At 47.3% G+C, this 72,089-nt stretch overlaps 1 long non-coding RNA gene across 1 annotated transcript; it reads left to right on the forward strand.

Moving 5' to 3' along the window:
- Positions 1-19,801: 19,801 nt before the first annotated feature.
- On the forward strand, positions 19,802-28,883 carry LOC143443626 (uncharacterized). The gene is made up of 3 exons (XR_013112761.1): positions 19,802-20,228; positions 26,659-26,742; positions 27,928-28,883. It is a non-coding gene; the product is annotated as an uncharacterized LOC143443626 (long non-coding RNA).
- The last annotated feature ends 43,206 nt before the right edge of the window (positions 28,884-72,089 follow it).

Genomic DNA, 72,089 nt, shown 5'->3' on the forward strand with positions numbered 1-72,089 from the left:
AACACCACCCTAGACAAAGCTTGCCGTTCACTAGTGTATCTGCCCACGTAACTTCCCCAGTATCCAGCCATTTTTTTCTAAGGAGCTCATGTCCCTTTTCCTATCTTTATGAAGATACCATAAACACTACCAAATCTTAGGGATAATGGCCTTTCTCCACTGGCGTAAGTATGCTTAAAATTAATCCACTTGTCTGCCTCCAGGCTATGTGAATCTTGCTGGGGCCAAGAATACAATAAACCCACTGTGGACCCCATCACAGGGGAAGGGTCTCTGCCCAAGCAAAATCTATCAACTGGATAGGTTGGGCTGGTAGACAGAGTTCATCTGATGGGGTAGCTTTCTTAAAAAGTGGGAACATTACCAATATTCCAGAGATATTTATTTCTCCCACAAAACTGGAAGGTCTGACCACAGTGGACCTGGGATCCTAGAAGGAGCAATTAGCAGGAATTAAGCTATGACCCCTTGGTGGAGACTGCCCTAGTTCCCAGCAGCCTCTTCTGAGCCTCTCTGATTCTGCTGCCTTTGTTTCCCTCCTCCCTCGTGCACAGAAAGTGTGAAATCTGAGTTCCTCCCCGGAAAGAACCCTAATGCCACCCTGACACCCATCAAGATCTGTTTGGTTGCCGTGATGGTTTGTATATGCTTGAACCAGAGAGTGGCACTGTTAGAAGGTATGGCCCTGTTGGAGTAGGTGTGTCACTGTGGGTGTGGGCTTTAAGACCCTCATCCTAACTGCCTGGAAGCCAGTCTTGTCCTGGCTGCCTTCTGATCAAAATGTAGCACTCTCAGTTCCTTCTGAACCATGCCTGCCTGGATGTCGACATATTCCCTCCTTGATGATGATGGACTGAACCTCTGAACCTGTTACCCAGACCCAATTAAATGTTGTTCTTATAAGAGTTGCCTTGGTCATGATGTTTGTTCACAGCAGTAAAACCATAACTAAGACAGTCACCCTGATATTGCAGTCAATGACACACCAGTGAGGCTGCTGTGGGCTGGATATCCCCCCCCCCATACCCATTCACACATCCAAGTCCTAATCCCCGGGGCCTTGGGTTGTCCTTGTATTCAGAGAGCAAGTCTTAAAGAGATAACTAGGTTAATGGGATCAATTAGAGTGGTTGATATGACTGAACTATCAGATGGAGAGATGGCCTATGATTTGGTGGCACCACTTGCATCTAGTACTTGGGAGGTGAGGAGAGGAGGTTTACAAGTTTGAAGCTAGCCTGGGCTACACAGTTAGACCCTGTTGAGAAAAGAATATTGGGAAAGGAGGGGGAAAAGAAGAGAAGAAAACAAAGGACAGGAAAGAAAAGATTGAAAATAGATAAAAAGAAGACAACACCAAGACATCAGGAGACCTGTGCCTCTCTGTATACACACAAAGAATCCACATGGGGACATAGGGAAAGGATTCTCTCTTTACCAAGCCATGAAGAGAGGCATCCGAGTAAATCACCCTTATCTCCACTTCTAGCTCCCAGCACTGTGAAATAGGACCTTTCTGTTGTTTCAGCTATGTAGTGCTTGGTGCGTGTTTGTTACAGTAGCTGCAGGAAGCTGCTTACAGTATTTGATCAGTGAAATGTCCTCTCCTAGCCCCTGTTGTCATGGGAATCAACTTGAAGTTTTCCCATTTCTTGCAACCAAACAGTCTCAACTTTATCAGCCTGTTTTCCTCCAACATGTCAGAGTGTTTCTCTCAAGCTGCTGTGGCCTCTGTCAGCTATAGTTATGGTAAGCACTACAGGCAGAGGTTTGTAAATACTGTGTCAAGGCCTTGGGGTGGAGCTGGAGTATCTCTGTGGTAGAATGTGCATTCATCATAGATGAGGCTTTGGATTCAAACTCAGCAGGGCATAAAAGCACACAGACCTCAGACTTTGAAAAGTCAGAGATGGAGCCAGGTTTCTGGGCCACTTTTCAGGGCTGGGTGATAGACCCAGGCATTGTGATTGGACAGACAGTAACACCCACATCACTGAGAGACCTGGTCACTTGTGTGAAAGAGCTCCAGATAAGGAGATCAGTATGCTGGTTGGCTAGTTTTATGTGACTTCACACACACACACACACACACACACACACACACACACACGTATCTAAAAGGAGGGAGCCTCAATACAATAGAGAAGATGTTGCAATAAGATCTGGTTATAAGGCATTTTTAAATTAGTGACTGATGGAGGAGGGCCCTGCCCATTGTGGGTGGTGTCATCCCTGGGCTGGTGGTCCTAGAAAGCAGGCTGAGCAAACCATGGGAATAAGCAGCACCCCTCCATGGCCTCTGCATCAGCTTCTGCCTTCAGGTTCCTGACCTGTTTGAGTTCCTATTCTGACTTCCTTCCATGATGATGAATAACAATATGGAAGTGTAAGCCAAATAAACCCCTTCCTCTCCAACTTGTTGTTTCATCGTGATGTTTTGTTACAGCAATAGTAACCCCAACTGAGAAAATCAGGCTGGGGGCAGAGAGCAGTCAGAGATACCTGCCCTGGAGGAGAGTAAAGTATAGTTTCCAGTCTCTAGACACACAGTTTGCCCAGATAATGCTTCTGTTGTTTTGAAGTTGTAGAATGCATCAAGAAGAACCTATTTTGAAGGCTTATTTTATCTTTATTCATATGCATCTGCATGTATCTATGTGTGGTTATGTGCACACGTGTGAGTGCCTGTGAAGACCAGAAGGGGGCATCAGATCCCATGGCACTAGAGATATAGGCTGTTTGGGAGTCACCTGATGTAGAGTCTGGGAACTGAATTCAGATCCTCTGGAAGAGTAGTATGTGCTTTTAATTGCTGGACCATCTCTCCATCCTCAAGAAGAATCAACCTTTAAAAGTTCTTTAGGGGCTAGCCACTTGCAAAATCTTAATTTTTGCCTGGGGGGGTATCAATGGCCCTTTGTAGAGAACACAGCTTTGTGGGGTCTGTCAGCTTTAGAACTTTTACATGGTGATGCTGATGGCATCTAGATTATAGACAAAACATTTCACCTTAAGCCCAGGTGACAAGAGAAGGTACTTTTAGGGGGTGGCAGACACTGGTATATGTCTGTCTGTCGTCTTCCCTCTGTCTCTTTTCTTGCCAGCAAAGTCATCCAGTAGGAAGTAGCTGGAAACACTAAATGCAGGTGTGTTTCCCAGGATCAGTCAGAACATCCACAGATGGCCCAGTCCCCAGGGTTGGAACGTCTGGTGAAAAGATTCTTAGATATCAACAGGAGTCTCAAGAGAAAAGTACTCTCCAGATGCCTCCTGTCACTTCCTGTGTGTTGCCAGAATTGCAGCGGCCATCTTGTGGCCATGGGGTCATGAGACCAAGGAAGCAAAGGGTGAAGGACTGAGAATTTGAAAGTTCAAAAGATAGGGTTATTAAAGAGACTGATCAGTAAGGGGGAAGACAAGGGGGTGGGGTGGGGGAGGGTAAGAATAAAATCAGCCATTTCTTTCAGAAAAAGCTTCAAATGTGAACAAGTGAACTGATTTTTAAAAGAACCATATGCAAGGAAGTCTCTGGATTGGTTCTGGTTCTGGTACTGGCCTACAACAATAGCTTTGGGCCAGTAAGTTCCTGCTCTTGGGTTTAACCATGTTCCTCTTATCCCTAAATCTAAACCACACACTCATAAGCCACCTTAAAGTTTTACTATCAAAACCTAATTCTTAAGAAAGCTGAGTAGGACAGAGAGACAGCCAGGTTGTTGGAGTGCTTGCTGTTACAAGCATGAGAACCCGAGTTCAGATTCTGGCACTCGTGCAAAAAGCCAAGTGTGTTGGTAAATGCTTGCACGCTCAACACTGGGTAGAGGAGCTTCAGGGAAAGACTCAGGTAGATCCTGAAATTGCTGGCTGGACAGCCTAGCCAGTAATCGAGCTTCAGATTCAGTGAGAAAGTCTACCTCAAAACGTACAATGGAGAACAATTATTGAGGAATACACCTGCTGCCAACCTCTGGCATTCATACATTAGCACACGCGTCTGACTATGTAACCTTATCCCACGTATGGGAACTTGTGCATGCTGACACACACACAGAAAAGAAAAGAAAAATAAATATTCCAGCTTTGTTTATCTCTTAAACTTTGCTTAACTTTTAAACCCTGGTGTGACCTAACCTCTTGAGTCTCAGAATGACACGTGCAGATAGCTCTAGTAAGCTTTCACTATCATCATTATTCTTGATGCTTTTGATGTAAAAGCTCCTAAAGACTCTGCCTGTATAGTCACCATACGAAGAGACCAGAACTAAATCTACCCAGATAAAGACCTTGGCCAGGATCCTACAGCTCAGTGGAGATCCTCTGGAACCGAGTCTCCCATTTCTAGTCCTAGTTCTTGTGTGCATGTGTGCATGTGTGCAGATGCATTCCCATGTGCAGAGGCAGGAGTGCATGCACACATATCCATGTACATGTAGATGGTTAAGGATAACCTCAACCATTGTTTCTCAGAGACAGATGCCTTCCCTTTTAGAACCAGGTTTCTCACTGGCCTGAAGCTTACCCAGCTCAGCTAGGCTGATGTCTTAGCTTGGATTTCTATTGCTGTGGAGACACCATAACCATGCTAACTCTTACAAAGGAAAACATTTCATTGGGGCTGGCTTACAGTTTTAGAGCTTCAGTCCATTAATCATCAGGGCATGAAACACGGCAGCATGCATGCATGGTACTGGAGAGGTAGCAGACGTTCTACATCTAGGTGTACACACTGGCCAGACTTGAGCTCAAAGCCTATCTCCACAGTAACACATTTCCTCCAACAAAGCCACACCTCCTAATAGTGCCACTCCCTATGGGCCAAGCATACTCACAGGAGTCTATGGGGGCCATTTTTATTCAAACTACTATAGTTTGCTTTCTGGGAAGCCCAGAGGTCTGTCTGTCTCTGCCTCCCCAGCACTGGGATTACAGGTGCATACTTTTTAACGTGGGCTCAGGGATTGAGCTCATATCCTCCTGTTTGCCTTGTAACCAGTTCCCCCCCCTCTCTCCTGTTTGGCATGTTGTTGAGGCTCTGCACTCTCCACACTTGGCAGCCCCACGCTTTGGGAGCCACTAATGTTGGAGACCACACTGCCCCGCACTTTGGGGCTAAGTGCTCTGGTCAAGAGAGAGAGTGGGGATAGAGGGGCAAGAGATTCGAAGAATGGAGACAAACCAGAGTGTATAGTCAAGTCTGGTTACTTCTTTATTTTCCCTATTCATTCTATTACAAGAAAATCCTGGGTATTTATAAGCGCAAGCAGGAGAACACAGGTGAAAACATTCTACCACGTGCACCATGCAGCTGGGGTCACTAAACAGTAAAACAAGCTATGTGGGATAAACAAGATGTTTGTCAGAGTGTGCTTCAGCTGTTGTAGGCTGTTGAAAAGTCTCTATCAGGGCATATGGTTCCAGAGGGATGCAAAGTTGATAGCTGCTTTCTAGTTGCTTTCCACCCAAAGTCGGCTCCCAACAGCATGTCTCTAACCATCCGTGGCCCACCTCATAGAGGAAGCATGGCTACTTTGGTTTCCAACTTTACACTTCCAAACTTCAGCTGTCCCAGGAAGAGTCATTTTCCCCCAGCTGATGGTAGCATGGTGTCCAAGGCAGGGGGACACTAGGTTCCAACAATCCTGTGCCACAGATTTGGGACTGGCAGGTGAGGTGGGGAGAGTTGTCTCCCCTGGGACCACAGGGAACATTAGCAAGACATGGGCTGGGGGGAGTGGCCAGGCAGAGTGCTGCAGGGAGGGCTTGCAGAGTGCTTGTTACCGGTTCCTGCTGATCCTTACAAGGTATCTAAATGAAGGCAGAAGAGACCACTGCAGAGTAGCAGGTGATGTATTTAAAAGTATCGGCCGTGTTATTAAATATTTATGACCACTTAGTTTGATGTAAAACACCCATCAACCATTTTCCTGGAGCCTGTCTGGTGTTCCTGAGTTCTGTGTGTGATAGGCTTCTGGCTGCTTTCTATCTCCAGCCCTTTGTCAGGACCCTGTGCCTGAGACACCATGTGCTGCTCCTGGGTGACATCCCACGGCAAGGAAAGGGGAAACAAGAAATCAGCTGAGCAGAAACCATCCTGCCCTTCTTGACAGTGAGAACTATGGGATTTGCCCTCTGGCCTGCCTCTTCTTTTAGGATGACTAATTTGACATTGTCAAAGTGTTCAATTTCCCTCCAGCCTTCTAAATTCCCGGGGTGGGGGAGGGGTGTCCTCCCCAAATGAAAGGCAGATTCTCAAGAGAAAAGCAAACAGGGCATATGGGTCTGTAGCCATGGGGAGTAGCTGAGTGACTCAGAAATGGTTTCCACTCTCACTTAAAATACTTCAACCCAAAGGAGGGTGTGGGAGAGGAAGCCACTGGGCATCGCCTGCTGCCTGAAAGCTGGGGAAAGGGTCAGGTGTGCTGTAGAGAACTGCAGCTGGCATCCTCTCCACTGGACAGAGCTTCTGGTTAGGGTTGGGGATGTAGCTCACTTTTGGCAGTTGGTAGAATGCTTGCCCAGCATGCACCAAGCCTCCGGTTCACTCGCACCGCACAACATAAAACAAGGTTAAAACAAGGTATTGTGACACACACCTATAATCCCGACACGGGGCGGGGGGGGGGGGGGGGGGGGGGGAGGTTGTGGGGGAGAAGGATGCAGAGGTGAGGATCAGTTATCCTTGGCTACAAGGCAAATCTCAGGCAGCCTGAGCTCATGATACTTTTTAATAAAAAGAAAAATCCTCCCATCAGGCTTTGATTGAAACAGAGACTGTGAGAGAAGGGATATCGCTTATGAGACCAGATCAAGACATGGGATGCTTTCTTCACTAATTTTCCTACTGTCCTGCCCAAGCCATTGCCCACCCCTAACCCTAACCATTATCTAACCTCTGTCCCCACAGATGAGATTGCCCTTTCCTTAGATTCTACATAAAAGAAACGCAAACAAAATGGAAGTCTCTCTCTATGTCTGACTTAGAATTGTTGGCTTGCATTGTATGTAGCCATAACATTCGTTCTCAGGGCTAAGTATTTTTCCATCGTATCACTTTTCTATGATGTTGTTCTTCATTTTTCTACAGCTGAACATATTTTAATATAGTTTCTGGGTATTATAAAGACAATGCTAGATACATTCTCACTTAATTCTTTTTGTGAAGTATTGTCATTGCTCTTGAGTAAGTATCCATCAGCAGAATTGCTGGATCGATCAGAACAGCTGCACAGCGCCCTAAAGCGGTCTCACCATTTCAAACTTAGCAGGAGTGTGGAAGGAACCTTGAACTTGTGGATCCCATGGGGGTAATTGTTCCCTGGGTGAAGGGGGACAGCCACCTGTGGGAATCTAGAGGTGGTGGCTCCTGGCTGACAGCAGTGGGCAGTCCTACTCTATTTTCTCATGGGTCTTATCTTATAAGGTCAATGTTCCCTTGCTGGGAAGAGACACAATAACCATGGTAACTTGTCAGGCTGGCTTACAGTTTTTGAGGTTTAATCCATTATCTGCACAGCAGCATGTAGGCAGCCATGGTGCTGGTGGAGATGAGAGTTCTTATACACCTGGATCTGAAGGTAGCATGAGGAGAGAGGGAGAGAGAGAGAGAGAGAGAGAGAGAGAGAGAGAGAGAGAGAGAGAGAGAGAAAGAGAGAGAACACCTCCTAATCCCTCCCAAATAGTGTCACTCTCCGATGGCTAAGCAAGGGGGCTATTCTTATTCAAACCACCACCGGTCTCAATCTCCATTGCCCTGATCCACAAAACAGGAGGTGGACACCTGCAGGCTGTCTCAGGAGTCTGGTTGGATGTGACTGATGGTTGCTACTGGGAAGATTAGGCTGGGTATAGGAAATTGGAGGTTCTGGGTGTTGGCCACTAAGAGGTGGGTTATACAGTAGATGTGGTCAATGAAAACTACTGGTTTGGATGTGGCCAGTGAAAGGTATCTCCTAGGAGGCAATTAGAGAGAAGGGAGGAATTAGGGAAGCTATTTCTCCTATCATTGCCTCTGGTCACCTCTCTTTGCAGCATTGAACTGCCCCCTGCTATGATTTCCATAGCACAGGCTCACTGTGACTTTAGTCCCACAGGCTGCCCCTAGCTCTTCACCACAGCACATCTCTGAGTCACCAGAGGCCATTCGGATGCCCACAGGCCCTTGTGTGTGACCTGGAGCTGGTGAGAAGGACTTGCAGTCACAATGGACACTGGCTCTTGCAGCAGTGGCTTCCAAAAACCTCTGCCGAGATGTACAGGGTGCCAGGAGTTCCTGGGAGAAGGGATTGTCAGCACTACTCACCCAGCAGTGGAGGATGGGAGAGGAATGGGGACCCTCCTACTGGCCACATTAAAAGATGTGAAGTTGAATTGTTTTCTCCTAAAGTCTCTCTCCGATTTTAAGTAGGCTTCACTTCAAATTGTTGAAGTAATCAGAGAGAGCTGGGAATACTCTGTTGGACTCTCCCAGTGGTGTCACTGTGTAACTCACAGTGGAGTGACATTGATATAAACAAACATGGGCCAACACTTTACTCCAGACACCCCAGCTGGCCTGACCCTTTGCAGGTGTCTGTGCGCATGTTTCTGTGTGAATTTTATCATACATGTAGGCCAACAAATCACCTTCAGTCAAAGCATAGTATACACACACATATACACATATACACGTGCTGACACAAACACATGCACACACATACACTGACACACAGACACAGAGAGAGAGAGAGAGAGAGAGAGAGAGAGAGAGCACAGACACATTAAAAAAAACAATACTCACATGCACACATGCTGACATACACACATACTATGGTGGTTTGAATATGCTTGACCTAAGGAGTGGCATTATTAGGAGGTGTGGCCTTGTTGGAGGAAGTGTGTCACTGTCGGAGGGTGGGGGAGGTGCCTTTGAAACCCTTCTCCTATCTGCCTGAAAACAGTCTTTGGTTTGCCTCGAAACAAGATGTAGAACTCCCAGCTCCTCCAGAGCCATGCCTGCCTGCACGCTACCATGCTTCCCTCCATGATGATAATGGACTGAACCCCAGAACCTGTAAGCTTAGCCCCACTTAAATGTTGTCCTTTATAAGAGTTGCCTTGGTCATGGTGTCTCTTCACAGCATTGGAAACCCTAACTAAGACACATACACTGACATAAACACACTAACATACATGCACATACAGGACAGAAATTCCCATCCACATGTGAATCCATGACCTTTCTGTGTCCATATCAACCTCCCCCCAGCTGACCTCCCCTCCATTCTCTGGTCCCCATCCATGTGTCCACTCTGCTTGGCAGGTCCTATTCTGCCCAATATTGAGAGAGCCTATGGAGCTTAAAATCATCAAGGCAGAGACCGGGGCAAATCAAGAGAAACTGAACAAGAGGGCTGCGAATGGTAGTGTGTGTTCTCATGGAAAGGATCAAGGAGAGAGGTGCCTTGTGCTGGTTTAGGTGGTCTGAAAGGCTCTCTGTAACTTCTCATCTGTTACCTCCCTAACCCGAGACTGGATACCCGGTCATCACCTTCCTTCCCACAGGCATCCTCCAGCCTCGGGATCCTTCTTAACTCCCGGCTTCCACAGCATAGAACAAAACTCTTTCATCTCCTTGGAGCTGCCCCTCAGTGAGCACTTAGGAGGAAGGGGAGGAATGAGGGTGTTGATGAGAATCAGCAGATTGATAAAGAGAAGTTGTAAGGGAAGCCTTGAGGTTGCCCATACCCTTCTCTCATACCCAGCTGAAATAGAACAAGGCTCTGACTGTAGCTCTGACAGCTACTGGCCTTCCTGTGCTGCTCCTAACCCTGCTTAGCAACAGTCCCAGGGCATCCTGGGTATAATGCAGATTCCCAGACCTCACCCCAGAGAGGCTATTTCAGACAGTCTTTGGTGGGACTTAAAAAATGACCTGAGTTTGCATCCTGGGTATCTTTAACAGAAGTGATCTGTAGCTATATGTAGTAGATTACAGCTTGGTCTTCATGGGGTCCTTCAACAACTGGACCAGGGGCTGACCCTGACTGTGTTGCCTGCCTGTCAATCCTGTTCCCCTAACTGGACTGCCTTGTCTGACCTCAATAGGATACGCCTAGTCCTACAGTGACCTGAGGTACCAGGGTGGGTTGGAACCCAGGGGGGCCTCCCCCTTCTCAGAGGTGAAGGGGAGAGATGGGGGGAGGAGCTGTGAGGAGGGGATGGGGGATGTTGTGATCGAGATGTAAAAACAAATAAATTAATTAATGGGGGAGATGATCTGTGGCAAAGAGGCTTCATCACTGAACTGAATATAGGCCACCATTTGCTTTGTCTCCACACCAAAGGGACCCTGGCCAGCTTGGGAATGGCAGGCCTGACTCTGGCAGGTCTTGCCCTACTCCATGATTCCCTCTGCCTAAAATTGCTAAAAAGAGCCCACTAATTACATCCCTAAAGCTAGCCACTGAGGTCCGTTCCCTTATTGGGCCAATTCCTTTCCCTGAGGCTGACCATCAATGTCCAACTATTGAAGTATTAAGTCCAGCAATCAAAAGCCCCCGTTGGCTCACCTAATTAACATGCCCAATTAAAATTAAACCCCTCATCCTAACATGGGGTTTCTCCTTGTACTTTTATAAGCTGCCATTTTCCTATGCGCTATGTCTGTCTCCTCTCTATCCAGAAGTAGTCCTTTGTGCTCCAGGACAAATACCCCTTCCCCCCTCCCTTGCCCCTGTTTCTCCTCACTCTCTTGTTCCCTTCCCCATCTCCCTCTTCCTCTATCTTTTGTCTTTGTCCCTTATTCCCTGCCTTTTGTCCCTCTGGGACAAACAAATCTCCTTTGTTCTGAGAACTTGGTCTTGGGGTCCTGAGCCATCTAGTTCCTTCTAGGCACTAGCCCTAGGTCCTCCCATAGCTGTTTCTGGTTCACCCACCTGTGGCTATCCTGTGTCCTTGGTGAGCAGCATCACTGGAGAGCAGCCCCTATGTATCCTCTCAACAGCCCTGGGTACCCTAATCCCATTCTCATTCTGGAAGCAGCCACACGGGCCCCTTAGCCACTAGGATGCCACTGTGGCAGCCAGCATCCGACACTCCCTACATCTAGGCCTTCTGCCTGGCTTCTCTTTCCATTCAAGCTTCTATCTAAACTACAAGTCCTGGGAGAGAGACTCTGGGGAAAGAATTTGCCCCTGGTCAGAGCCCCACCAGACCATGGGGTTAATTATGTGCAACTTACAGCATGGCATTCCTTCCCTAATTGGATTCCCAATTTGGATGCCACCTTCCAGAAAACTCATAATAACCATAGACGTCTACAGTGTCCGTAAGAAGACTGGCTTCCCCTGGTGCAGTACATATCTTGCCTAAACCCATGAAAGAGTCCTAGTGGTAATTCCCATCTCTCTGCTTCTGGCCACATTAAGAACTTCCCTGGGGACTGATCTAATTAATATTGTAAATATTAATTAATGTGTCTTTACCCCATCAAGGTATAAATATAGAGTCAGTCAATTTTGTCCCTGTTTGAATCCCCAAACCCTAGATAATGTTCACAGTAGTTGATTAGTTAACTTGGGAATGGCTTCTGCTCTTACAAGCCCTCAAAACCTTTCTAAAAGAATTCTTTCCCAAGTGTCTCCGTCTTAGTTACTTTCCTATTGCTCTGGGGGAGGTGGGGGAAGCATGACCAAGGCAGTTTATAGAAGAAAGAGTTTGTGTGGGGTTTACAGTCTCAGAGAAACAAGAGTCTATCACCATGGTAGGGAAGCATAGCCGAAGGCAGGCACAGTGCCTGGAGCTGGAAGCTGAGAGCTGAGGGTTCACAGCTTGAGTTGCACATAGTAAATAGAGACCAACCTGGGAAACACCAAAGCTCACCCCTAGTGATGCACTTTCTTCTGCAAGGTCATGCCCCCTAAGTCTCTACAAAGAAGGCTATCAACCAGGGACCAAGTATTCAAATGCGCAGGATACAGGGGACATCTCATTCAAACTACCTTACCAGGCCCCTAGCATTTTCTCCATCCTTGCTGTGATATCGTAACATCATGAAGTGCTGCTACTGCCTGACTTCTTTTCTCTATTTGAGTGGTTCTCAACCTGTGGGTTGCAACTCCTGGGGGCGGGGGGGTGTCAAACAACCCCTTTAAAGGATATCAGATCTCCTGCATGTCAGATAATTACATTACAATTTATAACTGTAGCAAAATTACAGTTATGAAGTAGCAACAAAAATAATTTTATGGTTGGGGATGACACAACATGAGGAACTGTATAAAAGGGTCACAGTGTTAGGAAGGTTGAGAACCACTGCTCTGTGTGTGTGTGTGTGTGTGTGTGTGTGTGTGTGTGTGTGTGTGTGTTCATTTGACTTCAGGTACAGGATGCCTTCCACCTTTTGTGGGGAGCTGACAGAAGGCAGCTATCATCTTTGCAGCCATCTTGAGCCATATACCCTGACAAGAGACTTGATTACAACAGCCTACAACAGCTGAGCACAGTCTAATGACATCTTGTTTTAGATACCCAGGATTTTCCCTTGGGTGTGTGAGACTTAAAGGTGTGTGACATAAGGGTGTGACTTAGAGATCAGATTTAGAGACAAGACCTAAAGGCATGACTTAAAGGCGTGACTTAAAGGCATGGCTTAGAAGTGAAACATATAAAAGGTGAGAGGCAGACAGAAGAAAAGATTATTAAGTATTAGGCACTTGGAGTAGGCACTTGAGACTCAAGACAGGCAACTAGGATTAGACACTAGCACTTGGAAGAAGGTTACTTGGTACTTGAGACTTGGAGCAGCTAACTTGTAACTTGGAAGGGTACTTAGAGAAAGGACTAGGAACTAGATACTTGGACTAGAGAACTTGAGACTTGAGACAGAGAATTAGAACTTGGGACTAGGAACTAGGGACTTAGAAAGAAGAAGAGAGACTGAAGAATAAACGGGATTGAATCACACTCTGTCTGGTCTTCATTCCTCCCGTCCGGCCTCACTCTCTCTCTCTTGCTGAACCCTGACCCATGGACCGAAGCAGCTTGGGGCAGTGCGGGCTCTAACAACTTAGCCCCCAAGGTTTTTGGTAGTGCGGGTTCCAACATTGACAGAGCGGTCCATGACATTTTGGCCCCCAAACGTGGGATAGAGCGGCTCTCAACATTTTTGGCGCCCAACCTGGGGCAGTTTGAGCCATGACAACCTTTCATGTGTGTACATGTTCATGTGTGCATATAGGGCTAGGATATATGCATATGTGCCAGGGGCTGGGGGTGGGGGAATGCAGAAAGTAACCTGATTTCTTCTTGAGATAGAGCCCTTGGCTAAACTGGAAGCTCACTGTTTTGGGTAGACTGGCTGGTTGGAAAGCACTGGAAATCTTGTGTCTGCATCTGTGTCTGCGTGTCTGTGTGTCTCCATAGCCCTTATTTTTTCATTCTTTCTCCATCCCTTTTCCTTCCTCCCCCTTTCCCTTCATTCCTTGTCTCTTTCCTTTCTTTCTAGGATCTCTTGTTTGTCCAGATCTCCATGGTGTGGCTGGATTGGCTAGCCAAGGCTCCCCAAGGATCTCCTTAATGCTGCCTCTCCAGTGCTGGAACCCCAAGCACACACCTCCAAGCCTGGCTTTCTTATATGGGTTCTGGGATCAGAATTCAGGCCCTTGTGGTTGTGTAGCAAGCATGTCACTGGTGGAGCCATCTCCTCATCTCCCAGCTCTCTTTTCTCTATTAAAAAGAAAAATCTATCTACCCTCTAGTATACCAATAGACTCTAAGCTCTCCAAGAACAGGGGCTGTCCTGTGACCAGTCTGGTGGTTGTAGAGGCAGGTATTAGATATCTGATTGGCACATAATCCACAAGCCTGCCTTTTCTATGCCTTGGCAGTAGAAAAACTATTTTAAGGTCATCCCTTAGCTCACTGGAAAGAGTGGACATCCTACTGTGGTGGCAATCACTATAAAGCCAGCCACTTGTCGCTCTGGCCCCATTAGTTGATAAGGAAATGCACTGATGGCATTGTCTTCTGAAGAATATCTTCATTCAGCTTCTGCCAGTTTCTGACAATGCTTCCCCTTAACAAGCCCGGGAGACTGGGAAGCTGGAGGCAATCAGGTGCCCGAGTGTGTGAGACTTTGGCATCCTGGGCAGCCCCTGGGCCCAGTCTTCCTGCCTTCCCAGTCAGATCCATGCTGAATAATAAGACCCGCAAATCTTTTGTCTGGAAAATTATCTTCGTGCAACACTGGAAGCTGTTGCCATGGAAATAAAATAGCCTATTAGCCTAAATCTACCCAAACATGGGAGAGACCCAGCTAGATTGCTGTGGCCCGTCATTAATAAGGAGAAAAGCAGATTAACCTTTAAGAGAATGGACAGGAATGGCAGGGACTGTCGGGATTATGAGTTTTCATGTGGAGTTTATCTGAACATCCAACTCTGCTCAGAGCAGCCATGCTGAAGAAGACGTGAAGACATGGCGTGGAAATTAGACTCGACTGCCAGGCCTGGGTCACGTGGTGTGTCCTAGTCTCTGGCTCTTGGCTTCTGTAGGTTCTCCCTCCCTCTCTATAGTTTCCTGGGGGAAGCCCCACCTCACCCACTCCTACCCTACTCACTGAAGAGTGTCCAGTCATTCTGTCTCCTGTTGATCAGGTACTGAAAGAGGCAGGGACCTGCATAGGCCCCCATCCCACCTCACAGCCAAAAGGCCAGACAGGAGCTGGAGACAGATGGAGCCAAATCCAGCCCAGTCTGGCCTGCCTCCTCTCCCACGGGCAGCCCAGATGCCAAGTTCCTGAAGCTCAGGCTGCCAGGAACACAGCAAGCATTCTGATTCTTCCTGTAGCTGGGTAAGGAGTTGTCTGGCACTCGTCAGGGACATCCTGTGGTCCTAGCAGCTTATAGAGAGCTAGTCCTACCCAGCTCACTGCTTATACACCTGGATGGCCAGAGCTGTTGGCAGGCATTCTTACTCCAGGAAGGAGGGTTGTGCCAGGGTCTTGACAACCATCTATAGAGTCTCAGCCAAGGGAAGCCCATACTTGCTTCTGACAGCAGGATATGAATCCCCAGGCTTTCCTTTGCTTAGTTCCACCAAGGAAGAAAAGTGAGAGTGTCCTTGTGCACAGCAGGCATCACGATAAAAAGCTGTCCTGCCACAGGGACATTATTACACACCTCCTGTCTTTGCTAACCCCTGTTGCCAACATCAGGAAATATAAGACACCTGCGACTGTCAGCGGTGGCCTTGTTTGCCTTGTGGCCTGAATCAGAAGTGGGAAAGAGACAAGTCTATGCTTCCTTCTGACTGTATCTCACAGGGCAACATGTGTGAGGGGGGTGGAGTTTGACTCTGCCTTCCATCTGCAGCAGTGGCTGGCTGCAGAATGAGGCACTGGGTTCAGTGACTTCCATGGAGAGGCCAGCTGACTTCCTATGCCTGTCGTGGTCCCATGAAAGGCTTTGATTCTTTTCACCTGACAACTCTCTGTTCCCTAATAATTCCACTGGGCATCTGGGTAGGACTTAATGAAAGCATGAGGACCAATTAGAGAGCATCCAGAAAGCAGGCCACCTGCAGGCGTCTGCCTTCAGGGGAAAGACACAGACCTTCTCCTGGGAGTAGATGGTGAGAAATGGGGAATATCCAAGGTCAAGAATGTCTCAACAGAAGGCTCAGACACACCTGTGTCCCCAACTGATGATACCCAGCAGATGCCTACAGCTAGGTGTTTCTGCAGGAACCTTCTCCCACACACTCACAGTAGAGATGCTGAGTGTACATGTCAGGTGGGGACCTGGACATTGTGTGTCATTGGGGACCTGGACATTGTGGCACCCAACATTGTCTAAAATACACATGAGGAATTCAAGATCCTCAGAAAACAATCTCCTTGAACACACATGTTTGGCATGCATTGAAGACTTATTCCTCCAGAATCTGTGGGAAATGGGAATATGGAATGGCTCTGACAAACCTTGTGTTCAAAAGCTTTTCCTTCATCTAAAACATTGCAGAGCTTGAAAGGCATCTGACTTGCAAACATGAGAAACAGAGTTTAGTCTTTGGAACCCACGTGAAAGAGCTGGACACTTGGCACAGTCTCCAAATCCCAGTGCTGGGGGGTGGGTAGGATGGCCAGTCTTGGTTGTCAACTTGACACACCTGGGAACAGAGAACCTCAACTGAGGAACTGTCCTGTGGGCAATGTCCGTGGGGCATTATCGAGACAACTGATGATGGACGTGGGAGGTCTCAGCCCACTGTGGGTGGCATCACCCCTAGGCAGGTGAACCAGGCTTGTCTAAGAAAGCAGGCTGAGCATGGGCAGAACAAGCAGCACCTTCCATGTTCCCTGCTTCAGCTTCTGCTGTAAGTTCCTGCCCTGACTTCTCTCAGTGACAGACTGTGACGCAGATGTGGGAGCCAAATAAACTGTTTTCTCCTCCAAAGTGCTTTTGCTCAGTGTTATATTACAGCAATCGAAAACAAAACAGGGCAGGCGGAGAGAGGGCAATCCCTGGGGCTTGCTGGTGCTTGGTAAGCTCTGGGCTGATGAGAGACCCTGTCACAAAAACAAAGGAACAAGCTAGCTTCTGAAGAAAAAACGTTCAAGGTTCTTCTCAGGTTTGTGCGCTCTCTCTCTCTCTCTCTCTCTCTCTCTCTCTCTCTCTCTCTCTCTCTCTCTCTCTCTCTCTCTCACACACACACACACACACATTCTTGACCATGGACTTTTCATCACTTTGTAGTGGCAAATGGGAATGATGCTTCTTGGAATTAGAACTGCAAGGGACATAGTTTGAGCAAACACACCCAATACCAATGTGCTGCTTAGTTTTTTTTGTCAACTTGATACAAACCAGGGAAATCTGGAAAGAGGAAAACACAGTTGAGAAAATGCTTTCATCAGATTGGCTTATAGGCGAATCTGTCAGGCTTTTTTTTTTTTTTTTTTTTTTTTTTTTTTTTTTTTTTTTTTGATTGATGGGGGAGGGTTCATCTCACTGTGGGTAGTGCCACCCTTGGGCAGGTGTTCTGGGTTGTATAAAAAAGCAAACTGAATAAGCCAGGCAGAGGAAACCAGTGAGCAGACTTCCCTCATGCTCTCTTCTGCCTCCTGGCTCTTGCCTTGAGTTTCTACCCTGACTTCCTGTCATGTTAGACTATAAACATCTAAGCTGAAATAAACCCTTTCCTCCCACCTTGCTTTTGGTCACTGTGTTTAGCAGCATAGCAATTAAAAGCAAGCTAGAACAGTTGTCTTGGTTTGTTGTTTTTGTGGACCGAGTTAAGGAAAGGCTCATCCTGTGTAGATGTTTCAGGGCCCAGCCAGAGCTCAGGTAAAATGTCTGTTCCCTCAACTTCTCAGCTCACAACCCTGGGGACTACAAGATCAGCTGGTAAGTGAGCCTCAGCATAAATACAACACATCTTGCTGAGAAACAGTGTGTGTGTGTGTGTGTGTGTGTGTGTGTGTGTGTGTGTCTGTGGTGTGCGTGTGCATGTGCCCGTGTCGTTTATTGGTTTATTGCTTCATTTCACAAATAATGGATAACCAGTGTCTCTATTTCCTCATTTGGAAAAATGAAGGCACAGTAGCCCCACTGGGCCAGGTGACAGGCCTGCAATCCCAGATACTCAAGAGGCTGAGGCCAAAGGATTAATATTTCTTGGAATCAGAGCTACAAGGGACATGTTAACAAACAGACCACAGAGCATGTAGGTTTATTTAATGCTCTCCTAGCATAGATGTGCACTGAGCTTCAGAATGAGGGCCTGACTTAGTCCAGGCCAAAAGCTTCTCTCCTGCAGGCCCAGCCAGAGCAAGTTTCAAGGCCAACCTGGGTAACTTTGTGAGACCCCGTCTTAGAGGAAAAAGGACCAGAGTTGGCTCAGTGGGTAAGGGGACTTGTCATCAAACCTGGCAGTCTGAGTTCAATCTCTGGGACCCATATTGTAGAAGAAAAAGAACGGACTCCCCTGAAAGTCATTCTCTGATCTCCACATTTGCCCCTTCCCCCAGACAATAAATAAATGTATTTTAAAACATCAAATAAAAAAAGGGGGGGCTGGTGATGTAGCTCAGTGGCAGAGAACTTGCCTGGCACAGACAAGGCCCTGGGTTTGACTCCAGTACCACAAAAGCAAAACAAAACAAGCAAATAAGTTACTTGATGATGTAGCCCAGAGCTCATTCTAGGACTACAAGGTGATGACGGGTCTAGCTGGTCTCCTTCCAATTAACTGGAATGTTCATGAAATGTGCAAGACAGAAATTGCTTAAGAGACTGAGTGACAAGTGGGTGGCTCTATCCCAGGAAGTATGCTGAAAAGGATATGACAGCTCATAGTGCAATGATTCGGATGTAGAGTAAAACAGAAGTCTCCTGTGACCGTGGGTCAGGACAGGAGCTCAGCAATGTTGGAGGGCTGCGGGGTGGGGGGAGACGGAATTGTAGATCAGGGCTTAACATAAGTTTTCTGAAGTTCTCTGCCAGGACAATTCGAAGGGACGTCCGTTGTTCACCTTCAAAACACCTAAGGTTTCCTCGGCCCTGATCTGTGTTTAGGGGGTTAATTCAGTGGGACCATTTCAAAGAGCTCAGCCTAGGTCACTCTGCCCTGACACTCCTGTCATTGGGTTGGACAATCTGTCCTATGCATTGAGGGATGTTTAGTGACATCCCTGGCCTCTACTCATTAGATGCCAACAGCATCCTCCTGAGTCCCTGGTTAGGACAACCAAAAATACTCCTTCCTGGGTGAAAAACAATAGGATAATCAAGCCATTTATTTTCAAGATAGCAAATGAAAAAATTTTAAAAAAAATTTTTTTAAAAAGTTTTAGCTTAAAAAAAATGAAAACAGGAAACACACACACACAAGAAAAGAACAAATCAAACAAGGAAGACAGAACCTCCCCACTCCTCAGGCTGGTGTCATTCAGGCTCCCTGGTGTATTTCCACAGGAATGGTCCAAGTCTACTCGTCATCCTGGGGCACAAGCCCAGGTGTCCAATCCTGGCAGTTCCCCTGAACATCCTTGGGCTCTTCTCGCCTCTTCTCAAGCCTCCACAAAGGCTAAGCCAGCTCTGGAGAGAAGAAAGGAATGTTTCCTGGTTGCACATTCCAACAGCATTATTGCAACCTGAGCCCTTTGTATTTTTGACATCCTGTTTCTGAGTTCCCCCACTGGGCTTCTAGTACTGAATAAAGCTTCTTTGAAAGGCCAGTTCATTCCAGAGAAAATCAGGGTGCTCTCTGGAAAAAAAAAAAAAAAAAAAAGAGCCCGGCAAGGATGAGCTAGCAGCCGGTGAGCACAAGATGCAGCTCTTGCTTTCTGGGCCATCTCTGGCTGCTCACTTCAACTGAGACTGTTTCCTGATGAGGCTAGACAACACTCGGCTTGTCATTTACATGCTATGCTGAGCACTGCTTCCTAACACAGACTGCCCGGTACGGCTCAGACTTAGAGGGAGGGTTCTGCTGTACATTGTATATTCAAGGTTTTGTAAACTGTCAAGTGCATTTTAAAACATCCAAAATCTGTTTCAAATTATTATCTCCCTCAGATACTGAGGCTTCCTCTCCAACATGCCTCCAGAAATGGAAAAAACACAGTGGTTCAGAGCCCAAGTTACAAGAACAGCCAGCCCAGGAATCAGATCCCAGATAGGCACAGGAGCTGGGCGACAGTCACCTCCCTGGCTTCTGTTTTCTCACATGTAAATGAGAATTTAATATACCCGAGATTTAAAGCACTTAGCACTGGGCAAGCCATTAGAGATACTCGTCCATATTAGAAGCCAGTGTTGGGCACACTGGGAGCTTTTGGCAGATGGAGTATTAACTAGGAAAGCAGAGAAGGGGCTGGGGGCCTTGATGAAAGCAGCCGAGTGCTGAACCTGAGCTATGTGGGGAAAGTGCGAGTTCAGAAGATAGTTGAGCAGACCTCGCATCTGTGCTGCCAAGCACAACAGAGCTCAAGAACATTCTAGAAATGTATGTCTGCCTCTGCCACCAGTACAGACTCAGTGCTCACGTTTCTGTTTCCCTGTCCCATGTGAGTAAGAACTCAGCCTGGCCTCTGGAGCTCTGGTCTCCAGCCCTTCCCCTGCCGGATTCTATCGTCAAAGACTCTCACTCCACTTCCTGAAGAGTTGCATACCCACAGGAAGAAGAACCCTGGAAGCAAATTGTGGTGCGTTCCTGAGAAGGGTCTCCCACCTTCTGGTAGGATGTAGGTAAGGACACCCCCAAGTTTCACATCATGAGTCCTTGTGTTTCTGGGTGGTGTTTTTTGTTTTGTTTTTCTTGCGGTGCTGGGGATGTAACCCAGGGTTTTTCCCAGCACACAGCTGACTGAACCACAGCAGATCTAGCCCTGCATCATCTTTTCTGAGCCTTCCCTCACCCCATGCCATTGACACAACTCTCTTAGCTGGGTTTCTGTGCTGGTATGTAATCTGGGTTTGCGCTTTGGGGCTCTCTGGCTTGAGACTCCTCTCCGAGATCTTAGCCTGGGGCTTCCCATAAGCAGCCGTGAGTGAAGATGGATACAAACTATGTTTGAACAGAAGCTCAAGGGAGCGAAACATGTGAAATAGAAATGAGGGAGGAGGTGTCCCGGGCTCTGTCGAGACAGGATAGGGGCGGCAAATTCTGGGAGAAAGCAGGCCATGACCTCAGTGGTGTCCCAACAGAGGACACATGTCTAGGCATAGTTATCCATATAGGTAGAGCGCCATCATGTAGAGTTTTAACTCTGTCCTGTCCACTCTGAGGCCAGGACATATATTCATAAACAGAGTCCTACAGTTGGCCCCTTCCCAACAGAATTCCTGTCATCTCTGCCCTGGTCTTGGTGACATGGAGCTGGTAGGAGGATGCTAGCAAACCTGGCTCTCCCTCAGCTTCCTAGAGGAGGAACCCTGTTGAAACCATTGGACTGTGGATAGAACTCAGAAACCTATGTGGAATCCACTAAGAAAACTGGAAAACACCAGTCATCGGTCTGTTTACTCTGGGCCTCTCTAACATTTTTCATCAGGAGAGAAAATTAAAACAAATAAAACCATGAGCACTTTCTCCCAGAAGAGGCCCAGAATTCATTTCTCAGTTCCCTGGCAGACTTCAAATGCTAATATTGAAATTTAAAAAGAGGAAGAAAGAAAGAAAGAAAGAAAGAAAGAAAGAAAGAAAGAAAGAAAGAAAGAAAGAGAGAGAGAGAGAGAGAGAGAGAGAAGGAAGGAAAGAAAGAAAGAAAGAAAGAAAGAAAGAAAGAAAGAAAGCAAGCAAGCAAGCAAGCAAGCGAGCTCTATTTTTTTACCCTTGATGATCTCCATTCCTAGACCACTGGGCTTACAGGCTGGAGTGGGAAGAGAGGTAGATGGGTCCCACAGAGTCCTGGAAAACATCTCCCAGCTGATAGAAAGCCAGGCCCTGTGTCTGGATTCTCTCTACCTTGCCACCTGTGTAACCTGGCAGGTACCAAAAACCCCAGAGACCTTGCTCCGCCCAGATGACAACTGTTGGTAATTGTTGCGCGCGCACACACATACACACACACACACAAACACACACACACACACACACACACACACACACGGAAAACAACAAATACTAGCTCTGAACCCCCTCCTTAGATGTAGAGGAGTGGCCTGAGCACCCACCCCTCCCCTTCAAATTAATCTTTTCTGCTCACACTCCTTTAAATGCTGACTCCCAGCTTTGGGATTCATTTGTTGATAAAGCTTGATGTTGTACAGTTCTATTGCCTTTTTATCCCTCTCTTGATTCCTAGGGAAAGATTCCATGTAAGGGAGGGCAGCCCCTTGGAGTCTATACAAGACACACCGGCACACCAAGTTCTCAGCACAAAGGAGACCTGTTACCCCAGAGGGGCAAGCAGGGTGGAGAGTAGAGGGTGAGGGGGCTATGGGGTAAGGACAGGGCAGAGTGGGGGTGCTGGATCTGGCCAAGGCTGACAACACGCAGCAGCAGGTGTTTTTTGTTGTTGGTGGTGCTGCTGCTGCTGCTGTTTCATTGTTGTTGCTGTGTTTTTGCAAAAGTTGGCTTTTAAGAAGAAAGTTAGAAGGGGTGTGTATGTGTCTGTCTGTCAGTCTGTGCTAGCGTGAGTTGGTAAATCCTGATTGACTGTGTTAACAGATAATGAATTTTGATTGTTGGACCTTGCTGTTCTGCCTCAGGAATGAGCCAGTGGCCAAATAAGTGAATGGACCTACAGTTGTTAGCGAGGCAAAGAGAGAGGTAAAGAGCAAAACCTGTTGGCACTATGTTTCCCACGCTCTCCGGCCTTAGCAGATACCTGGGAGACTGAGGAAGGAAGATTGAGAGGGGGAGGGGCATGGGGGGAAGAGGAAGAGAGACAGAAAGACAGACAGAGACAGAAAAGAGAGGAGAGAGAAAGAGAGAGTAGAGAAGGAGAGACAGAGGCAGACAGAAGAGGAGAGAGGGAGAAAGACAGAGACACAGAGAGGGGAGGGAGAGAGAGAGATTAGGGCAGGTTTGCCCACATGGAAGTCAAAAGTTTTATAGCTCTAGGCCTGTGACTCCCACCCAAAATTAGTCACTGACTCTCCCCAGTGTCTATTAAGTCTCTAAATAAAGCTCTGTTGGCTTGCTCCTACCCTGTGGCCTGTAGGAGTTGCCAAAGAGGAGCCTAGTGACACATTTTGTTTGTTCATTTGGATTTGGGGGAGATAGGGTCTTAAATGTGTGGCTCAGACTGGCTAAAACTCTCTATGCAGCCCAGGGTGGCCTCAGACTCAAGATCTTGCTTCCTCAGTCTCCCAAGTTCTAGGATCACTGGTGGCTGCTGTTGTACCAAGCCTGGAGTCCTTCCTCAGGAATCAAGAGAGGCCACTCAGTCAAATAACACCACACAATGTCTACCTTATTCAGCAAGTGAATCCCAGATTTGGGAGTCAGTCTTAAAGGGAGTGTGAGCAGAAGAGACTGATTCTAAGAGGTCTTCTTAGACCACACCTGTGCTCCTTAGATGCTGTACTCTGAGGGGCCCTGACAGATGAATACATTTTTAATACATAAGGATCCGGGCCAGGGAGATGGCTTAGAGGGTAAAGTGTTTGACAAGCAATCGTGAGGACCTGAGTTCAGATCCCTCAAAACCCAAATAGAACCAAGCCCGGACTGTTAGGATAAGTGAGTGTCTGTAATCCCAGCACCCTATGGTGAGATGGGAAAGAAGGGAAGCAGAGACAGGAGAATGCCCAGAAGCCTGTAGATCAGCCAGCTTGGCACACAGCAGCAGCAGACTGCAAAAAGACGCCCCAACAAGACGGAAGGATGAACACTAAGATTGTCTACACACACACACACACACACACACACCTCAGATTTATTTTTTTAAAGTATCTACTCTCTATGATTGCTTTACTGAAATGGAATGTGTGCCGACAAGAGTGGGCAGGTGAGGGTGAGGAAACCACTTAAACTCCTAAAGCACGCACTTCAAGGGGCTGAGGAACTACTAAGAAAATCACACTAATTAGAATATTAAACCACAGGCTGTGCATATTGGATCAGGCCATTTGCCTGTGCATAATCATATCTTAGCTGCAGGTAATGGGAAGCTCTTGGGAATTTTAAGCTCTAAGTGGAGGGGGTGAGGATGCTCTGCTTTCAGAAGACACTCCTGATACCTCAAACCATAGGAACGCTAGTTTCTCTCTGCCCTCACAGGGCCGGCCTACATGTGGAGTCATGCTGGTGACTGACCTGTCAAATTAACAGCTGTCATCCAGGATCAGGAATGGAGCAAGATTCTGTTCTTCCATAATTCTGTTTGTTTTGGCCAAGGCATTAGAAAACAGAAGTTAGACATCATCTCTGTTTAATTGTAGCCCGCATAGGAAACTGACTAAGAACTCAGCTATTTGTCACCATGAATATTCGTAGGGAGGATAAGAGGGACTGTGGGCATATAACTGAAGACAAACTCTCCTGGAGAGCCCCTGTCATCATCCCTCAGACACGCCCCTCTGTGGGAGCTGCAGCCCTGCCCTATCTGAGAGGAGAGTAGGAGCTTGCCGAGCTTGTGGCTGCTTGCTGGTGTGTTGGGGTTCTATTCCTACTGTCTGAGGAGTGTGTTTGATAAAGATTTGCTGAATGAAGACGAGAACCCAACAACCGCACACTTGCCGTACACTTAGTTCATCAGAACATCAGGCCTGATCAATTGACCTTTTTCATCATGTGCTGAGGTAGGCAGAACATGAAACCTGAACTCTCGGGATCCTTGGCTCACAATTGCTCAATAAGGTGTCTTCGAGTATGCTGGGATCACGTACGGGCAGCTGCTGGTTAGGAACCAAAACCCCAGTAGAATAGTCAGACACTAAGACTTACCAACTACCAAAACGGGCTGGAAGCCGAATGTTACTCAAAGCTACCTCCACGTTGGCCTTGCAAGTTGCAAAGAGTGCCCTGATGAACACACTTGAACTTCTGATCCGCAGAACAGTGAGCTATTAGCCAGATGCTGTTTGTGGTAGTTGGTCACACAGAGATTGAAAACAAAATTCAAGTGTGACCATAAAAAAAAAAAAAAATCTAGAAATTTTTCCTGGCATCTGTAGGACATGGACATCAAGCTGCTCTTCCTGGCCTTAAATCCCAACTCTGTCATTTCAGTGGCTAAGAGACTAGCAAGCTGAAGCTGCTCCTTGAGAACTGTGAATGGGTACACAGTGTGTGTGTGTGTGTGTGTGTGTGGAAGGTCCTGTATTTGTCGTTATTTTTTCTTGTTGCTATGATAAAATACCCAACAAATCAACTTTAAAAAGGAGGCATAGTTTTGGCTCACAGTTTGAAGGCTCAGTCTGACATGGTGGGGAAGTCAAGCAGCAGGAGCTTCAGGCAGCTGGTCACATGGCATCTCCAGTTGAGAAGCAGAGGGGACACTGCCCACCGGCTCTCTTTCTTTTCATTTTTGTCTTTGTTTTTCCAGACAGGGTTTCTCAGTGTATCCCTGGCTGTCCCGGAACTTGCCCTGTAGACCAGGCTAGCCTGGAACCCAGAGACTTACCTACCTCTGCTTCCCAAGCACTGGAATTAAAGGTGTGCCACCACTGCCCGACTTTACTTTCTCTTCTCATTGAGTCAAAGATCCCAGCTTAGGGCATGATGCCATCCACATACAGACTGAGTCTTCCCTTCTCAGTTAACCTGATCTAGAAACGCACTCAGGGATACTTTCAGAGACTGGGTCTATGATCCTAAATCCTGTTGACTTGACAGTGAAGATTACTTAATTGTCTCAGTCCCCCATATGCCCACGTTCCACATGTCTGTGAATTCAGCTACCTGTAATATTGAGAATATTAAATGGACAATTCCAGAAATTAATAATTCTTAAGTTTTGAATTGTGTTCTCTCCTGAAGTCGCATGCCATTCTTTGCTGAGGAATTTTAATCCAGCAACATGACTGCTCTGGAAAGGAATCACATCCAAAGATATGATCCAGCCAGAATGCAGACATGTTCTGGATTATAATATGATCTAGCGGAAATACAGACACAGCTTCAGTACACACTTCTAATCCTCAACAATGAAGGTAGAGTTAGTTTGTAGAAAGACAAAGCAGTGTTTGAAAGTGACATCTACTAAGGGTCAAACAAAGTGATAAATCAGAGAAAGATCTGACAAAATGACACCCAACTCTTATGAGAACAGCACAGGAAAGAGAAGCAACTTCAGAGCAGCGCAGGGAGAGAGCCAGTCAGTTCCGTTGAGTTTAGTTGAGTGCAATTCAGTTCAGTTCAGTTCTATGCAGTCAGTGCAGTATAGTATATCTGTGCCCCGTGTATAGTGTAGTATAATATAGTACATTATATTACATTGAAGTACAGTATAATACAGTACAGTACTGCAGTCAAATGTAAGTATCCCTTTTTGTACCACAAAACACAATAATATCTATGGAAACAATTTGAATCATCCAAAGAGAAGTAGGAAACACGACCTTAAATTATAAAATGTAAAAGTTCAATAATATAACTAGGGGGCACATTCACACAGCTTTCATTATGGACAACATTATCATCATTATGTTAATGCTGTTAATCTCTTCCCTGTGTCTTATTTATCTGTGGAATTTTATCATTGTTTGGTATGTATATGGAAAGAATGTAATATAAACTAGCTTCAGTAGTATCTGTGGTTTCACACATTCTTTGGGGGCCGTAGAACATATACTCCATGGATAGAGGGGACTCCTAAAGCATTTCCTCACAAGGTCATGGTAAGAGTCAAAGAAAGGAAAACACACAGAGAGTGCGCTGGCATGTGGTACCTCCTTAGGAAGCCCACCATTATTACTACTCAAAACAATAGTCTTAGAATGTCCCCCAAAGCCTGGGTCTGAAAAACACAGGTTCCCAGCCCTACATGTTCTCCTGCCCCTCGTGAGAAGCTGCCATTTTGCTGTGCTGTGATTGTCTATCCAGCCCTGCTGGCTCCTGTGCCTTCCCATGCCACTCAGAGGCACTTGGGCTTCCTGTTCTGACTCTAGGTAGACAGCTAGAAAGTGAAGCAACTCTACTTCTGACACAAACCTATGCAGCTAACGCCATCATGGGCAGACTATGCATGTCTCCCCATGATTCATTCCTCTTCTATTTCTTTTTCAGAGAATTCACAGGGCTGGCTGGCATTTGGCTCAAAAGTAAATACACAAAGACTCTTGTGGATCTGAAGATCCCGATAGGCGAAGGGTAAGTAGCAGAGAAGAGCTCTTGAGCTTCTGATCCACTTGGGGCTACTGCTGATTCCCCACTTCGGAACACAGTGGACAACATGAGGCCTATGAAGGACAATGTCTGCCTCTTGGTGACCCCAATGTCCAATGCCCTCTAGATTCTCAAGCATTGTAAGAGCAGGACACTCAAGGGTCCTCTCGCCTTCTTCTGCTGTGCTGCCAAATGAGCGCTGGGCCCTGGATCTCTGCCAAGGAAGAGGAAAATGCCACATCAAGGCCAAAGCCACCTCCCTGCCTCAGCTCCACTGGCTGGAATCCCTGGGGAAAGGGCTGTGTGGTAGAAGCAGGGTGGCTGAGTTGTTCTGTAGCCAGGGGCAGATGGCCAGGGAAGGGGGCCCTGTGTGCTACTTTCCACCACATCTCTAAGGGACAGTCTCAGGGGTTGATGGGTAGGGTGGAACAATAGGAGAAAAGCTTTCCATGGCCACACCTCCCTCCTTCATCCAGTTAGGGAAATGATAGCTAGCAACAAACAGTTCAATGTCTGGAGTTTGGCTTCACTTTGGAACAAAAGTTGAAGAGCTGACCGGTTAGCTACATCCCACCCCAAACTTGTTCCTAGAACAAGAAATTGATTTTAGTACAAGAATGTTAATTATTGACAATTGTTCTTCCTGTTCCCATCCCCCTCTCCTTTCTTTCCCTTCTTGCTTCTTCCCTCTCAGCCTTCTCTTCTTCCTCCCTGTCTCTCCCTTGTCCTTCCCTTTTTCCTTCATCCCTTCCATTCCCCTGGTTTCTCCATTCTTCCCTCCCTCCTTGTCTCTCCACTCTTCCCTCTTCCTCTCCCCTTCTTTTCTCTCCTTCCCTTTTTTCTGTCCCTCTCTTCCTTCCTCATCTTCTCTCTCATGCTCCCTCCACATCTAGATTTCTTTCTTCCTCTATTCCCTGTCTTTCCTTCCTTCCTTCCTTTTTTCCTTCCTTCCTTCCTTTTTTCCTTCCTTCCTTCCTTCCTTCCTTCCTTCCTTCCTTTTTTCCTTCCTTCCTTCCTTCCTTCCTTCCTTCCTTCCTTCCTTCCCTCCCTTTCCCCTGCCTCCCTCTCAGCTCCCTCCTCCTTCCCTCCCTTCTTTGAGGGAGCCTTGAGCTTCTAGCATTAACATTGCCTGAAAATTTTCAATAACTGTACTGTTTGACCTTGCTGCAGCCTGGTGGAGTCTGAAGCCGAGTGGTGACCTAGGAGGAAAGCTGGAAAAGCAGTCCCCAGCCCAAGCTTCTCTCTCACCAGCCAGACAGCCAGACAGAGACACCCACTGCGTCGGGGGAAGCAGTCACTACGGAACGAGAAAACACTGTGAAGGGGAGGGCAGAAAATCTACAGTTTGTCTTTAAGGCAGAGCTAGATGTGTGCACACATGAAGAATAAACACATTTTCCCTAGTCCCAGACTTTTTCTAGTCCCAGATACACAGAAAGACTCCACCCTTGGGAGGGGAGGGAACATAGGACTATAGGGACAGAGCCAAGTGAGACAAGGGCTCCAGGTCTCTGGGAAGCCTGCCATCCACCCGTGCCAGGGAGCCACATGGCAGCCAGGCTGTGCCCAGGCGTCTTTCTCATGGCCATCTGCTGGGAGGCACTCGTGGCCACATTGTCAGCCAATCACACAGAAGGATGTAGGTTTTCCATGCCAGTGTTTGCCTCAGCCTGTGTCTGACTCCCTGTGGCCCCCTGAGTCACAGTCTCCTGCAACTGAGTATAGAGTTGCCTACTAGAAGAAGTACCATGATCCCTAGGCCCACTGGGACTAAAGTGAGGCAAGCAGCAGCTCCAGCTGTCACCTCTGTCCTCAGCACAGATATCCATCAACCTGCCTTACACTTGTGCTTTGATTCCTGCTTTGCGAGGCCCACCGTGGGAAGCCAGGGCTTGGCTCCCAGCTTCAGTATTTATAGGAAGAAACAAACCTTGAATGACTTATAGGGTAATGGACTGTCAGAATTAGGAAGGTATTTTTCCCAGCCTTCCTTTACTTGTTTCTTCATTCATTTCTTCTTTCTTCCTCCCCTCCCTTCCCTCTCTTCTATTAGCCAGATACAATCTTTGCAGAGTCTCCTACAAGTACAGGATTATTATAGACACTAGAAGAGCCGGTGCTGATCACTGCAGACAGAGCTTGGCCTTGTGTATCATACTCTTGGTTAATATATTATGTAATGTACTGTATGTATGTAATATACTGTATGTACTGTATTATGTGATATACTATATGTACTGTATATACATACTGTACTGTATTATGTAATGTACTATATGTACTATATGTGTGTAATGTGCTGTATGTACTGTGTATATAGTGTACTATATGTAACATGCTGTATGCACTACATATATGTAATGCTCTGTATGTACTGTATATATGTAGCATGCTATATGTACTATATTATATAATACACTATATGTACTATATGTTTGTAATGTGCTGTCTATACTATATTATGTAATCTACTGTATGTACTGTATGTAATAAATTGTATGTACTATGTGCATGTAATGTACTGTATATACATTGTATATAATGTGCTGGTAACATGCTGTATGCACTACATATATGTAATGCTCTGTAGGTTCTGTATATATGTAGCATGCTATATGTACTATATTATATAATATACTATATGTACTGTATGTTTGTAATGTGCTGTCTATACTATATTATGTAATCTACTGTATGTACTGTATGTAATAAATTATATGTACTATGTGCATGTAATGTACTGTATATACATTGTATATAATGTGCTGTATGCATATAATGTACTATATATACTATATGTATACAATGTGCTGTATGTAATACAGCAGTGAGACAACCAGGGAGGCCCCTTATATGCAGTCACTGATCACTGAGGGAGGAGACGTTGTCTTCAGTGGTATAGCCCCTGAAGAGTTGCCCATGCTCTTCTAAGTAACTCTAACTGAACTCACTGGTGCAAGAGAAGGGAGTGAGGGACACAGAAGTAGAAGGGTGACCAGGCAGGAAGAGGATGGATGGGGAGGGGTGAAGAGACGGTAATGAAGAGTGAATATGGCTAAAACACATTATATACATGTACACAAATGTAATAATGAGGACCAGGGGAATGGCTCAGTCGGTAAAAGGGCTCAACCCAAAAGCCTCGTGATCCAAGTACAATCCCTGGAACCCACCTTTTAAAAATTGGCTAATATAGTAGCCGTGCTATGCATCGTAGGAGATGGCAGGTGGAGACAGGAGAGTTACCCAGAAAGTGTGGGCCAGCTAGGCTGGAGTACATAGCTCAGCAGTAGAAATAAGAGAGACCCGGCCTCAACAGGGTAGAATGGGGGAATCTATCTATCTATCTATCTATCTATCTATCTATCACTAGCTCTAGCTCTATTACATATACAAAAATCAAAATGCTTATTATTATTTATAGTTATTATATGCTGTTATGTCGCACTGGCTAGTTTTATGTCAACTTGACCCAAGCTAGAGTCATCAGAGAGAATGGAACCTTAGTTGAGAAAATGTCTCCATAAAATATGGCTTTAGGCAAGCCTGTGGAACATTTTCTTAATTAGCGATTGATGCGGGAGGGCCTGCTCATTATGACCAGTGTCACCCCTGGGCCAGTAATCCTGGGCAAGCCAGTAAGCAGCACCCATCCGCGGCCTCTGCATCAGCTCTGCCTCTGCCCTATTCGAGTTTCTGACCTCACTGCTTTTGATAACGAACTGTTGTTTGGAACAGTGAAATAAACCGTGTTAGTGAAATAAATTCCCTTCCTCCCCGTGGGGCTTTTGGTCATGGCGGTTCATCCCAGCAATGATGACGCTAATGAGGACACATGCTCATTCAAAAGTTAAAAAATAAAATAAAAACCAAGTGTGAGGAGTGTTTGGCTTGAATGACACTGGAGCCTTTCTCATCCCCTCCCCCACCACCAACAAGCAGCTTCTGTGCCCAGGGGCCCAGGTATTTACGGAGGAGAGTCTGCAGTGAGTAGCACACTGCAGACTTTCTTCTGCAACTCTATCCCTGCCAAGAGGCACCAAGAGAATGGAGGGGTCACAGCTGCCCGGCAGGACCACCTCACAGAGTAGCTGAATAGAGTTCTGTGTGAAAAGTTAGCCAGGGCCGGAGCCAATGCAGGCAGGCTCCCGGCTCTCTGGCGGCAGTGCCCAGCACTACCAGCTGCCAGCTGGCTCTGCTAATCACCTGTCACCAAAGATGGGGCAGGAAGCAGAGAAAGAACTGAAGAGGCCCAGACAGAAGGCACTGGAGCACAGCAGGCTGGCATCTCAGAGATGTAGGCTGCCCAGCTGGCCCCCTGGTAATAGCTCTGCTCTTGCAAGGAATCATTTGGCAGGTCCCTGCCTTCTTCCTCCCAAAGGCTCCCTGGGCCTGCTTGTTCCTGCTCAGAGCAATGTCTCCAGTTTTCCCCAGGGCTCCACAGGAATTGTTGAGGGCGAGTTTTGGGAAGATGCAAAGCGAGTAGAAGCCAGGGACTCTTTCTAGGCCAATGCTTGTCCAATAGCAACTTCATGTAAGCCACAATGTAACTAAATTTTTTTTTTTTTTTTGAATTTTCAAAAGGAAACAGTAAGTTCCAACTTTGGCGGTATGTTTCGCTGAACCTGCGTTGTTCTATATCTAAATAGAAAGTACTACTTGGTGTTATTCCTTTGCATCAAGTCTTCTCAAGCTCTAGAAGGCGTCACTTGTCTCTTATCACTGAGAAATTATATCATCACCATCTTTAATGTTCACGCTGGAGGGTTGTGTGACCCAGTCACACATACAAAAGTGAAGTCTCATAATGCCTGAAGTAAGTTTACCATTTTGTCTTGGGCCACATTCCTAGCTCTCCTTGGCCTTCCTTCAGCCCACAGGCCACAGTTTGTACACACCTGCTACTTTATGTTTTGTGCCATAGCCCACTGCTCTCCAGATTGGCTGTATCAGCCAAAAATACCTCTCGTGCTCAGGGAAGCTCCTACTAAGGCCCTCCATTTGTCTCTTCCCAGACTCAAAATCCCTGTGTGTCTTAAGTGTTAGCCCTTGACTCTCCCTGACGCCTTCCAGAACAACCTCTGGCTTCTGCACATAAGCAGACTAGGGGAGGAGGAACCCTGCTGAGACTGAGTTAGCATTGCTCAGCCTGCCTAACAGCTGGCGCAAATTCACTTACTGCAAGTTCACAGCTTGCCTTTCTGATTTGTACCTTGCCTCAGACTCCCAGGCACAAGGGTTGGGATGGGGTGTGTGCCTTGGTTAATGTAAGCCTCTCTCCAAGCTGGGTCAGCTCAGGATTCTCCCTTGGAGATGTTCTAGGTAGACAGAAAAGAGGGTCTGGGAGCTGCACCAAGCTATCCCACTATGAAGCTCCAACTGGCTGGACTCTTTTGCTATCTCTCTGTGTCTTTAAATGCACCCAGAAATTCTTGGACAGGATATCTAACACACATGATTTCTGCATAGCCAACCCCCTAGTATCCATGGGGAGTTGATTCTAGCCTCCCTTTATAGATGTTCCGGGTCCTCATATATGACAGCATGGAATCTGCACCAAGCCTATGCACCTTCGCTTACATGCTAGGAGTCATTACTACTGATGAAGCCTAGTGGGATGCAAAAACCATGTTAATAGTATACTCTACAGCTTAGTGAGTAGTGAGGAAAAGAGAAAGGATGCTCAGAAAAGACACAATCTTGCCAGCTAAGGGTGTGTGTGTGTGTGTGTGTGTGTGTGTGTGTGTGTGTAAGCCAGAGGTCAACCTCTGCTGTCAACCCTCAAGTCTCTTCCCATCTTGTATTTTCTGAGACAGACTCTCTTGGTGGCCTGGAGTTCACTGAATATGCTGGGCTAGCAAGCCAGCGAACCCTGGGGATCTTGCTGGTTTTGCATCATTAGCACTGGGGTTGCAAGCATGAGCCACCATAGCTCTTTTACATGGGTTCTGGGGCCTGGGTTCAGTCTTCACACTTGTGAGGTGGTAAGCACTATAATGGCTGAGCCGTTTTTCCCACTCTGACCTGAGGGAAGGAGCAGAGAGTCTTCCGAAACCAGCAAAAGGAAGCTCCCAAGCATGGAGACAGAGGAGCTGGCAGTGAGTAATCAGGTCAGTAGGCACTGAGGGATGGCCTTGTGTTGGCCCCAAGAGCTTCTGTGTCCACCTAGAACCTCTGCATCGTGAGCTGTACCACGCTTAGAGAGTGGCTTACATTATTTGAGATCCCCACCCCATCCCCACTCCCCCTCCTCCTAGTCACCCCCCCACCCCGCCTCCTGGGAGTCTGAGGCAAGACACACATCAGAAAGGCAAGCTGTGAACTTGCAGTAAGTGAATTTGCGCCAGCTGCTAGGCAGGCCCAGGGATGCTAACTCAGTCTCAGCAGGATTCCTCCTCCCCTAGCCTGCTCACATGCAGAAACCAGAGGTTGTTCAGAAAGGCACCAGGCGGCCTTAAAATCTCTGTGATCTAGAAGCCCCCATGGTGTGATTGGTTAACATATGGTACTTCTATAAAGGTCCATGTCACTTGTATGAACACAGGAGGATGGAAGGAATGTTGATGAATCGGAGGCCAACTGATGGAGGAATGACCTTTGTTTAGCCTTCCCAAAAGTGGTCTCTGAGATCAGGTCAGCAGTGCTGGTAGTCCTTTAAAAGGAAGAAGGCATCTGGAGACAGGCAAGGATAGAGAGAAGGGACCGAAGTAAGAAAAATGCTTTTAAGCCACCACCCCTGTGATTGATGGGCACTCAGTTCTACTTAAGAAACTCTTGGGGTCTGTGTAGCAATGCACCTTCTGACTGTCTTGACTGGGAAAAGGGAGTTTCTTGTACATCCACATCTATCAACAATCAGCTGAGGGGTGCTCAGAAGGAAAGCAGCAAAAGGCAACTCCCCAGCAAGGAAAGAGAGTTGCTGGCAGCGCACAGCCAGGTCAGCAGGCACTGAGGTAGTAGCAAGAAGGGCATAGGTGGGGCATGGCCGTGTCAGTGTAGGGAAGCATGACTTTGACCAGGCCGGGAGTAGACTGGCAGCTCTGCCCCAACTCTGGCATGCCTTCAGAGCCATTCTGCTCACTTCAGGCCAAGGGTCACTCATACAACCAAGTTGGAGTGAGCTGAGTTTCAGGCAATCATCCCATAGAGTGACTTGTTCCAGACAGTGACACACAGGTGCCTTTGGGTGGATTCCTGGAAATGTCTGACCCAAACTCACCTCTTCTGTTGGTGACTGTTGGCTGACTTGTAGGCACAGCAGGAAAGCCAGGCTCTTCCAGAATGTTGGAGTCCTGCGTTTCCCCTTCTTGTGGTTTTCAGCTTGACAGGCCAAGCCTGCCTGGGCAGACACCCTCTAGCTCTAGTGTTGAGCTGTTTTCTGGCATCTCTGTGTTGAGAGCAAAACCAACTATGGAGGTCACAGGAGGAGGGCCCAAAAGGCTTCTATTACCTATCTAGATATGTTTGTGTCCCCTTCTACCTATCTATACAACCACTTAATTATATGCATGTTATAGGTATTATGTACATATGTATCGGTCTGTCTGTCTGTCTATCTCTCCATCCTATTTTGAAAAGTACATTGGGGGCAAAATCAGGGAGAGGCCTTGTTGGTCCTCAGGGGACCTTGTTTTATTAAATCCATGCGTGTGAGTTGCTGTTCAGTCATATTTCTTTCTAGAATATGATGCACCTGTATCCATCTGTGGTTACCTTACACATCTACCTCATTTTAATCTTTTCAAGGCAGCATGCATTTGAGTAGTTGAGGAATAAAAGAAAGGGAAAAGACATAGGAGATGAAGGAAAGGAGGGAGGAGATGAGGAAAGAAAGAAACAGTAACTCCAAGTTGAAAAGTAAGTATGATACATCCCTTTAACACAGCAAGCTAGCAAGGGCCTCCATTTTCCAGTGTCACAGAGTCCCAGGTGCTCTGGCTTGTGGGGAAATAGATACCTCTCTTGGGACTGAGGGTTAACCAGTACAGTTCTCCATGGAAGCTGCAGTGCAGTGGGAAGAGGGAGAACAGAAGTCTATGTATGGGGTGTGTGCATGTCACTTTCCAGAATACTACAACAGGAGGAAGGTCCAGTCACAGGAGGCTTGATGGCCCTCACTGGTCTGACTTCTCTCTCTTGTCCCATATCTCCGTTTCTTCCCCAGGGCCTCCCCTGCCTCCCAGACAAATGGTCTGTGCCTAATTCCCGGCTTGGGTCCACCGAAGAAACCCTACCCAAGGGACAGAAGCCACCTGGTTTTCTTACCATCTGGAATATTTTTAGAATGGCAGTTTAATGTTCTAAGCCTCAACATTCAAGTCTCAATTCAAATGCCCGCACTTGAGAAGTTGTCCCTGTAGACACCTGTCCCCTCATAATCTCTCTGTTTTGTGTGTGAACTTGGCTAGCATCTGGTCCCTATTTATCTGGTAGAGCACTAGTCTAGACACTGCTAAGATGGCTTTGTAGATATGATTAAAGTCCACACACAGGTACTTTCAGCAACTTAGTCCATAAGTAGAGTTAGGAACCCAGCCAGAGAAAAGACCTTACAAACAAGGATGCCAGGAAGAAGACAAAACTCTGTTTTTAAGCTGTGGCTTTCATTATATCTTGAGGTTTCCAGGCCACCTTCCCAGTGGCCAGCCCTACAGATGCTGAACTAGCCAGTCCTTGTCATTATCTTAGCAGAGTTTTGCAATAAATTACACAGTATTTATGTCTTTCTGCTACTTTCCATCCTACTATCCGTGTAGTCTTCTGCAGATTGCTTTAGGGTTGCTGATTTGATAAACAAGACCCCAAAATCGAGGCTAAAGAGATGACTCAACAGTTAAGAGCACTGGCTACTCTTCCAGAAAAATCCAGGTTTAGTTCTCAGCAGCCACATGGTGATTCAAAACTTCTGTGTACCTAGTTCCAGGGGATTTGACATCCTCTTCTGATCTTCTCAAGCGTGATGTGCATGTGATACACAAACATACTCACGAGCAAAACCCTCAACCACATAAAATACAGTTTAAAAATAAGTTAAAAAAATTTAAAGAATCCAGGATGTAATATTATATTGGGGAGAGTATAGATATTCTAAAATACTTGTAGATTATCTGAAATTCAAATTTAATTGAGTATCCTATATCTGCTCTTCCTGCAATTTCAGCTTATCCCTTCTTCAGCTGCTTCTTTCTGGCTTGGCTCCCAATCTAGTCAGTGAGCACTCGGAACACAGGAGACGTCTTGCCAAGTTCATGGCTCTTTCCCCAGGTCCCGAAACAGTGCTTATAAAGAGGCAGTGCTTACTGGGGATTTGTGGAGTGGATGAAATCAATGAATGCAGTTACATTATCTACATGCCAGCTTGCAGCCTTGAGAGTCTCAAGTCATCCCTACGAACATACAAAACAGGGCCGATGTTGGCTGTGGTGGTGCACTCTAATCCCAGTGCCCCGGAAAAGGGGGCAAGAAGACCAAGAGTTTATACCATCCTTATTGACATGGTGATCCAAAGCCAAGCTAGGCCATATCAGACACTGACTTAAAAAAAAAAAAAAAAAAGGTGTGGGGTAGGGGTGGGCGTGGAGAGACAACTCAAAGGTTAAAAACACTGGCTGCTTATCAGAATACCATACCCAAGTCTGATTTCCAGAACACACAGGGGAGCTCACAACTGCCCATAATGCCAGTTCCACAGGCTCTGACTCCCTCTGGCTTCTGCAGGTGCCTGTCCATATGTGACATACACTCACACAGATACATACATAAAAATAACATTAAGCCAAACAAACAAGTGGCTAAACAAGGCATCAATGTGTGTGACCTTTGAACAAGACGTCCACTTTGTCTCTACTATGATTGTCACATTGTTTGATTCTTTCAAGAGATTTCAGCTTTTGTCATTTTATGCAAATGGATAGAAGCTGAGAAATGAGAGTGTTATAACAGCTAGGAGACTCGTCTCCTAAACTTGAAATCCCCCCATGGAGGAAAGTGTGGGATGTAAAACTATGCCAGGAAGTTTGGTAAGGTAGAGCAGGTTGAGACCTGGAGACTCGGTGGCCCCCTTCCCGAGGTTTAGTCGACTCCCAGTTCCCTGCCAGACTCCTGACTTGGAACAAGTGCCATGCTTCTCACATAAAAGAAATGTGTCCAGTGGTCACGAAGGCTCAAAACAGAGTTCTCCATGGTAATGAGATACCTAGAGACCCAGAGGGCTTAGCCAATAAGCTTCCCTTTCCAGACATTCCTTCCTGGAAAAGGTATTTAATCTCAAACCCACCCTGAGAAAGGGAGTGTGGTTTTTTACAAATCCATTTTCTGCCATGACAATAAACTGTTTAGAACCCTGGACTGTTTCTTTTCATCAAGATTCTCAGTGGGGACCCATGAGGAAGGCCTTTGTCTACAGAGCCACAGCTTCTACTCCTGTAGAAGGCCTCTCTGCGCCCCCAGCCACAACTGCCACCAAGCCTGCCTCAAGGACAATCATCCCCTCTGGGACAAGCTGGAGCTCTTCTTGTTCCCTCAGCCCCCAGCTAGACATTGTCCCCAGCCCTTGGGTCCCTGACTCCATTCTCTGCTCTTCTGTGACCTGGATGTCCAAGAGTACAAGAACACTCCCCGCCCCGCCCCCCAATGGCCCTGGCCTCTTTGCAGGCCCAGGAACCCCTGAGCCAGCTCCAGAATTCCCGCATCTCAGACTGCTTTCCCATCCTGGAGAGCTGTCTCTGTGCTTCCCTACAACCCAGCACAGGCCCAGGGCGGCAGAGGTGTGGGATAAGTGCAGTCAAACTCCCTGAATTCCACCTCCCCAAGTGGCCGTGCCCAGTGGGCCTACAAAAGGATATCAAGACTGCTCTTACCACACATTTCCCTCCCCAGTTAGAAGCTTGCCTGCTCCTTTGGGAGGAGGAGAAAGGTATAACACTTATGACACTACCTATCGACTACTGAAACTACTACCTGGAACTACTTGGTGTTGGATCTGGGTTTGTTTGTTTATTTATTTATTTATTTATTTTTGAGCCAGCAGTAGCTTACAGCAAGTCTTGAAAGCTATTGTTTGATTTGAGGCACTGACCTTTTGTTCTGCCTACAATAAGCCAAGCTCCAGTGACAACTCTTCCATAGCATTTCCCAGCTTTCCAGATGCTTTCCCCAAACCCCACCCCCAGAACCTTTTTGGCTCTCCATACCCACTCCTAGGACTATACCATATAGAGGGATTAATGCACTAGCTAGCCTTGCATAACACACCTGCACTGCCGGCAGCCTTTTCTCGTATGGCAAACACCTCCTATTTCCAAAAGGAACCTTTATTTACTGGGGGCTTAGTGCCAGTCAGGGTAGAAATGAACCTGAACTCGATGTTAAAAGACCTGGCTTTGAAACCCATCTCTGTCCTTGGCAAACTGTGCACCCCCTGATCAACCATCTTACTGCACTCTGAAGCTGTCTCTTTGTCATCAAATGGGATGCAGTGAGGATGCTGAGAGATTTGTGTGTGGTCCTCTGGGGAGATTGTAATGAGGCAGACCTTAGCAAAAATAGGGTTTGAATGAATGTCTGAATTAATTTACAATCTCTTCAAGAGCTGAAAAACAACAGGAGAAATTCTCTACTTGAGAATATGCAGCTTGTATGTTGGCAAGAGTGTCTGGGACATTGGATGGGACGGGACATCCACCTGACCCTCAACTCCCTTACCAAATGAGACTGACCATCTCTGCACGTGAGCAAACTAGATGCCAGCCTGCTCTGGCACCAAAATGTTCCATTATTATGTCCCCACCAATGGGCTGGCAATCCTGACTCTTTTCTCTGGGCTGAGACACAGGAGTCTCAAGACCTGCCTAGTAAGAAGGGTTGGGTGGGGAGAAGCATTGTTGGACTTCGTGCCCAACACCGTGCAGTTCAGCCCTGCTCACCCCTGTGTTCCACCCTGTGTGCCACTTCAGCTGCTTTTCCTGTTGCTGCAATAAAATACCCCCAACAAAAGCAACTTTCAGAAGAAGAACTATTTTGCTCAAGGTGTAAGGTGCCAGCTTATCATCATGGAAAATTTGTGGCAGCAGGAGCCTCAGTCAGCTGGTCTGTCACCCTGTATCCAAGTCAGGAGGCAGAGACAGGTATGGTCCTCAGCTGGTTCTCTCTTTTACTCAGCAGGGAGCCCCAGGTCATGGGATAGTGCTGCCAACATTTAGGATCGGTCTTCCCACCCCAATTAAATTAGGAATCTAATTTAGATAATCCCTCCTAGGCATGCTCAGAGGCTTGTCTCCTAGGAAACACTGAATCCTGTCAAGTTGACAATCAATTCTATCACATATGATAACCGAAGACTCCAGCACTGTTGACTTTTTAGACTGATAATCGCTTACCCTGTGTACCGCACTCTCCTGTCTACATCCAGACAAAAGCAGCACCACTGACTCCCGCATACAATGCCTCCTATCAGTGATGCCAACCAGGAAAAGCCCCAGGGGGACAACATTGTCTGTAGTCAGGCATCCTTGCAATAACTGTCAAACTTGATGATTACTTCATGGGCTTTCATGGAGTTAAGAGCCCTGCACAGGGGGTAATTTTAAATTATTTTGCTCTAATTCCAAGGAAAATTAAGTTTCCCCTTCCTGGGATCCCTTGACATTTAAAAAAAAAATTAACTGCAGGCCAGGGATATAGCTCAGTTGTTGGTGTGCTTGCCCAGCATGCATGAAGCCCTGGGTTCAGTCTCCAGCATTAAATAATGATGGGCATAGTGTAATCCTATAATCCTAGCACTTGAGGGATAGAGGTAGGAGGATCAGAAGTTCAAAGTCATCCTCAGCTACACACTGAGTTAGATAAGACCAGCTTGGCCTAGAGATGCTGTCTCAAAAAAAAAAAAAAAAAAATACTGCTTTCAATAACAGAATACTTTTCATTTTATGGTTTAAAATGTATTCCATAGGCTTGGGTACTTAGCCACTTCTTCCCTAGTGGCTGTAGTTCTGTAGTACCTTTGCATGGGGAAAGCTGGTATGTGGTGGGGGCAGGTGGGGAGGTTCTGTAGCCTGACTCCACTTCTTGGTCACTCTCTGCTTCATGACAGCAGGAGCAATGTGGGCAGCCACTTCCTGCCTGCATGCCTTCTTCACCATGGCGGACTGTATCTTCTCAAAGTGTGAGCTAAAATAAACCCTTTCTTTCTTTTGTGTTGATTCTTGTTAGTTACTTGGTCACAGCAAGGGATCTGCAGTCAGGCTCTGACATCCTTCCATTCAGAACCTAAGAAAACACAAGCTCTTCATATGGGCATGGTGTATCTAGGATGAAATGAGGAGGAGCAAGAGGAGGAGGAAGAAGGGGAAGAAGAGAAGGAAGAAGAAAAGGAAGAGGAGGAAGAGGAGGAAGAGGAGGAAGAGGAGGAAGAGGAGGAAGAGGAGGAAGAGGAGGAAGAGGAGGAAGAGGCAACCTTATAAAAACTATGACCTATGCTACAGAGTTCTAAACCCACATACTCAACCTGCTATCTACCTGTGGCTGTACAGCATTTTAGCAGGTGACAACAGTGCACACTTGTGAATTCACAGCTTCTGGGAGTTATAAGTTTAGGCATGGCTTCTGGCATCCTCTGCACTACTGTGTTCAAGACAGTTTCCTGCATTTGGGGGTTCACGGGACTTGACTGGGAAAGTTCCACTTTCAAGTTTGCATAGCTTTTGGCAGGGTCTGACACTTTGCTCACGGAGAGTGTTGGGTTTTTCTTGCTGTCATTTGGAGGTCACGGTCAGTTCTTGCTAGATGAGCCTTGAACAGCTTTCAGCATGGCAGCCAGCCTCCCTAGAGCTGGCAAGGGGAAGTTATTATAGCAAGATGGGTGTAAAGAAACTGTGAATGGTACATCTTCACCTTGGCTTTGTTTTGTTGGGTAAAAGCAAATGGCTAGCTCAACCATATTCAAGAAGAGAGGATATCTCCTGGGCATAAGTACCAGCAGAGGAAAGTCACCAAGGTGGCTTGCCAGACTGCACTGTCCTATCTCCTATGCGGCCCCTGCATCACATGTGCACAGGCTGGCTACAGCTGTGACTTCAAATGCAGCTTTGGGACTTAGATTTTACTCTATATATTCCCTTGGTTGTGTTGGCTGCTATAGTTAACATCAAAGACTGGGTGGTGTAAATCACAGTTGCAGGGGCTGAGAAACCCAAGACCAAGTTGCTGATGGCTTCCTTTTCTGCTAAGGACTCTTCCTAGCTTCTTGCAGATAGCTTCCTTCCCCCCGAAAGATGGTATTTATGCTGTGTGTGTGTGTGTGTGTGTGTGTGTCTACAACATGGATGGAGATGTGTATTTTATCAGTGGCTGGTATTTTTCAGAGGAAGAGATGTTGATTCATCTGAAATAAGCATCTTTTTAAAAAAGACCTACCTTTGAATGTAAAGCAAACCTAAACACTTGTTAAGTCTTAGAACGTAAAACAGACTAACAGAAGCAGTGGGAAGCCTCCAAAGCTTGGTGAAGATCCAGGAGAGGTGAGTATGATAAGAGGGATCTGTAGGGGGCCCTCTGAAGCCATCATGATGGGGCTGTGTCCAATGAAGGCAATGTAATAGAGGAATGTGGGCTCTGGAGCCCATCCCTACAAGCAGCATGTTCCAAGATGCCTGTAAGGATGCTCACACCTGCCCCAAAGGACTGTGGTGAACACTGAGAGAGACGTGCCCAGAAGCCCGCATAGTTTATGTCTAGAGTTGTGGTTGGCAAAACTTGTAACAGCCTCCTCTGTTGCCATCACAAAGCACAGCACACTAAGTGGGATTAGAGCCAGCGAGATGGCTCAGGATGTAAAGGCATTTGCTGCCAAACCTGACAGGCTGAGTTGGATCCTTGGGACCCACCCACATGGTGGAAGGAAATTGCTGACTCCTTCCTGCATATTATCCTGTGACCTCTATATACATAGTAACACACACACACACACACACACACACACACGTGTGCATGTGGGCGTGCACACACACATATGTGCACACACAAGCACATACACACATACATGCACACACACATGCACACACAGAATTAGAGTTTTAAATTGCAGCAAACTGAAAATAATATGTATGCACAATACATTTTCCTTACAGAGTCAAAAGAGGGCTTGAGTGAAGGTGCTGGCAGGTTTGTCTTTCTTCTGGAAACTAGGGAGAATCTGTCCTTGCTCTTCCAAGATCCAGAGGCTTCCTGCATCCCCCACTTCATCTTACAAGCCAGAAGCTAGGCATACAGCATCTTTCTCCCCTGGCCTCACCTCCTTTCCATTCCTTAATTAGGAAGGCTTCTTGCAAGGAGCCTTGTTATTGGGTGCACTATGGTCATCTACTATCTTGAGTCCTCCTTTGGTCATAATCACAAAGCCCACTATACCATATAAGATATTCTGATCCCCAGGGTTTGCATGTGTCTCAGCTTCACTCATTCCATTCCTCAGAACTCTCAGCACATTCCAGCACTGGTTCGAGTCCAAAGTCTCACCTTGGTCTAATTAGTCAACTCTCAACTCTCATCATTTCATCCCATTCAGATGGGAGTAAGATTCAGGTAGATCCTAACTAGGGGTATAGATTCTTGTTATCTGTGCACCTGTGAAAGAAGTCAGTGAGTAGTCAGCCAGCTGTTCCTAGATAGAGTGTGTCCTGTGGCTTTACCTGGGGAGGTGTGAACAAACACCCATTCACCCAAAACAGGGCACCAATGACAAATCCAAGAAACCCTGCCATGCAGGTCCAGCTTAGTGAGCAGTAAGTTTCCTGGGGTGACTCACAGGCAGCTGCATCACTGAGAGTCTACACAGATGCAGGCAACCATTCAAGGAAACTGCATCCCTGGGGCTGTGGCATGGCACAGCAGCTGGCTGCACTGAAAAATCTCCTCTCCTTGGCAGTCATTCTATTTATCTAAGATCAAGGAGGAGACTTCCGCTCTTGGGACTTGTGACTTTGTGACTTCATAAGCCTGGTAAGTTAGGTGAATTCCTCTGGTGCCTCCAAGAGGGAAGGTTTCAATTTAGAGGAAGTGACTAAGTAATATATAATACAACCACACCCACAGGCTCTCAAACAGGCAGGACCATGGAAGGAAAAGGAAGGGGCTAGCCCCAAGCAGGTTGTAAATCCAGCAAAACTCAAGCAAGTTGAGGACCTGGCTCTTGGCTCTACCCTCTGGGTTCATGGCTTACTCTCAGAGTCATCCTTCCTTCCTCAGGAAGGGTTGCATGACTTTCAATTGTTGTCATAAAACATGGACGAAAAGCAACTTGGGGAGGAAAGACATTATTTGGCTTACAGTCCACCTCTGAGGGAAGACAGGGCAGGAATTCAAGCGGTGTATCAGGAACCATGGGGAGCTGATTACTGGCTTGCTCCCCATGGCTTGCTTGTTCAGATAACATTCTTATACAACCCAGGATTGCCTGCCTGGGTATGACACCACCCTCCCCTTCCACATCAACAATCAGTCAAGAAAATGTCCCACAGACATGCCTATGGGCAAATTCCTTGATCAAGGTTCCCTCTTCCCAGGTGACTCTAGTTTGTGCCAAGTTGATAAAAACAAACCACCAAAATCACTCCTGCTTGCAGCTGGATTGTTCCACCAGCCTGTTTGTTTCGTGTGTATAGAGTTTTGGAATTTGATGGGCCTCCATTCTTGTCCCCTCTCTTACAGTGCAAGCTGGTAGGGGTTTCTGCTGACATGTACACAGGCTCATGTTTATCCTTCAAGGCATATTGTGTCTGTTACCTCTTTTTATAAATAAAGTTTTATTGAAACATAAACACAAGTGCTTGTTAGTGCTTTGTTGTTACTGTATTATTGACCGGCCAGCAGGATGAGAAGGGCTGCAAGAGGAACAGCCTGGCTCACAAGCTAAGACTCTCTCTCTCTCTCTCTCTCTCTCTCTTTCTCTCTCTCTCTCTCTCTCTCTTTCTCTCCAGCCCTCTGTAAAGAATGCTTAGTGGTGACTGGCTCCGAGTCAAACCTCAAGAAGCATTGGGATTTTAGAAACGACAGGCTTGAGTGGGTTGAAAAATTGGTGCTGCGTGGCCTCGATTCTGAGGTCGTGGGATGTGAAAGGAGAAGAGAGGGGAGAGCCATGAGGAGAGAGAGCGCTCAACTTCAAACGCCAACTTAATCTTCTTGGCCAGTTGCCTTGGAAGCCTGGGGCTGAGATCATTAAGCAGCAAGACAACGAGGAGGAAAACAGTCAATCAAATGAAAAGAAGATGAACGTCATGATGCCCATCTGTACTCTGCACTGGAGAGGCCCAGGCAAGAGGATTAAGAGTTCCAGGCCAGCCTGGGCTTTAGAGGGAGATGCTGTCTCAAGACAAACAAACAAATCAATCACAGAAGGGAAAAAATCCAAGGTGGGCTTGATTGAACGAGGAAAATCATAATAAGAGCAGTGCAGCGGGTTCCTCGGTAAAAGCAGCTCTATATGATTCCTGGCCATCCTCCCTCCCTCGGAAGAGTCCCATGGGATAACATTTTGGCAAGCAATTGCTATGTCCTACCTGCCAGAGCCAGGCCTAGGCATCAAACAAGCCTTTCCTTTTGCTGTTATTCAGTAGAAGTGGAGCGTGTTCACAGTGAGGGGTTGCTGGGTTTGTTCCTTTTCACGGAAAGACAGCTTGATTAGCTACGTTAAAAAAAAAAAAAAAAAAAAAAAAAAATCCCTTCACTCTAGAATGCCTGCTCACACCCCATCTCGGGGGATTGTGCCTGACACAGGCTCTCTGCTTGCCTGCTTGTCAGCTCAAAGTGTTATTTGGCCAAAACGAACCAGGACAAACAAGGCACACACATCAGATCTAGTTGGGGACCTAGACGTTAACGGACACTAATGTTCTCTTGAAAAATAGCTCAGTCTGGGAGTCATAGATAGGACGATCTGCCCACTCCACAGCACTTTGGAAACAACTTGTTAGAAGGGGTTTAGTTAGGCTTGGGGTTTGGGGTGGAGACAGCATGTCAAATTTGTGGTTTCTCTCTAAACATCCACCAGAGGCTCTGGTATCAGATCTGAAATGAAGGTCCTCCCCAACTCCACCACAGGCTCCCCCTACACAGCTAAGGCACGAGTGCAGGGGCAGCTCCCCCTCTGTGCTGATAGACTATCTGAGGCAGACCCTGCATTCTATTTTAGGAAATCAGACCAAATAAAACTCATTCCAATTAAAAAGCACCACAGGCCAGAGGAACAGCAAGCACCCACCTCACACAAAACAGCCCAGCCGCTAGCAAAGCCCCTCGCAGTGTCGATGGCAGAGTCCCTGGCTGAGGTGAAGGTTTGTTCAGTGAGATCAAAGCTGCCTGGTAAATTGGGCTGAGAGGATTATTCTCTCCCACATCGCCATCGCAAGGCATCTTGATGTGTATATCATTTACAACCGCCCAGAGGAGGAGAGGCAGCTACAAGAGAGCTTGATTCCAAACACTACAGAGCTAAGTTATCATATGGCTTTTAAATATTGAGCCTCAACTCATCGCTTCATCTCTGGATAGGACAGATTTTAAGCAGAGAAACACACACACACATACACACACATGCATGAGCACACACATGTATACACACAGGCCCACGTGTGTATACACACACACACGCATGCATGTACACACATGCATATGCACACATACTCAGCTTTTTTGTGTGCTTTGGTAATGGTCTGTTGTGGTGTCTTCTAATTCAGGGAATTAGGTTCTATTGTGGCTCTGCTTTGGATAGAAAATGTTCTCCTCATGATCCCCGACCCTGCTCCCCAGGCTCACAGGTAGGAGCCTGTGGTCTCCAGCCAGAGGCAGTGTTTGGGAAGGTTGTGTAATCTTTGGGATGTGGGGGCTTGTTTTTGATTTCTGCTGCGTTCCATCTATCACTACGAACTGAACTGCTGCCATGCCTTCCCAACCAGGATTGTTGTATTTTTAAAAAGACAGAGAGAGAGAGGGGATATGTTTTGATGGAGGAATAGTCAGGTATGGATGGCAGAGGGGGTGCCTCAGCGGGCCCATGCTGAGGCATCCCTTTTCCCTGAGGGACCAGAGTTTATTTAGGGCATGGGGAGGGGGCGTTGAGAGGATAGTAGAGACAGAGAAAGGCAGAGAGAGAGAAAGAGAGAGAGAGAGAGAGAGAGAGAGAGAGAGAGAGAGAGAGAGAGAGAGAAGAGGAGTAGAGGCAAGCCATGAGCATGTGGAGAGAGAGGGAGAAAGGAAATGGTGAAAGAGGAGGAAAAGAGTGAGAGGACAGAGGGGAGCAAGAAGGCAAGAGCAAGAGAGAGGAGGGGGCAAGCAGCCCCTTTTATAGTGAGTCAAGCATACCTGGCTTTTGCCAGGCAGAGCTTAGACATGCCTGGCTGTTGCCAGGTAACTATGGAGCTGAGCTTAGACAAAATGCTAACAAGGATGGCCAGAAGCCTTTGAAAGTGAGCTACAAGAACCTGTTCTCCTCTTGACTCATGTCTCTCAGGTATTTTGTCACAGGAACAAGGAAAACTACTAACACCGGGTCAAATGTTCACAAAGGTCAAAGGTTCTAAATGTTCACAAAGGTCAAAATCAAGTTCAGTTAAAACTGCATTTGGAAAATTCCTTCAGTTGTGCCTAAGGGGGTGAGATGAACACACAGTAAGAAGCAGGAACTGGCTTGTCTCACGCTGAGGATGACACACAGAGCCAAAGGCCTGCTACTGCTCTTATTCTTGTGCCAAAGGATAGAAAGGTGAATCCACTTTAACCAAAGCAAAGGTTAGGCAAGGTCACCATCATCAACTGAGCAATGCAAGTCCTCTCTGCCAACACAGGAGGCTTTGGTGCTTTCTTTGCAGGGAAAGCTATTGGCCTCTGGGCTTCTCATTGGGTGGCTGATAGTAAAGACTTTCCATTATCACTTCCCATAAGAACACCACCACCATCCTCTGCCACGGTCCCTTCCCAACAGCCTTTTCTGTTGTCACACACACACTGAACTGGGCTTTGCAAGATCCACGTCCTCACTTTCTTGGCTCTCTCTCCTTGGCACTTCTATTCAATGCTAGAAGCTTTCCATAAGGACAGTACCTTGAAATCTGACCCAGAGGGCTTCTGGGTATAATATTCTATTTAGCAATTTCCCTGATAGGTGACTTAATGGATGTCATTCTTCAGATTCCTGTAGGTTGGGATACTAGCAAACCCCCCCCCCCCAAAGCTTAAGTAAAAGGGGAAATGTCTTGACTCATCCACATGACATTTGTGTGTGGCCTTGGCTTTGGGTTCTGATGAATCTGCTAATAAGGGGCACCCTCTCCCCCTCCCTAGGTCTGGCTTCTCATTCCTTCATAGCTCAGAATACTTTTCTCCAGGAATAGAAGTTCCTCTTCTCTGAATAGACTAGAGAGAGCTCACCTCGTCTTCCTGCTTTCAGAGTGATTAGAGAATTCTCCTCCCCTCATGGATAAATTCCAGAGGATTCTGACAGGCTGCACTGGGTACCTCCTGTCTCCATCAATGGGATTGAGGGTAAGCACTAAGAATCAGTGGTCCTCTCTCCCATCCCACTTATGTGCAGAAGGGGAAACTGAGCTGCTGGGCCACCTGACAGATCATACACGAGACTCGATAGCAACAAGCAATTTCTAAAAGAAAGATAAGGTCTGTCTCTGTCAGTGTTCTACTGCTGTGAAGAGACACCACTGCTGCAGCAACTCTCACAAAGGAAAGCATTTAATTGGAGCTTGCTTACAGTTTCAGAGGTTTAGTCCATTGTCATCATGGCAGGAAGCATGGCAGCATGCAGGCAGACATGGTGCTGGAGAGGTAGCTGAGAGTTCTGCATCCAGATCCGCAGGCAGCAGGAAGAGAGAAAGCCCCTAGACTGTCTTGGGCTTTTGAAAACCTCAGAGCCCACCACCAAAGACACACTTCTCCAACAAAGCCACACCTCCTATAGTGGCCTTTCAAATAGTGCCACTCCCTGGTGAATAAGCATTTAAATGTATGGATAGCCTATGGGGACCATTCACCTTCCAACCGTCACAGAGAAGGGATGCTGAGGGGAAGAAACAGCAAACGTTTGCTTTGGAGTTCAAGTGAAGGGGAAAACCAGACTCAATTGACGGGCAGTCAACCAACTGTCTTAAGGAACCTGCAGGCATAGCTTGCCTAACCTGGCATCGCTAACCTAACAAAGTAAGCTCCCTTTGCAATTCTATGGGTCATTCCAGCAACTTGAATCCATGACTCATCCCTGTCCTCAGAAAGCAGCAGAATTGCTTCTCAGTTCCAAAATCTCTTTGCAAGGAAGATTTTTTTTAAAGCTACTTAGTGAGAAAGCTTTTCCTACAAACCAGGTGATGTGTCCACTCTCGCTCCTTCAGGTGGGAAATCAGAAGTTTAGATGTGCTCCTCATGAAGGCTCTGGGGGAGGATGTGTTCCAGAACTTTCTCTCTGACCCTGGTGTTGCCAGTGCTTCTGGGTGTTCCCTGCAGTCTCTGCCTCTGGTGACCGGGTACTCTCTGTGTCTCTCCGTCACCTTCCTTCCCCATGTGTGTGGCTGTAGGTCTCTCTCTCCTTGTGGGTTGGTACCCATCCCTCATGACCTCTTTGTAACCCTGTCTGCAAAGACATTGTTTCCTAATCCCATCACACTCTGGGGCTGGGAGTTTGGACCTGAACCCCTGCTGGGGAGTCACAACTCAGCCCACTCGCAGGGACAAGTGAAACCTGGGGTGGAAGAAAAGGGAAAAACCAGAGTCATCCGTACCAGCATGCATTTAGCCAAAGGTTCAATGTTTTCCTCGGCACAGCAGATGTGGCCATGGACTATGAACAAAGGACAAATTGTGACAGGTGGTTGGGGGATGTAGTGTTCCGGGATGAATCACAGTGAATGAAGACACTGAAGCAGGAAAGCAGAGGGAGCCTCTGCCAGGCTGCAGGGGTGAAGACTTCACAGGTGGCTTGCAGGAGGAACCTGAACAAGACTAGTAATCTACAGGGAACAGACACATGAGTGCCTGAGGACACATGGAAGGGGTCGGTACCTGGCTGAAGCCCAGGGCCATCTATCTCTGCAGAAGAATGAAGGTGTGAGTTTTTAGGTGTGACCACACAGGCAGCAGATGGGAAACAGAGAGAAAGGCCTGTGGGACCCGACAGGGCCCCTGAGGGAAAATGCAGGTGTGTGGGCTACAGTGAAGGTCGACTAAGTGAAGGAGCTAAGTCCTGGCTGTAGGTATGGGTTCCGAACTTGTCCAAATATGGGGCAAATTAATACCCAAGAGTGGATGAGACCAAAGGCAGCAAGGACAGTGGGAGGGGAGAGGAATAAAAGCCAGGAGAGACCAGGTGAGACACACTGGTAGTTTGAATGAAAATAGCCCCTTAGGCTCACAGGGAATGACATTTTTAGGAGGTGTGGCCTTGTTGGAGTGGGTGTAGCATTGTTGGAGGAAGTCTGTCATTAGAAGCTTAGAGGCAGGCTTTGAGGCCTCATATACTCAAGCCAGGCCCAGTGTGGCACCCTTTTCCTACTGTCTGCCTGTTTGGATGTAGAACTCTGAGTTACCTCTCTTGTACCCTGTCTGCCTCTGTTTCCCACCATGATGCCAATGGACTGAACCTCTGAACTATAGGCAAGCCCAACTGAATGCTTTCCTTTCTAAGAGTTGCCATCCGTGGTCACCGTGTCTCCTCACAGCAATAGAAATCCAAACTAAGTCACACATCCATGCACTGGGCTTCTTTAACTGAGTGTCCCTGAATTACTAGATCATGTCTATCCAGGGCAAAAGCCAAGGCCTTGAGGGGTTTCATAATAACCTGCCTGTAAATCTCTGACATGCTTCAGGGACTGAAAAAAAAAATCCCACCTGGCTGAGGTTCATTTTGATAGGAGCCTTTGAGATACAAAGCCTTTGCAAAAACTTATGTGGGATGAACACAAGGATCACTGAGGTCTAACACTGGCCTATGGATTTAACTCTATCTCTTACTTACCTGGGAGGCCCTGCCTAATGGGTGAGCCTGACCAGTCTTTTTTCTCACCTGTGACACTTGAAGGCTAACAAAACCTTACTTGCTCTCAGGCTCACATTCAGCTACACCTCTTATGCCTCCCAGAACTGAATGCCTAGAGGTAGCAACATCCATAGAAGGCTGGAACCTCTCACATGAGTCATTATCCAAAAAAAAAAAAAAAAAAAAAAAAAAAGTCCCAAAGATATGCCCAAGGAAAATCGGATGGAGGCAGTGTCTCAGTTGAGGTTGCCTCTTCTCAGATAACCCTAGTTTGTGTCGAATCAATCAATCGATCAATCAATCAATCAAACAAAGAAACCCACCTAGACTGAGTCATAATTATGATTCCACGGTGATTCTCACTCCTGGCAAGCTGATGATGAAGACCAACTACATGTTTGCCTGAGTTATGCAGAAACTATCCTGAGACATGATGCATAGGTCATGGTCAATCTTGTGCTTGTGGTAAGGCCTCCAGAAGAGAGTTTTGCATGCAGTTGAGCACAGGGTCAAAGGGTGTACTTATAGTCAATAGGACTTTGAAGGTCCCTCTAGTCACTAACTAGCCCAAACTGAGGGGCAGGACTTCAGAAGCCAATGCTGACCGTGTAAGGTAGTCGCATTAGGTGTACACAGGACTCTTAGGGTGATGTCATGAAGATTAAAGAACTACTGGTTATACTATGCTTAGAATCATGCCTGTTACAGCATGGGTCCAGGAAAACTTCATATAATGCTGAGTACTTCTCAGCTTATCCTTCCATGTTCCTGTGTGACAGGGCCAGCCTTGTAACACACACACACACACACACACACACACACACACACATACACACACACACCTCCACAACAAGTCAGGGTCCCTAAATGCAGTATTCTCTAAGGATGGTCCACTCGACCAATGGGGCCAGTGGAGGAAAACTGAAGTGTGCTGTTTATGGCTTTACTGTGGCTCCAAGCTTTCTGCACGGCTCACTTTTATCTGACAGAGCTCTTGGCAGGAAGCCCAGCTTTGAGTCACTACACTGTAGAGGAAGCCAGATAAACACTAGGGTCCATGCAAGGCAGCCTCCGAGCAATGGCCAGTGGAAAGAAATACAAGCTACAAGTTGTGTTTTTAATTTTTGAGGTCTTCATTTGTTTGATTGACTTAGCTTGGGTTTTGGTGGTGGTAGTTTGTGGTTTTGTTGAGGTAGTAGCTCTGTAGCCCAGGCTAACCCCAGGGCTTCTCTTTTGTCTCCAGCTCCCCAGCGCTGGAGATCCAGGTGTGAACTGCTATGTTTGGATTTTTTTTTTTTATGTGAGTGCTGGAGATTAATTGAGTGGCAATTTTACCCAGATTCATCTCCCCAGAGATGCCATTGTTGGCTTACAGGCAATTCTGCTAGTCTCCTCCCAGGGACCTAGTAACAGCGTATGTCAGCACCTACTACCATTACCTGCTGCCATGTGCAGGCTGCATACAAAAGGACTATTCGCCACCCCAGTAGGCTCTCATTTCCTGTTCCCACATGTTCCCCCATTCTCTCTCCCCCTTTCTGTCCTCCTCTTCCCTCATGGCTCTGGTCCCATCTGTCTGCCTCTACCCCTTTGCCAGGCTTTCACTCTCTTCCCTTCCCCCAGTATTCTCCTTTATACCAGGTCTGTTGCATCTCCCGATTGCTCAGGGGGACACCTTGGCACGGGCCCAACATGTTACCTGCCTGCCACCCACATTATATTTCATAACAGCCACGACCAAGGCACCTCTTATGAAAGAACACATCTAGTTGGGGGCTTGCTTACACTTTCAGAGGTTTAGTCCATTGTCATCATAACAGGGAGCATGGTGACATGCAGGCACTGGAATTGTAGTTCAGAGTTACATCCTTACCCATACACAGAGAGATTCGTAGGCTTCCTCCAATAAGGCCACATCTCCCAATCCTTTCACATAGAGCCACTTCCTGGTGACTGAGTATTCAAGTATGTGGTCTACAGAGGCCATTCTTTTCAAACTATCATACTCAGCATCAACATTCTTTTTCCAGAGAATTCTCTACAAAGGAGAGTCTCTGGAACAAACCCTCCCTCTTCTCTCTAACGTCCCTTAGAATTTGTTTTAAATAGCGTTTGTCATAATTTGAAGTCCTGTAGTTTGCTGCTAGGTCACTCTTGCCACACCCCCAACCCTGCCATTCTGTTTAAATTCCAGGCTCCATGAAAACAGAGCCCACACGGAGACATGCCCAGGATGGGGTTCTAGCCAGGAGCTTACCAGTCAAGTCATAGAAAGTCAAATGACTCAACCTCTGTTGCGTTCTGCAGGTGAGGATCCTGGAGCCAAGGTGCTCAGAAGATGAAGCTGCTGAACTGCAGATTCCAGATTGACTTCAAATCCTAAAATATTTGCGTCTCCACAGTCAAAATATCTTAGGGATGGCACGAAAGTCTACAAACAAACTCCACTCATGTTTCACCCACACCTATGCTCACAACCCCAAGGGGACTTGTTTCAGTACTTCTAGCATACCTTCATTTTATCATATCTCACTTGAAACAGCAGTAGGATATTCCATGTGTAGGGTCATGTCTGAAATTTGTTTGTTTGTTTGTTTTTCAGTCTAGGAATGCTTGGCTCAGGCAGTGGTAAGTGTGTGACCCTGGGAAGGCCACCGACTGATGCTGGGCTGTGTTCTCCTTTAAAGGTGAGGTTAGCTCTGGCTCCTCCCCAGGTAGTCATGAGAGAACCCCAAATAAAGGTGCTCAGCTTTGGTGACAAGTTGATGAGCTGAATCCTCACCGTTCAGGAGATGTCTGCAGTGATCTGAACATCAGCCAAGCTTGTGTGAGGCCATGTGAGAGAACATGGTCTGTGGGCACATCTACTGTGAGGGCTAAAGTTGTGTTTGAAGTTTCAATTGCTGTGTTTAAGAGACCTATAAAAGAAAAACACCTCTAACCTGTAGTCACCACTTGCCCAAGGACAGATAACTTCCTGGGATGCTGGGCCTGTTGGTCATGTAAGATAACAGCTCAGGTGTTTCCACTTCTATGAACAAGTATTGGTTGTCCCAACTACATAGAATGCTCTTGATCACACTTAGGCGAGAGGCACATAGACAAGGAGTGTGTCTGGATGAATGCTTGCCCCCATTGGATGAAAGCAGAAAGTACACAGCCTTGTGGGTTTTGCCTTTATAAGCACCTGAATAACATAATGTATGTCCATTCCCTAGGAATCCCAGGCATGTGCCTGGCCAATCTTCATCATTCTGGCCAGTAGTTAGTAAATCTTGCTTCTAATTTGGCTCAAAACATTGTGACGGTGGTCTTTTTCCTCATCTGGTTGGGTTACCACCATCTGTTGACTTACCCCTTCTGACCCATGGGTACCTTGGAAGACACACACCCAAAGACTTCGTGGTAAAGACAATGCCAGTTTGTACCTCACCTACTCCTGGCTGCCCAGGTGGCTGGCTTAACGAGGTGTAACTCTAGCAGCTGGGCTGCAGTGTCATTATCTTATTACACAGCTTAGCCTGTGCTGTGCAAGGAAACCTCACCCTCCTTTCCCCTGGGAAAGCACAGGTTTGGCTCTGAGGCCAATCCCTTTCTGCCACCACACCCTCAAGGGGATACTTAATTCACACCCAACCTCCTCCCTGCTTACCTGTTATTAACTAAGTGCATGATTTTTATAGCTGTGCCCGGACTCACACATCAGTCACCTCTGGCCACTAAGTGCATGTCTGCATTGTGATGAGAGGGGAGTGTATGTCCAGCCAGGAGGGGAGGATGGCTACAGATTATGACAGGGAAAAGTGGACCAGCAGGAACTATCTTGCGAGCTACTCTGGATCCTGAAATAGATCTTGCTTCTCAAATTTCTCCCTTCTATTTCTATTCATGTGTCTCCACCCACAAAATGCACTTATTCAGGGTGTGGCTCGTTTTCTTTCCCCCTCCTCCTTCTCAACCTACTCTTCCTCCCCTCTCCCCACCCCTGCTCCACTTCACTCCTTCCTCTCCCCCTCCTTCCTTTTCCATCTTTTCCCCCTCTTCTACTTCATCCTACTCTTCTTCCTCTTCCTCCTTCTCTTCCACCTCCTCCTCATCCCCTTCTTTTTGTTTTTGGATACAAGATCTTGGGGTTTCAGCTCTCAGGCTTCGGCCAGCCTCAAAGTCACAGAGATCCTCCTGTCTCTGTTTCTGTATCTCCAGTGTTGGGAGTAGAGGCCTACGCCATCACATCCGGCCTTCTCTGCTTCTTCTTAAATGTCAGGGATTGAATCAAGGTTCCCAAGCAGGTTAGACGGCCACCAAGCTACAGCTTCAGGCCAACCTTGCTATCCTTTCCTTTTGTGTGTGAAGTAATTAAACTGACCCAGGGCCTCAAGACACTAGGCAAGCATCCAAGCACCCAACTCCACCTCCCTCCTGTGTGCTTGACTTATTAAAGATGCACATAACTACAAACAATGTTGACACACCCTCAGTGTTGGATGTATTTTATTTTTATCCCATCCAAGGGGATAGTACCATCTGTCTGTATGTATGCCTGCAATATTTAAAAATCAAGAATAGTTCTAAGATAGTATGCTATCCGATACAATTTCTGGCAATAGAAATATTCTCTCTGCCCTGTCTTACATCGTGGCCACTAGCCACATATGGCCACTGAACATTTGAAATGTGGCTGGGGCCACCAAAGAGCCAGATTATTCATTTAATCAAAATCTAAACACTTTGTGTAGAGCAACCAGAGTCCTAGAGAGTATGATTTGAGAGTGGTGCTTTATATTGTGTATGTGTTATGTGTATGTATTTGTGTATGTGTGTATACATATGTATATGTATGCATACATGCACTTGTTTGTACGTGTGAATGTATGCGTGTGTTACATTTCTGTGTGTATATGTGTATGTATGTGGTTTAGTGTGTATACATATACACATGTATGTGTTTGTACGTGTATGTGCATGCATGTGTCTGTGGGTTAGTTTTTGTATATATGTCCATATGTACATTTATGTGGCAGTCAGAGGTCAGGGTTGAGTGTCTTTCTCTATCACTCTCTCCCTTATTTTTTAAACAGGATCTCTCCCTCAACCCAGAGTGCACCATTACAACTAGACTGGCTGGGCAGTGAGCCCTAGGTGTCCTGTCACCATGTCCCCAGTGCTGGGATTACAGACACATGTCACTACACTTTTACTTGAGTGTTAGGGATCTAAACTCAGGTCTAACATTTTGTTAGTGGACATTTTACCAACAAAACCATCTCCCCAGCACCCAGCGCTGCTTTTCCAACTCAACTGGGGACAGGCCTCACCATGCTAACACTCAGACTCTCTGACTCAGGGCTTCTAGGGTAGGAATTGAGATGCAGTTTCTAACGGCCTCCCCAAGGATGCTGATGCCATTGCCATAGGGCAGGAAGAGGCTGGTGGCTCTCAGATTTGACTACACATTGGGCTTTAGCAAGAACTTAATACACACTGATGTTGGGTCCCACCTGGAGACTGATGTAATTGTTCAAGGGCCATCTGGAACCCTGAGATTCTTTCAACAGCCCCCCGGTAATTCCAGCAGACAGCCTTAAGCACACACTGCACACGACCCAGTTAAAGCATTTTAAAAATAACTTGTCATCATTGAGAACAAAGCAACAGCTTTATAGACTGATCTCTGAAGAGCTCTGACTGGCTCCTAGCCAAAACTGGGGCCAGTTCACACTAACTCTGTCCAGCTAGCTAGAAGAGGTCTCCACGGACACTTCTACAAGATCAGATGTGAGTCCAGAGCCAATGGACAGAAGGGCAGGGCTCTGAGCATCACCTGGAGACCCTCAGGCTGTACCCACCTACTGCACCCTGACTGCCCCCTCCTGCTCCCAGTGGGGGCTGAAGGAGGTAGCAGTCAAAACTACAGATGCTGGAGTCCCAGACTTCCATTCTCGTCTTGCTGCTTGTACAAGCTTGGCATCTTTACCTGTAAGTTAAATGTAGTGCTTTCTCTCAAGAGCTGGGCAACTGGACTAGTTCCCATCCTTTGGGGAGCAGCTCCAAGTGTCATCTGCTCTGGTTGCTTCCCACCCTATCTATACCCAAGCCTCCGTGCACAAGTCCTGCTCAACTCCTAGCTCTTTAAGCAAACCACATTCTTGTTCACCCCAGGGCCTTGCTATGTGATCCTGGTTTCTTGATAGAATTATTTGTTCTCCTTTTGGTCTAGCCCCTGCCTCCTTATCTTCCCAGATCTTCCCAACTGTCTCTTTGGTAAACCTTTCATCCCTAAGCCTTCCACTCATGCTTAATTATACTCAGTACAATTCAAAGTTTACACGCCCAGTAAATGTTTGAGCACACATTATATGGCATGGGCTGGCCTCTCTCCCTCTCCCTCTCCCTCTCCCTCTCCCTCTCCCTCTCCTCTCCTCTCCCTCTCCCTCTCCCTCTCCCTCTCCCTCTCCCTCTCCCTCTCCCTCTCCCTCTCCCTCTCCCTCTCCCTCTCCCTCTCCCTCTCCCTCTCCCTCTCCCTCTCCCTCTCCCTCTCCCTCTCTCTCCCCCTCTCCCTCCCCCTCCCCCTCCCCCTCTTCTCCCTCCCCCTCTTTTCCCTCCCCCTCTTCTCCCTCCCCCTCTTCTCCCTCTCCCTCTTCTCCCTCTCCCTCTTCTCCCTCTCCCTCTTCCTCTCTCCCTCTCTCCCTCTCTCCCCCTCCCTCTCCCCCTCTCCCTCTCCTCCCTCTCCCTCTCCCTCTCCCTCTCCCTCTCCCTCTCCCTCTCCCTCTCCCTCTCCCTCTCCCTCTCCCTCTCCCTCTCCCTCTCCCTCTCCCTCTCCCTCTCCCTCTCCCTTTCTCCCTCTCTCCCTCTCTCCCTCTCCCTCTTCTCCCTCCCCCTCCCCTTCCCTCTCCCCCTCCCCTCTCTCTTTCTCCCCCTCCCCTCTCTCTTTCTCCCTCTCTCCCTCTCTCCCTCTCTCCCTCTCTCCCCCTCCCCCTCTCTCCCTCTCCCTCTCCCCCTCCCCTCCCCTCCCCTTCCCTCTCCCCCTCCCCCTCCCTCTCTCTCCCTCTCTCCCTCTCTCCCTCTCTCCCTCTCTCCCTCTCTCCCTCTCTCCCTCTCTCCCTCCCCCTCCCCCTCCCCCTCCCCCTCCCCCTCTCCTCCCTCTCCCTCCCCCTCTCCCTCCCCCTCTCCCTCCCCCTCTCCCTCTTCTCCCTCTCCCTCTCCCTCTTTCCCCTGTGCTCGCTCTCTCTCTCTCTCTCTCTCTCTCTCTCTCTCTCTTTCTCTTTCTCTTTCTCTTTCTCTCTCTCACACACACTTTTTTTAAAAAGAAAAATTGGGCTAGGGATATAGTGGTGCCTGGTACCATTAGGGTTCTGAATTTCATCCCTAGCACTGAAACACAGAATGGGAAAGAATGGAAAGAGGGTGCAAGAGAGAGAAAGAAGAGATATACACAAAATTACAGAGAGAGGAGGAAGGGGATAGACAGAGAGGGGGGGGAATTCTTATTCTCGTGAAGTTGGCATTCTGAGGTTGATTAGCCACAGACAGGGAACATAAAGATACACAGAGAGGGAGACTCAAGGACAGAGCAGCTGGTCCTGAAGCCACCAGTGACACCTGTGACAAGACATGGGGACTCATGTATATTGTTTAATTTTGGTTATTACTGATTGGATCTGTAACCAACTAAGAAACAAGCTCTAAGTGGGTCAGTGAGGGTGCTCCCTGAAGCATTAACCGACGTGAACGCCCTTCCCAGAAATGGGCAACACCTTTTGACAGCCCAGATGTAAAGAGGTCTTAAGGGAAAAGCAGTGCATTTTGCCTGCCCACCCGTGCTGGGGCTGGTAAGGGCATCTACATCGTTGCTGCAGTTTTGCTGCCAACCTTCATGGCCATCAGCACCTGGCTTCTTCAGCCATCCGATGTGAACTGAGGACCAGCTGCTCTATGGAAATGCTCTAGGTCTTCAGAGCATGCTGAGACTGCCGAGGCTTCTGGCAATGGCCCAGTTCTCAGTCCTAGTGAGAGACAGCCATTGCGGGACTCTCCAACCCTCTATCATGAAGCCATTCTTACAAAACCCCTTTGTAACATAGACTCAGTCTATCATTTCTGTTCTAGAGAACCTTGCTTGATCCATCATGTGACCTAGGGAAAAGCATCAATGGCAGAGAGAATGCAAAATAAATAAATAAATAAATAAATAAATAAATAAATACAGAAAGACAAACAAATGAACCTCATTCTGGGTTATCAGGGTCTCGGTCCCTAAGCCACCAGCACAGATCAGAAATTATGTGACCATAGGCAGGAGCCCTCTTTCTGCCCTTGGCACTCTGTTGCTTAGCATTCAGTAGGCACTGGGTCAATAGCTACTGAATGACAGGACTCTGATCTCCTGGAGCTCTACAGGGTGTGAATTAGTGTCAGGCATATGGCAGGATCTGTTCTCACTGTCCATACCTGTCACCTGTTGAAAATTACTAGGACAAGAGGGAAAAAAAAATCTTCCCAAAGCTCTGCTCCCTGTTAGGCATCTCCTTAGCCACTGCTCCGCACCCAGCCAGTAGATCAGGATTCTGTGCAGAGCAAGGAGCCTCAGTAAACAGAATTCCTGAAACAGAACCTTGAGGCCTATTTCCTAGAACACAATCCTCCTGAAAGGCCTGGTTCCTACTACACAAAGCCGGGGTTTGTGAAGGGAAAACAGTGAGTGACTTTACAGAAATGGCTTTGTTCTTCCTCCAAACCCAAAGGCAAAGTTTTGAAGGGGGTGGCATAGAATTACCTGCAAGGAATGGATCTGAGAGCAAAGACAGCACAGAATGAATGCCCAAAGAAGGGAGGAATGGAGGAGAAAGCTGCAGGGGAGAGAAGGTTGTAGGGATGGGGAGGCTCTAGGGGTGTGGAAGCTGCAGGGATGGAGAATCTGGAGGGGTGGGGAAGCTGGGGTGGGTATCTGCAGGGATGGAGAATCTGTAGGGGTGGAGAAGCTGGGGTGGGAATCTGCAGGGATAGAGAATCTGGAGGGGTGGGGAAGCTGAGGTGGGAAGCTGCAGGGATGGAGAATCTGGAGGGATAGGAAAGCTGTGTATGTATACTGCAGGGGCAGGAAGCTGGATGAAGAAGCTGCAGGGGTGGAGGAGCTGTAGGGGTGGGGAAGCTCCATCGGTAAGGAAGCTGGTAAAGCCCAGAAACTGAAGGGATTGAGACAAGAACTCCTTTAGCAGGAGAGGTGAGAGGGCCACAGTGTCAACCTGAGCACCCAACCATGACACTGCAGTGAGGCCAGGAGAGAGCCCCCCCCGGCCCCCCCGGCCCCCCCCCCCGGCCCCCCCAGCCCGGTCTCCCATGCAGCTGGGTGCTGAGGCAGGGAAACAGGCTGAATGAAGGAAGTGTCCCAGTTCCCTCCTGCTGACTTCCTGTGCTGTTTCCCTTGGGCCAGCACACCTTCTGAACATAAAATCTTTTGAGGTGCCCACCCTATATACCCTGGGCTTCCCTGAGCTCAGCTGAAGCACCTCATAGACTCTGCCAACGACAGGATGCCAGACATGTAAAACCTTCAGCTGTGCAGGAGCGCAGCCAGTAGAGAGTGCCTCCCCTTAGGCAGCATCTACCCATGCAGCAGCCCAGGGGCACCTGGCCTCCTCAGAAGGCCTCTCAGAGGCTTCCAGTTGCATCACACACCCTTGAACTTGCCTAGCCTTCTTCCCTTCTCCTCAATGGAGCCTGAAGACAAGACAGATCCTGAAGACAGCTGAGGAGACAGATGTGGGCAGGGGAGAAACTGGAAGGGATGCAGTCTCAGCAAGGAGTGGAGCTGGGTACACCCCTTAAGGGGCCACATGGGCAAGTCTACAATGTGGCCCATTTGCTGTCTGTCATTGAGACAGAGATGTCTGCTGGGTAATTAGCCTGACAAGGAGTCTGTACAGAGATGCTCATGTTCTTCACAGTCCCTTCAAGACAAAGGCTGACTTCTGTCTCAACCTGAAACTAGGCCAGGGGGAGCCCAAAGACATAGGTAGTGTGGTTGAGTGGTTACCGAGACAGAAGACCCAGAATAGATCTTGGGGTGAGGGTAGGGCATGTACACCCATCCAGCAATCCCTCCTTATTACCAGTGCTGTGGAGCCCTCTAGGGCTATTCTGGGTACCCCAGGCTATCCTGCTCATTGACTGAGATATCCTAATTCCAACCCTGCCCACCTGTGCCTCAATACACTACTACAGACCACAGCCTTCCCCATGTGATACACTTGGGACTCTCAGGAAATATCCCAGCTGCTTGATACATACCCCAAAAGGCCACAGAAGCAGATAGTAAAATCTGCCCTCATTCAGGTACTGTCACTGACATGTTTTGGACATCACATAAATGGAGGTATAAATTAGTGGGAGCCTGCTGGGACTTCTGTCCCCTGCCTTCATGTCCCACTTAACAGCTACGGAAAATCCAAAGTCACACGGCCAAAGCCCAATAGAGCAGGATCTGAACTTCACCCTCCAGGTTCATATATAACAGATAGTATGAAGCCCAGGGTTTGTTTTTTGTTTTGTTTTGTTTGTGTGTGTGTGTGTGTGGGGGTGTTCTTTGACTGTGTACCCACCCTTCCTACTCCCTGAGGCTGAGCAGCAGGCCAATCAGGAAGCTCCTAGGTGTGGGATGTCTTTGTCAACAGCCCAGCTAAATCCCTTCAGCTCCTTAGCCTGTTGGGCCTGTCTTCAATCACTCTGCAACACCCCAGCCTGTTCATCACTGCTCTCCTTCCTGTGCCTCCTCTAATTTCTCTCGTATCCTTTATGATAAGCCATCACACTGAGGGTGATTTACAGTCCCCACTCTCATCTGCCTAGCATTTAAAAGAAAAAAAGAATTCAATTGGAAGGCGCGCCCCGGGAGTCTGTCTGTGGCTTCAGCCTCTCTCGTTACTGGAGTTGGATCATGCTGCGTTCTAATGGTTTCCTAATGGGAAGCTTAATCTGCCATTAGACCCCTCACCCAGTATCTCTGCCAGATGCCTTGGCCAGTGGGCTGCTGACTGGATCAGGGCTTCAACAAGGTGACATCCCAGACCTCGTGCTGAGTGGCATCCAAAGAAAAGGGTACCCCAGGACTCCAAACCCATGTGGCCACAGCCACCAAGTGCTGAGAGACACCTGTGTATGCGGAACCCTGTGCTACCTTCAGGGTGCCCCCATCAACCCCTCCACCATGGATGGGCCAGAGAAGATGAAGGCCTAGAACACCCTATTTTCAGACCCAAGCTAGAGATGCAAAATTGGCTGTATAGCATACCCTGTCCCCTCCCATCCTTGCTTTTAAAATGTCAGCATCTATTTTAAAGCATTGTTTAAACACACACACACACACACAGAGAGAGAGAGAGAGAGAGAGAGAGAGAGAGAGAGAGAGAGAGAGAGAGAGAGAGCCAGGCCAAATCAAATATGTGAGCTGGCAGCTCTGGTCCCATCAGCATCTTCTAGAGAGGCCCAGAGGCTCCCCACAGTGCTCTCAAAGGTCTCCTCCTGCTCTGCTCAGCGTGAATAAGAGAATAATAAATCGGCCTCTTCACCATCCAATTAGGCAGCCACTGTATTGTCCCCATGCTCACCCGAGGAGAAAAATGAGCAGAACCATCCAGCTCTGCTTGATTCAGATCAGACCAGTGATAGCACACCTCTTTGTGGCACTCTGTAGTTTGAGAGGACCCAAGCTTGAGCCCTGCCTTAGAATGACCTCCCTGTGGGTCTTGAGCCCGACCCATGGCTATCTCAATCCACCAGTCAACCCACCTCTACCCAGAGGCAAACGTGGGACCCCATAGGGGTGGGGTAGGCTGTCAGCCCGTTGCCATGGTAACCTTCAATTCCCAGAACCATGCAACCTTTAGTGACCTCCTGTGTGAGGCTCCAGGGTTTGAGCTCACAGCCAATCCTGTCCTCCAGATTAGGTCGCCACCACAGGGACACATTCCTGAAAGTGTCTTTCTCAAGAAAGAGTGTGGGGAGTGACCCTACTTGCAAAGCATCCAGTTTCTGCCCAAGCTAAGATGCACTCTCTCTTTGGCTTCCGGTTTTTTTCATCTGTAAAATGGAGGTGTTCCTTGTGCCTGAGGTCCCTTAAAATTGAGGTCTGAGGGGCTTCCACCTCTGAGTGCTCAGCAAGTGTAAGGCAGGACCGCCCTCTGGTCTGCTGCCACTAGCCAGAGCTCAGGAGGATCGGCTACCTGTCGGCTCTCTTCCAGAGACTTGAGTGAGCTGTCTGCAGCATGGTATAGGACTACCGCTCTTTTTATACTTTTGTAATTAGTTTAAATCTGAACATAGAGGCAGGTGCCCAGGTGTCAAGAAGCACCAGATCCGGAGTGATGCACTGTCCGGAGTGATGACTGGTGGTAAACCCCTCCGTTAGGATAAGCGGTGAAGAAGTGGTGGGCCTGGGGCCAAGGAGGTGCGCAGCTGAGAGATTGCAACTTACAAAAGATCTAATGCAAGAGGTTTACTGGCTGGGGTGTGGCGGGTGTGGGGTGTGTTCAAAATGTGGTCTTGAAATGGGAGACATGAGACAGACTAGGAGACAGAGAGGAGAGAGAAGGAGAGCAAACGAGATAGAGAGAGAGAAAGAGAGAGAGAGAGAGAGAGAGAGAGGGAGAGAGAGAGAGAGAGAACACAACAGAGAGAGAACACAACAGAGAGGGACCTTTTAAAGGGGTCGCCTCTCACATAGGAAAATACTCAACCTGGTGGGGGGAGGGGAGGTGATGACGTAAGCGGCTGCACTGGTGTCACTGAAAGGCAGGCTGGCAAGCACCTAACCTACAGCAAGCTCGGCACAGATTCTAGGACTGGAACTCCAGTCCTCTGCTAAAGCAGCAAGTGCTCTTAACCACGGAGCCATCTTGACATCCCAGGACTGACACCCTGTTTACAGTACTGTCCTGCTCTGCCTCCTCCGCTTCCCACAAAACTTAGTCCCCTGAAACTCTCCTCATTCACTTAAGCCCCACGCTCCTCATCCTGCTCTGACCGCTCTCAGGCTTCCTTTCGGTATCCAGCGGCATGCTCACCGCCGTTTCCTGGAGATGGAGCGTTGCCGAGTGGACGTGTCTTCTCTCCTTGGAGACAGCGACCTCATCGTATTCTTTATTTCTACTGTAGCAGTGTGGCTTTGACATAACAGGTGTTAAGTCAATATTTGCCAAAGATCTGTTAAGTGAATAAATCAATTAGATTCCCTGAAATAACCAGGGAGATTCAGTGAGTGTTAAGTCAGAAGCTTGAGAGCGCTTAGCGTTCGTGATAGATTTGGACTCAGCCAGGGAAATCTCCAGAGCTATCAGTAATACTAATAGACCTGTAATCCCAGCACTTGGAGCACTCGAGGAGGAGGATCATAGGTTCCAAACCAGTCTAGGCGCAATGGTGAAACCCATCAACAACAACACACTGCTCTGTGCGGAGGGCTGCTTTAGATGACATGAAATAGTCTCCCAAGTCTCTCTTTTGACCCGCGCATCTGTCATCTGTAGATCCCAGCCAAGGCTGCTGAAGATTGGCAGAGTGATGATCCCAGGATCTTATCAACAGACACCAGGCTAGAACCAAGTGGAGCTGGGAGAAAAAAATTATCTGTGCGCAAACCCTTAATTTGGGAAACAGTTCCAAGAAGCCCTGATAGGATGCCTCTGCAGGTGACTGAGAGGACACACCTCGGAACCAACCTCCACCCAGCGAGGCAGCATGGGTGTATATCCACCAACTCTCACCCACTTGGGCCAGCAGAACAGAGGGTGGACATTCTCCTGTATGCAGAGACGGCACAGACAGAGCAGCAGGTGTATGCAGTTAAGTCGCTGCTGTTACTCATGTTAATGGTACCTGCCACAGGATGGGATGGGGGCCAGCATCCTCTATACCAAAGGTAGGCTGGTGAAGAGAGGAACATCTGGGAAGCAAGCATCTAGGGCACATACATCAAGGCGCCTCCTTGTGATGCTGAAGCATGCTCCTCTTTCCAGCAGGGCTGTAGTTCAGCCCTGCACACAAAAGGCTCATCAAGTTCATACCCGTCTCCCAACTCTCGTGTCTCTTAATGCTCTGGACTAGGTCTGGGTAGGGGATACTTCCTCCAGGGCATTGTGGTCAGTTCAGAACATTCCTGATTATTATTTCTATCACTTCCTCAGCCTCTTTTTATGTGTCTCAGAGAACACTTCAAGGGTGGGGAGATGACTTGGTGGGTTCAAATCCTGGCATGGGAACTTGAGTTCACTCTCTACCAGTCACATAAAAGCCAGATGCAGTAGAGTGTGTCTATAATTCCAGGGATTCTATGGTGAGATGGGAGTAGAGATTCAGGATCTCTTGGAAGTTCCTGTATCTGCCCATCCTGGGTCAGCTACCCAGGATCAGGCCATGCAACAACAAACAAGAGAGACCTAGCGTCGAAAACAAGGAGAAAGGTAAAGACCAACACGCTCACACTTTAAAACTATATTTTAAAAAGCCCCAGATATACTTTACCAACATCAGTCTGTGGAAGGAAAACGTTTACATTCTAGGAGGAAGATACAGAACCTACAGGGCTAATGTTGCTTGGGGTCACTGAGGCAGCTAATGTCAGACCCACACTTGAGCATCCCCAGAGTCAGAGACAAGTTCCAATTTATTTCCACGTCCTTATTTGAAGAATGGAAATACTGGCCTATTGCTTCCCCTGATGACTGTCAGAAAGGAGTTTTTCCCAGTGCAACTGCTGGTGGCCATCCAGGTCAACAACCCAGATGATCCTCTATGAAGAAGGCAGAGGCCTTTCTTGTGCATGCCTGGGGATCCAGCTTTTCTCTCTGCCCAACCTGACTACCCCGCTGTCCCTGGGTGATGAAGCTGAGGCACTCCCTAACAGACCTCCACTCACTAGTCTCTGTTCTAAACTCAGCTTCCTGGGGAATCCACGTGGCCTAAGGAAAGGACATAAAAATCTGAACTTGAAGGAAGGAAAACCATTCCTCTACCTCCTAAGAGTTCTTCCTCAGTCTCATAAGCAAATTGACTAAGACAGGTTAACAGGAGAAAAGTGTTTGTATTTTCTGAGCCATGAGAGTCTCTGGAAGGAAGTGAGGACCAGAAATGCCCAAACCAGAGTGTTTTCACACCAGGTTTGGTAGAGAGCAGAAGGCCAGAAGCTAGGCACAGTGGTACAACCTGTAATCCCAGTACACAGGAGATTGAGGTAGAAGGTCCCAGAGTTCAAGGCCAACCTGGAAAACAGGGTGAGATCTTGTCTCAAGACAAAGTAAAATAAACAATGAATAAGTGAAGGTTATAAGCTAATCGAGTGGAGACATGAGTGTTTGGATAGGCTGTGTTTGCGCGCTCCGTGTTACATGTACAGTGATGTTTTGCACTGTACTATGTCCCCAGGAACTCCATTTCATAAGCATCTTTTAACTCCATTTTGAGGAGAGAGGATGACGATACACCTGACTGAGCACATGAACAACACTATCTGCCTGCCAGCATCCATGCAGCACAGCCTGATAAATGACTTGTTCCTATGAGTAGAAATGGTGTCACCTTGTAAATTTAGCAGGAGACCTGGGAGTGCAGGAACACATGAGCAGATTAAAGTTGTCATGAAAACCAGGTGCAGGAACTTACCAGACAGACCAGACCAAGGGAAGACTAGGAAACCTTTACCTGGACCAGTAAAGAGATGGACATCTAGCACTGGGATGGTAATGGCTGGTCTGTCCTTTAACCTCTCACTGTGTCAAGGGACTGATAGGCAGAGAACTCCAGCCTATTCCAGGGGCTTCAGCTCTGCTGGTCCATGCTCTTAATACAGCCTGCTTGACTTACCATCTGCTCCTCTACCTGTTCACCTATCTGGACCTGCCATCCATATGTCTGTCCATCTGTCTGAGTCCTGCCCTGCCTTTTCATCAACCCTGTTCTAACCTGTAGCCTGGTTATAGCACACAGCAGGAGCAGCAGCAGCAGCAGCAGCAGCAGCAGCAGCAGCAGCAGCAGCAGCAAGGACTCTCCAGGTTCAGCCAAGTAATCGGTTATCTCACTTTGACAGACTCCTTTGTGTGTCTCCTAGTTAGGTCTCTTTGCTTCTTTAACTCTTTGTAATCCCACTGTTGACCATGTAGATGGATGGATGGATGAATAGATGGGTAAATGGATGGATGGATTTATGGGTGGATGTGTGGATGATGAATGGATGAATGAATGGATGGGTAGACAGATGGATAGATGAATGGATAGATGGATGGATTTATGATGGATGGATGATGGATAAATGGATGGATGTGTGGGTGAATGGATGGATGGATACTTGGATAGATGGATAAATAGATTTACTGAGTGTCATGTGACATGTGATCTGAGAGTTAACATTAGTAGTCAAGACTGAAATTTAAAAAAAAAAAAAAAAAAAAAACAAAAAACGTGCTTGCCTCAACCAGGGCCATCAAAGAAAAGCAGGAGCATCTGGGAAGCTGCTGTGAATGGAAACACCTCACCTCAGGAATTCATTGTTAGTCAAGCAAGTCTGACATCTAGAAGAGACACAACTACATCCATCTGTGTTTCATACACAGTGCACTTATGACCCTGAGCAAGGCATCTTGGTCTGGATTCCTTATGGAGTGCTTGTCCATACACACACACACACACACACACACACACACACACACACACACACACAAATAAATATGCCGCACACAGAAAAAGGTAATGTCCTAGATTGCCTCTGTCCCATGACTGACCAGGCTCCCTACTGGTAAATGCTAAGTAGAAAATGTGTAATTACAAATTCTATCCTGCTGGGCCTATTAGAAGAACTTTGGGGCAGTCGGGTTCCAAAATCCTTACCTGCAGATGTTGGGACTGGGGAAGGTCTTGCAGCTGGCTTTCATTCAGCAGAGAGAGGATAAAGTGGGTGGTGGGGATGGATGGGCTTCTGATACACAAAGTAATCTTGCCTCCCAGGGCTCTGTTATGCTGCAAGGAGATGACACACAGGAGGCCTTGAAGATGCTACAAGGAATGAGAGGTTCCACTGCAATATTCACCATCTGAGAGCCAGTGGTGCACCTGAGCCTTGCCTTGGATAGTACCCAGCTGCAGGAGGAAAGGGAATGTAGAAAAGAGATCCTTAGACTTCAGGGAGCCACATGGAAGCACAGCGAGTTTCAAAACCCGTGTCTTAAGCCATCCCATGGGGTTCGGCCTTTGTTGCTGTATGTTTAAATGTGCTAATCTGTGGGTGCTCTTTATAACTTCTGACTGACCAAGGGACCTCAAGTTCTCATATGCGCTGACCTGACAGTCAATCTTGTCTAGAAACTATGTTACAACCCAGAAAACTAGTGCCACCTCCAGGGTTTCTGACTCTGTAGGTGTGAACTAAAGTACAAAATGGATGGATGGATGGATGGATGGATGGACAGACAGACAGATAGACCGGCTGACTCTATGTTTAGGGGTTACATGGCTGACTGAATGGTTAGCACTTTTGTGGTTGTGGAGTTGGTAAGATGGCTCAGTAGTTAAAAGTACATTCTGCTTCTGTAGAGGATCCAAGTTTGATTCTCAGTTCCCAAGTGAGACAGCCTCCACAGCACCTGAATTCACAAATACACTCCCCTGCAGACACAGACAAACAAACACTAAAAATTAAATAAGTCTTTAGAAAAAAAAAATCTTGGGCCAGACATACATGCTGGTACATAGTTTTAATCACACAGCTTTGGAGACAGAAGCAGGTGGATCTCTGTAAGTTCCAGGCTATCCAGGGCTACATAAAGAGACTCTGTCTCAAAAACCAAACAAACAACCCCTATCCCAAAAGTTCAATTTTGTGGTTGTGGAGAGCTGGAATGTTGCAATTTTAGAGCTGAATTATTTGGGGCTATTTTTAGGTCTTTTACTGGGATATATGAACAGATTTTTGTTTCCATGAACCCAACGACCAAGAATATCAATCATTAACCCAAAGGACAAGAATGTCATCAGATGCCAGGCGGTGGTGGCGCATGCCTTTAATCCCAGCACTTGGGAGGCAGAGGCAGGTGGATTTCTGAGTTCGAGGCCAGCCTAGTCTACCAAGTGAGTTCCAGGACAGCCAAGGCTACACAGAGAAACCCTGTCTCGAAAAAACAAACAAAAAAAACAAAACAAAACAAATAAACAAACAAAAAGAATGTCATCAGATAGCATGTGAGGCCTATAGCAAAGATTCCCTGTTTTGCTGAAACCCACCTTCCTGATGTTCCCACCAATGCCTTTTTAAAAGACTTGATTTATGACTTTTCTTTGTTCCGATACTATAAAAATCTTCATGAAACTGTTACAGTGGCAGAACACAATACTGGGGATATCCTAAACATGTGTTCCTAGGACATGGTCATTCATGTCTGACTGGAGGATAAACTGTCTCTTATCCTCTTTGAGGTCAGAGCAGCATCTGCCACCTGCTGAGAGTGCATAAGCATTCCTTCCAGAGTGAAGAAGCCACAGATCCAGGTCATTGTCACAATGAGCTTGAAAAGCTCCAAGCACTCTACAGGAAAGATCTAACATGAGTGTGGGGGGTTGAGGAGGGCAGGAGGCTGCTAATTAAGACCACAGTCTACTGTGACTGGATAGCTACTCTGAGCTTGGTGCACAATGGAGGACTCCCTTTGCCAGCAGGGCTTTCCCTTCTCTCACCTCCTCTGGGGATCCCAACTCCTGAAGGTTGAGTAGTCCTTAGCAGACCTACACCCCTCCCTAGAGGAACCCACCCAGCAGGTACCTGGGATTCCTGGAGTGCCTCTCCATACAAATGAGGCATTCACAGAACTTTAAACTCTAGCCAAGGATTCTCGTTTACCTTGAAAACTCCTTCCCACTCTCCAAGGTCCATATATACCCGAGTTACCCAAATAAAGTGTACACATACAAGGCTACCCCAAATAAAGGTATGTGCACAAGCTAAGATCATCTAGACAAGCTGTAATACTAAGATCCTGGGAGAACCGCCCTCCTCCCCACACACACACTCCTAACCAGACAGGGTTCCTACAGAACCCCACCCATTCTAGACTCTGCTTCACCCTTCCAGCCTCATGGTGCAGTAGTCTGGACACCCTGAGAGGGAGGAAGTAGAGAATGTGAAACTACAGCTGGTGCCTGGAGTATGGGGCACAGTCAGCTGACACATATGTACGTGTGTGTGTGTGTGTGTGTGTGTGTGCGTGTGCGTGTGCGCGCGCGCGCGCGCGCACGCGCACACACATGAACAGTATCCATCTATTTTTCTGAGACAGCATTTTTCATTGGTCTGGAGCACACACAAGCTGAGCTGGGTGACCAGTAGACCTCAGGGCTCTGCCCATCACCAGTTCTTCCGTGCTTGGACTATGCGCACGTGCCACCATGCCCATCTTTTTATGTGAGACTAGGGGATCCACACTCTACTGACTCAGCTATCCCCTTAGCCCAGGGATTAGGAATCCGGTTCTCACCACTTAAAGGTGTTCATTGCTCAAACTGTCAGAAGATAAGAATGGGATGGAGGTTCTGTTTCTGGCTGTGCCTGGAGTATTTGTGGGATTCTGGGTGAGACACATTCTCTCTGCCTCTGTGGATTGGGTGCTGGCACCATGTCCCTGCACCTTGCTCATGGCTCTGAGGGAGCTGAGGCAAAACACTTCCCACTGGCATGCTAGCATCACTTAGCTACCAAAGGCCCAGCGGCCTGTCTGCCCAATGTGTGGCAAGCCATGAAAATTCTTCCCCAATAGAGGTCCTGAGAAAGTACCTGGATCAATATAGTTGTGGGGCCATGGTGAGCAGGAGCAAACAGTCTCTGAAGCAATTCTTGCCTCCTATAGCATCTCCATCTTCCCCCCAACCCCCACCCCCTGCCCAGCTCTAAGCAGCATCCCTCCAGTCTACTGTCCTACTGTGGATGACAACTCGCCCGGCATTCCTGCACAAGCCACAAGCTTTCCACTCTTTGTCCAACAAGTGTAAGCTCATCATGTCTGGGTTTTCCCTTTGGACTTCACTGTCCTGTGAGAATGAGAACTTAATACAATTCTTCTCCTTTCCTGGAGTGTCTCAGCTCATCAGTCTGGTCAAAAAACCTATATAAGACTTAAGCAGGCAGAGATGTGCTTGCTCTCTCTCTCTCTCTCTCTCTCTCTCTCTCATAGGTTTTGGATATCTCAATATGAAGGCATTTTCAGTAACATTTTTACTCTAAATATTGTTCATATATATATATATATATATGCATATTATCTTACTATTTTCCAAATTCTCTGTCTTCTAGGTAACCTGTGACATGGTATGCTTTGGACCCCTTTAAACAACCTTTCAAACAAACAAATGAACAAACATCCGTAAGTCCCCTAACAACTTAACAACCCATGAACCAGAAGCAGCAACAGGGAAGAGACAGACAGGATAAAGGGCAAGTGAGTGGTACAGGGACTGGGTTGCTTCAGAGAACCTTCTAGAAAGTGAAAAACAAGAACTGGTAAAAAAAAAAAAAAAGTATCTGGTAGTGATTACAAATATATGAACATGTACTCTACAGTAGAGTGAAGAAGAATCCTGGGTAATATGACGTGACATGGGACATTTCATTATGGAGTCCTTAGAGCCACTAAGTTGCTAAGCCGATCCATTTCCACAGGGAGACTGAGGCTCCAGGTGAGGAAGCAGGTCAACCAAGTACCTGGTCACAAACAACAGAAGTCATTTTCCTAAGGAAACCTGAGGCACAGCTCAGGCCTGGGTGGGGGTGGGGGTGGGGGTGACGCTGACAGTTGGGACAAGGAACACCTAGCCCACCTGTAGGCAGTCCCACCCTGCAAGCCTCCTTCCCTGGAGTGCTGTCATAATTCATCTTTAATTTCTGCCACTGGGTCTGTGGAGCAGCTAATCATGAGAGCTAATTACTGCGACAGGCTTCTCCCTTCTCTTTTTATGTTTCCATATTAGCCTGTTTAGTATGCTTTGTGTCTGTTTATTTTATGGCCGGAAATACTTTTAATAGCCTAGTAAATTGAAAATGGACTTCACGACCATCTGACTTCACCGGAGTTTTACAACCATTCAATTAATGGTATCAGTAATCTTCTTTCATAATTAGGCGGTTAGTAGCTTTGTCAAGCACTGCTGTTAACTAAATTAGAACTCAGTAACCACCTAATCGTATTTTGGGGGGCTCCAAATGGGAATCCAGCCAGCTTGGGGGCTGCCAGAGTGGAGAGATACGATTAGCTGGCTGTAAATACCGCCTGCAAATATATGGTTTATTACGGTGATAACGGGCTTTGTAGCTCACATAAATCTGTGGGTTCCCGCTGACAGAGGAGAAATGGGCTCGCCTTGGTTGCTAGGAAATAGAGTTAGTTCCTGGGTCTCACATGCTCCATTGCCTTCTCCTGGCAGCTGATGGATTCTCTACATGAGGGGGAGCCGCCAAGAGTCACCCCACAGTGGAGGGAGAAAGCATCAAATTTGGTTCCCTCTGGAGTCTACACCCAAGTGTGTCTGTTCCATGCAAGCTATGCCCGTGCAGAGCAAGGCTGCTGATAAAAGACACTGGGGACCGGAAGCGAGATAAGAGCCCAGGAGGCCAGAGTGGATGACGAGAGCGTCAGAAAACAATCCCATCCCATCATCTGCCCAAGATTTGCTGCCAACTGTCACATTTTGAAAGGAGACAGATCGCTCCAGCGCATGAGAACTGGTAACTGCTGCCTCTCAGTCAGCTGATCCTATTTCCATGTATTTACACCAACTAACTCCCCCAGATGTGTTGGACAAGGAAGAAGTTACTTTTAAAAATATATACAAATTTCCCTTGTTAGATATGGTTTAATAGCCTGAATATTTTTCATAATGGAAAAGCAAAAAAGATTAATTGTATAAGGCAGGCCCGTTTGAATGGTGTGGTAATTTATTCATTTAGATATGTGACATTTTCCCAGATGTCCAGAGAGCAGGTTCAAAACACTGGCCAGTTATCTGTGCAAAACCAACCAACCAACCAAACAAACAAACAAACAAAAACAAAACCTCCAAATGGAAAAAGACTCCTGGCTTTCAAAACTTGTGAAGTTGGTCAAAATTTGAACTTTGACTAGCTTGGTTTTTGTCTAACAAGAAATACTGGGTGAACATTTGGAGACGAAGTATTGGGGGGGGGAGGGACAAGGAAAACCACATACAGTATTTGGTTCACACCATTCTGTTAACATGTATTGGGAAGTTTGTGTTACAGAAGAAAGCTGTCTGCTAA

The sequence above is a fragment of the Arvicanthis niloticus genome, chromosome 9 (assembly GCF_011762505.2).
Source record: "Arvicanthis niloticus isolate mArvNil1 chromosome 9, mArvNil1.pat.X, whole genome shotgun sequence".
NCBI lineage: Eukaryota > Metazoa > Chordata > Mammalia > Rodentia > Muridae > Arvicanthis > Arvicanthis niloticus.